General features: G+C 41.8%; 1 protein-coding gene across 1 annotated transcript; it reads right to left on the bottom strand.

Moving 5' to 3' along the window:
• Positions 1 to 1,379: 1,379 nt before the first annotated feature.
• Positions 1,380 to 48,115, bottom strand: RALBP1 (ralA binding protein 1). Its single transcript, XM_049770052.1, has 11 exons — positions 47,998 to 48,115; positions 44,933 to 45,052; positions 32,804 to 33,110; positions 30,388 to 30,846; positions 19,403 to 19,752; positions 17,510 to 17,671; positions 15,876 to 16,007; positions 9,284 to 9,391; positions 3,500 to 3,621; positions 3,156 to 3,279; positions 1,380 to 1,930 (listed from the first exon to the last, which is right to left on the bottom strand). Exons 3-11 carry the CDS (start codon positions 33,045 to 33,047, stop codon positions 1,667 to 1,669), a joined length of 1,965 nt encoding a protein of 654 aa, XP_049626009.1. The 5' UTR covers positions 33,048 to 33,110; positions 44,933 to 45,052; positions 47,998 to 48,115; the 3' UTR covers positions 1,380 to 1,666.
• Between the last annotated feature and the right edge of the window lie 12,833 nt (positions 48,116 to 60,948).

Genomic DNA, 60,948 nt, shown 5'->3' with positions numbered 1-60,948 from the left:
CACTGAGACAAATGTAATGGAATACTAATTTAAAAAATTTATGACACCTTGATAGAAATTAGTTTACATAAACAAGAAAGAAACCTTTAATATTGCCAGCAAATATAAAATGAATGTAATATGACCGACAGGACAGCAAGAAGGCTTTTATACATTTATATTTGACACCTGACCATATTTTCAGTCACCATAATATCTTCTCTCCAGATTTAAAAAAATAGTATGCTGATTTCTATAACAAAGCTTTTTTTTCGTACAAAAATCAAATAATGGCCAACAAGTCACAACAGTGCAATAGGTAGAGGATAAAAAACCGCATCAAACAGGTGCTGAAAAGAAATACTAACTCAGAGGAGAGGACAGTGTCCTCGTGGGTGTTGTTCCCATCACCTTGAGTGTGTGGTTTGTCTTCATGGCCATGAGAACTGACCTACCTCATGGTGCCATTTATTTACTCAGAGCATGAGCAAACAGGGTGCTGAGAATCAGTCTCCCCAAAGTCACAGGTCACCACAGAAGGAGCCAAAGCAAGAAAACAGGGCCAGGGATCACAGCTATGGTTAAAAGGGCAAGTTGTTGTTTTGCTATTGCTCAATCTTGTCAGTTGGGAGTCAGCAGCAGGTGTGCTGAGACAGTCTAGAGAATTTAAACTTTTGTTTAAAAGCATGTATATGGCTTATTCAGGCAGAGACATTTACATTCTAGCCCAAGCAAGCAATCTGAGTCATTCTGTTTTTGAATGGAAGGTCAGTCACACAGATTTCTGGTTTGAGAAAAAAACAACAACAACAACAACAAAATGATCCTTTGTGTGATGTTTTAGATCGAAGCGGTCACCTCTGACCAACCCAGTGAAAAGCATTTGCTGATCACCAGGAGTGAGGAATGGATGAATCCAGGAGTGGATGGTGCTGCCTCAGAGAGGTTGGCTGGGTCCCACGAGGCCATCCCAGGAACTCAGACTAATGGACTGTGGTTTAGGACTGTGAAGGAGAGTGACAGGGTGGTAAAGGGAACCTCAGTAAGGGCCATTCTGGCCAGTCAGGAAAGATGAGGCAGCTCCTCATTATATAATCTGCACCGAAAAGGTGTAAAAGGCACAAGCAAGAGTGACTAGGTAAGCAGAGATCCTGGAGGGAAAGACTACAGGGTGGGCCACGAGGCAGGCGCAGTGTTCACCTTGGTTGGTATCCCTTGAACGAGAGAGAGGAGGGGGGGGGAGAGAGAGAGAGAGAGAGACAGACAGAGAGAGAGAGAGAAAGAGAGAGACAGAGATAGAGACAGAGAGAAAAGAGAGGAGTGTGAGAGGAGAGAGATCCTGATTCTACCATAATAAAAAAGCAAAGACAGACAATTTTTGGTTTAAAAAGAAGCCACTCAAGGGTTAAAACAGTTATTTTAAGTTAACAAAGAAAATTAATCTTCCAAGAAGCTGACCCCATCTGGGAAATTGGTCTGTCCCCTATAAGTCCGCAGCGTGTGCATCTGCCGCCTTTGTCTTCCCATGTAACCTGAGCCTGAGTGGAGAAGTCGTGGGTGTGAAGGTCAGTGAGGAAAAGGGGCATCTTTACAGCATGTACAGCAGAGAGTCGTTGCTCCGACCCTCAGTATTACAGTAAGATGCACAGGTCTGTCAGAGCTGGAGGATTCCGGGGCCCGCAGCGTCTCATATGGGCGTCTCCTTCCGGTCTCTGCTTGGGGACGGCTTAGCCTGCTCCTTGCCTGCCTTTGGCTGCTCTTTAGCCACTTTGACTTCTGGAACAGTGTCTCTGGGGGGCTGAGCAGCTCCCCCACACCTCTCAGGCTCTTCCTCCTCTGGTGTGGACTCAGTCTTGGCTCGCTGCAGTTGAAGCAGGCGGAGCTGAACTCGCAGTTCAATGATGGCCTCTCGCTCCTCATGAATCGCTTGATTCAAATGATTGTTCTTTATCTTGAGGAATAATAGAAAGAACATTTGTGACTTAAGCAAGAAAGTGAAAATGATGCTTTAGGAGCACAGAACAGCAAGGGTATCCACACAAGAACCTATGAAACAGAAGGCAAGTAAGAACATGCGAACAAGACACACAAACATCCGACCCAGAATGAATAAAATTAAATATAAATGATGTCGCTGATTAAAAAATACACTAGGGGTAAAAATACCATGAACGTACCAATAGAAAAAAATGGGGTGTGTATTCCACACTCAGCAGTGCTCCAATATCACTCCCGGTGATAGTGGCCGCGTGCCAGGTAAATCTACCCTATCCTAATGTCTAAAATAGAGCAGGATTTTTGGTTTTGCTTTTGAGCCACATCCAGCAGTACACAGGATTATTCCTGGCTCTGCACTCAGGATTCACTCCTAGCAGTGTTTGGGGAACCTTATGAGATATTGCCCATCAGATGAACTTACCTGGATGAGGGAAACAAAACTGTTGTCAGAATTTCAAAATCCTTCCTAAAAGGAGAATGGCTCCTCTCTAAAACCATTAGCAAAACTCTGGTAATAAAGGGAAATTGATCAGGACCATTTAAACTTTGCAGTCACTCCCCAGTCCAGCCCCTCTCAGAGCTGGCGCTCCTGCCTCCTTATGGTCAGTCAGACTAAACTCTATCCTTTATTTCATCACACTAGAGTTCTTCCTTCTTCCTTCCTCGCTCTCTGGATGGCTGTCTCTCTCCTCCCTTTCTCTCCCCCTTTCCCTTCCTCCTTTCCTTGCTTCCTCCCTCCCTCTCTGGCTCTTTGTTCTTCGAAGTAAAACTGAGGTAACTGAACTTGGGACATCACACATGCAAAGATCACTCTACTCTGAGTCCATTTCCACTACTATTTTCCCAGGTCCTCTCTGGGAACAAAGGTCAGATCCTTCAGAGCTGCCTAAGTTGGTAGTAGAAAGTGACTCTGGTCTGAAACAAATGATCTGATAGCATCCATGAAAGAGCCCCGCCTGAGAGAAGTTCCGTTGGAGGAGACTGCCTACTCAAACCACCTCCAGCTCACTGGAGGTGAACTTTACCCTAAGTTCTGCTCCACCCAGTCCTCTCAGTTGGTTACTGAGGGGGAACATACTAAGAGGGGTCAAGGGAGTAATTACAAGTGAACTCTACTACTTTCAACGAGTTGGTTTTGATTTTTATTCCTTCACAACGACACACACCCCAAAACTCACTTCAAGCTCTTCATTCTGTCTCTGCAAATCTTCCAAGATGATCTGAAGCTCCTCTTCATCTTCGCTCTCACTCTCGCTCTCGGTAGAGTATTCCTCAGTCTCACTCCGGCCATGCTGCTGACGGCTACCAGGATGAGAGATGAAGAGGAACCTCACAACCATGGAAGCTATACCTGCTACCCCACCATTTTCATGCAGATGGTGCTCATGAGTCGACTGCACCTAACTCCACAGGAATACTTCAGATGCCTCATTCTTTTAAATCTAAGTCTGAAAACAAGACACATGTACCATAATATTTAAGTAAACAAATTAGAAACATTAAACCCTTAGCTTTTCTTTACCTCTGAATCTCTGCAATCTCAGCTCTGAGACGCTCGATCTCTTCTTTTTCTGCAGCAATCTGTCTGCGCAGAAACTGCTCCATGGCTAGAAGTTCCTCCTGCTCAGTCAGGATCTCATTCTCCTAAAATAATGATCATTGGTCAATACTTTCCTGAGTCTGAATCCAGGAAATGTTGTTTTTGGGTGCCTTTATGTTGGCATAAATTCTTTATCTTTAGTATTTTTGTTATACATAACAAAATGAATATTGTGCCAGAGGCATAGGAAGATCAGGGAGAGGCAGGGTACTTGCTTTGCTCACAGCCAACCAAATTCAATCCTAAGCACTGCACAGGCTTCCCCAAGCTCCGCCAGGAGTTACCCCTGAGCACAGAACCAGAGCTAAGCCAAAGACAAAGCCAGGTGCGGTCCTAAATTTAAACAAAACAAATATTCCAGTAAATCATTTGCAGCTTGCTCTGTGTACAACCAAAAATGATCTTGTTTCCTTCTTATCGAAAAAAGACTTCTTTGAACAAAGGTAAACTAAGTTATTTGAGAAGAATGACTACATTTTTTCACAAGATCCCACTTAGGAATTCTACTCTTCATTTTACAAAGACTCCTTTTGAGGCTAGCACATTGGACACAAAGCCAAAGTTCAAGTGATTAAATCTTGCTTTTGCTTTCCAGTTCTTCCTGAATGTCGTACCATCTTTTAGTAGAAACAGACTCTAATTATGGGCAAGATGGCCTTTGACATTCTTACTAGGAAAAGGTGGACCCAGTAGTGAGCAACTGTTATCAGCATCACCAGCAGACTGATCAGAGTGCAGAAAGAGATTCGCAGAAGAAAACCTCAGATACCAGGAACCGGGGGCAAGAGAGAGTGCACGTATGCATGAGCGTGTGTAAGCATGTCTTTCTCTCTCTCAGGATCAAGGCCAGGAAAACACATTTCCAGAACTGTCCCTTTTATTAGAGATAAAAAGATAAACCTTGCAAGGTGTGTGTGTGTGTGTGTGTGTGAGAGAGAGAGAGAGAGAGAGAGAGAGAGAGAGAGAGAGAGAGAGAGAAAGAGAGAGAGAGACAGACTATATAAATCAGGAGTAAGAGAAAGCCAAAGTCTTTAACATTTATACAGATAGCACAAGTACCTGTAATCAGAGTCCAAAATACACTATGACTAAGTCAAAGTCTGATAAGATTCTCTCTTAGAGATGCACCATGCCATATACCCTGGAGTTTCAACACACAGATTTTTTTTTCCTCCAATATTTCTGAGTACCTGCTAAAGCTATGCTCCAATAATTGTTATACTATTATTACACCTTAAAATAAAGACTAATTGGGATTTCATCTCTCTTAAGAAAAGATTTGGGGCTGACAGCACAGCAGGGAGGACATTTGCTTTGTATGCAGCTGACCCGGATTCAATCCCTGTCATCCCATATGGTCCCTGATATGGTCCCCAGAACCTGTCAGGAGTAATTTCTAAATGCAAAGCCAGGAGTAAGCCCTGAACACCACCAGGTGTGGCCTAAAAAATAAAAAAAAAGGGGGGGGGGCCAGAGAGATAGCACAGTGGTAGGTTGTTTGCCTTGCATGCAGCTGATCCAGGATGGACGGTGGCTCAAATCCCAGCATCCTATATGGTCTCCGATGCCTGCCAGAAGCTGGCTAGATGAAACAATGTAATAGAATTAACAGAAAAACTCTGGACTTAGAGGACTTTCAGCATCCCACAGACATGAGTTTCTGTTGTCAGAGTCTAGAATTTCATTCATTAAACTAAGAATTTCCAAAACAGAATAAGAGTGATTAACTAATTCAATAGAAAAGAAATGAGTTCATCTTCAACTCTACGTCTGCAATATGGTAGATACTCAAGAGCTATTTATTGAGCAAATAAATACTAAAATATGGGGGCCAGAGAGATAGCATGGAGTTAAAGCATTTGCCTTGCATGCAGAAGGTCAGTGGTATGAATCTCGGCATCCCATGTGGTCCCCCAAGCCTGCCAGGAGTGATTTCTGAGCAGAGCCAGGAGTAACCCCTGAGCGCTGCCGAGTGTGACCCCCCCCAAAAAAAAAACAAATAAATAATCCACCTCAACAAATGACCTGTAAAAAGCAAAATAAAACTATCTAAAAGATGTTATCAGCAGCAAGTACCAGTTAAGAACTGCATCATTGCATCATTGCACTTCAAAGATACCAAACTTTGTGATGTCAGAATACAAATAAGTCAGAACATTTCAAAATACTAAACAAAATCTAATATCATTAATGTGAAATAAATACCATAGGTATCTTTTGTAAATAAGGAGAGATGCCTATAATTTAGAGCTATAAATGGATGATATGAGATTAAGAGGACTGTATGGTGAGAAGCATTCGATCAGTAGAAAATTGTTCTCCCTTTTTTCATTCCATACCAACACTCTCCATACTTTCTCCTATGTAATAGGTACAGCCAAGCCTTAAAGATCTCTAACTCATCTTACAATTATAATTAAAAGAGAAAACATCTTGGTAGTTGAACTTCTCAAATTATAATTCTAACACAACCATGAAGAGTCATGAAGCATACTCCTGAATAAGCAGTGGATGAAACAAAAACACAGCATACCAAAATGTATAGGATACAGCGAAGCAGTTCCAGGCGGGAAACTTATAACAGTAAAATATGAGATTAATAATAAAATAAGGACTGTGACTCTCACTCACTCTTGGTGGGAATGTCAACCTTTTTGGAAAACAATATAGAGATTCCTCAAAAAAACTAGAAACTGAGTTCCCAGATGATTCCACACTACTGCTCCTGGGAATATAACCTAAGGGCCCAAAAACACAATGCAGAAATCTGCACTCTTATGTTCATTGCAGAATTTGGAAACAACCTAAGTGCCCAAGAGCAGATGAGGGGATAAAGAAACCATGGTACATCTACACAATGGAATACTGTGCAACTGTTAGGGGGAAAAAAAAAGGAAGTAATATTTGCCTATACATGAAAAGGATCATGCTGATTAAAATGAATCAGAGAGCAGGACAATAACATCAGTGAGAAATAATAAAAAACAATTCCCATAGTATGAGAATAATAATCAAAGACAATGGAAATGAGGGGAGGAGCTGGGAGAGAGAAGGATCACTATGACAATGGCCAGTCTGGATAATAACTTGGTGCTAAAAGGAAGTAAAGTGATTAATACATGATACCTTTTCAGTAATAACATTGCAAAGCCGGTTCCTAAAAGGAAAAAAGGGAGAGGAAGGGAGGGGAGAAAAAAATGAGGGAGGGAGATGGAAGGGGAGGGAAAGAAAAAGAAGAAGAAATGTCTGTCATAGAGGTAGGTTGGGGGAATATGGAAGGAAGGAAAAACAGGGAAATGAACACTGGTAAATGGATGGTATTCAAACATTGTATGACTAAAATTCAACCATCAACAACTTTTTAACTCTGGATATCATGGTGACTCAATACATCTTAAAAACAGGAACTGATATAAACCATCTTTATATCAAAAACCAAATAGATCAAGCTCAAAGAAGGAGGCAAACAACACAGAGCAGAGTAGAAATGAGCAGTGCAAAAGGTAAACAAAATGAGTCAGTTGCCTGAAAAGATAAAATAGACAAATTTTTAGCTAGACTGAAAAAGAGAGAAATTAAGTAAAATTATACATCAAAGAGGGCACTTTACAACTAATATAAAGGGCCGTAAGAGACTACTATGAGGGACCAGAGAGATAGCAAGGAGGTAAGGCGTTTGTCTTGCATACAGAAGGTGGTTCGAATCTCAGCATCCCATATGGTCCCCTGAGCCTGCCAGGAGCAATCTTTCTGAGCATAGAGCCAGAAGGAACCCCTAAGTGCTGCTGGGTATGACCCAAAAGCATAAAAAAAAAAAAAAGAGAGAGAGAGCGAGAGAAAGACTACTATGAGCAGAATACATATTTCTAGAAATAAATAGGTTCTGGGAACCTGTTAAAGCTAAATTCTAAGAAATACAATATTATGTCTAATTCACTGGAAAACCTATCATATGATAGAAAACTAGAAAAACTACAACCTACCAACATGACTAAGGAAGAAATAAAGAACCTGGACAGAATAATAATAAGGAAACAAAAATCTCTCAATGTAGTAAAGTAATATAAAAATGATTTCTATTAAACATCTAAAGATGAATTAAAGTTAATCCTGAACATTAAAGAAAAGGGAACACTCCAAGATATCTTATGAAACAAGCATTAAATATAAAAATTAGGTAATAATTCTACAAGAAAATTATATCTAATTTCAGGTGAACAGAAATGAAAAAATATTCAATAAATATACTAGCAAAACACTGGGTCCATCCAACAGCACCACTAGAGTGACCCCACCAAGCACTAAACCAGGAGTAGCCCTGAGCACCACTGAGTATGCCCACCCAAAGCACATACAAAAGAGATACATTAACATAGATTAATTTAATCATGGCTAAAAAATCACGTGATTGTCTCACTAAAACTTAAAACACTTGACAATATTCTATATCCTTAACAAAATGAACAAGTCTAGAAGAAACTTATCTCAATATAATGTAGGGTATACAGAAAAACATATACCATAAAAAGTAAGAAAAAGTATATCACAAAAATCAGAAAGCACCCATCAGACAAGGGGCTAATATCTCTAAGATATACACAAGGTACTGACAGAACTCAACAAGAAAAAAACATCTAACCCCATCAAAAAATGGGGAGAACAAATGAACAGACACTTCCTCAAAGAAATACAAATGGCCAAAGGCACATGAAAAAATGTTCCACATCACTTATCATCAGGGAGATGCAGAGCAAAACAACAATGAGATATCTCACACCACAGACTGGCACACATCACAAAGAACAAGAACAATCAGTGCTGGTGAGGATGTAGGGAAAATTCACTGCTAAATTCATTCACTGCTGGTGGGAATATCGTCTAGTCCAGACTTTATGGAAAACTATATGGAGATTCCTCAAAAATCTGGAAATTGAGTTCCCATATGATCCAGCTATACCACTCCTAGGGATATACCGTAGGAACACTCTTATTAACCCTCCTCCTCCCTCCCTTCCTCCATCCCTCTCCCTTTTTTCCTTTTAGGAACTCATGGCAACATGAGTAAACATAGAAGATACCAGGCTAAGTAAAATAAGTCAAAGACAAATATAACATATCTATGAAATCTTTAAAAAATATGTAACGCATAAAAGTAAGAAGATGGTTACTAGGGCTGGCAAACAAGGGCAAATGTTGGTCAAAAGTTACAAAGTTTAAGGCAAGAGGGATAGATAAGGTGCTTGCCTTCCTGCAGCCTACCCTGGTCCCTTTAGCATCAGCAGGAGCAGCCTCGGAGCACAGAGCCAGAAATAGCCTCTGAGCACTTTCGGGAGTGGCCCAAATCATCCCAACACATGCTCACAAAGTTGCAGCTTTACAGGATGATGGAGCTCTGTCTAGAACTCTATCTAATGTAGATAGATGGTAAGAGTTAGGAAGACTTACTGCATCCTGAAACATGCTGAATACAGGTTTCAGTTGAGAGTAAGCTGCATAATTAAACATATTTTTAGAAGAATTGTAGGGCCAGGGAAATAGCTCTATGTGCATGGAGGATTCCAGGGTTTGATTCCCCTACACTGTATGGTTCCAAGCATAGCCAGGAGTAACCCAAGAACAGAGCCAAGAACAGCACAGGAACTCATCAAGATAAAAGATTCTTCCTGCCCTGCCTCATCCCCCAAGAAAGGAGAATAAATAACTAACTTGTGCAAGGAGAATATTTATAACTTCTTCATTTTCATTCATTTCTTCTTTGGAAATATCCTCTTTTGAAAGACTGGCTATCTCTTGTGCAATCTTGGTTTCACACTCCTGCCATGTGGGAAAAAAATGAAAATGAAAAAAAGAACTGATCAGTGTACAAATAACATATTTAACAAATTCACATCATTACCAATAAAACTTTCCTCCTTGTTTCCTGGAGCTGAAAAAGTAAATAACATCCGGATAGATGGGCATCACCATGTGTGGCCCAAAACAAAAAAATAAACTGTCATTATTATAGTTTATGTCACATGTTCACAACACTGTTAATGATTATAATTTGATAGTTATCTCACTTCACCACCATCAAAATGCCCAGGCACTCCACAACTGAATATCCTTATATATCTTCCAGTTAGTCCACCATATTATTCCCATTCCCTGACTCTGCCCTTCCAACATTCTCAGTTCTAGAATCCAAGGACTAGGGCTTGTTACCATTTCCTTCTGTCTAGTCCTTGTTTTGCCCCAGACAGTTTCAGAGATCAGGCATATGGCTGCAAGCTTGAAAGGCAGGTTTGTTCTCTGGTAGGTCTTCACCATCTCCAATGTTAACGATGCCTTCTTAAAGAATGCAGACTGAAAGGCCTAGTTCAAGGTTTTTTTCTTCATGACTTTACTTTTTTTTTTCAGTCTCTTGATATGGGGGGCATCAGTCACTCCCAAAGGTGCTGGAAGGCGAGACCTGTGATACTACTAGAAAGTTTGGGATACCGTACATGCACAGCATTTGAACCATAACTACAGGCCTACTGAAGCTTTTCTTGAGGTATTGCTTTTTTAGAATATGTGCATTGTGGTTTATTTGGCTTCTTTGTTTTTTATCTGTTCCAATAACCCCTAATTAGTTCCTGAGGGCTGCCTCTCAGAGTACTTGCCTTCAACCATACTAAGGTTAATAGTGTTTGTCTTCTCAGGGTGGGAAACACAGTTCAGAGGGCTGACCATAGGCTCTACATGAAGGAGGCCTGACACTACATGGTCTCCTGAAGACAAAGCAAGGAATAGCCCCCAGAAGGAAAGCTATTACAGGTGTAGTACCACCCCCCAAGAAAGGCTGATCATCTCAATCACTACCTTGTTCATCTCTGCAACCTCCACATCCCCTTAACTTCTTTGAAATCACTTATGAGCCTCTGGTATGTCTTCTTTCTAGGAGCCACTCGGATGATCCTTGGTGACATTACTCAGCCCACATAAGGCAGATGCTGCAATCTTTCTGAACTATATCCATGTTTCCTCAGAGTCCCTCAGCTGCAGCAAAGGCCCAATGCTCCTCATGAACATAGTAGGTCTCATAAACTGCCTAACTCCTTGATCCAATGGTTGGGTCAATGTGGTATTTGGAAGAAGATAGTATTCCTCGATAGTGGAATAAAGATAACCAAAATAGGACGGAGGTTTGGAGTATGATTAGCAATTAGCAAATTCTCGAAAGGTATGTTACTTTTCATGCAGTGCTCCTTCCCCCCCCCCCCCCCAACTTTCTTTGCAACGGAATTTTTGTGCATATCTGAAAAAGGAACTATGTAGATCACCCATAGTCTGTTACTGACTCCTTTAGCAAGTTGGCATCAAGACTTTTTAGTAAAGTAAAAGGTCTTGTGTGGAGTTTTTCCTAATCAGACTTCAAAGGGTTTTAATTTGCAGCAATGCCCCAAGCAAGACTTGTTACTTGAAAGCTTTGAATTCTCACATAGCTCTAAACAGATAAAAGTACAGATTTTCAGAATCATGATTTGAAGAATACCTCTGATTACTACATTGAAGATTTGTCCTGACAAACAATTTTCTCAAAAATTAGTCTTATCGGGCCCGGAGAGATAGCACAGTGGCGTTTGCCTTGCAAGCAGCCAATCCAGGACCAAAGGTGGTTGGCTCGAATCCCGGTGTCCCATATGGTCCCCCATGCCTGCCAGGAGCTATTTCTGAGCAGACAGCCAGGAGTAACCCCTGAGCACCACCGGGTGTGACCCAAAAACAAAAAAAACAAAAGAACAAAAAAAAAACAAAAAAAAAATTAGTCTTATCTAGTTTCCAAAAGATTTTCAATATTGCCTTTAGATCAGCACTGGCAGGGGCCGTAGTGATAGCATAGCAGTAGGGCATTTGCCTTGCACATGGCTGACCCAGGACAGTCCTGGGTTCGATCCCTGGCATCCCATATGGTCCCCCAAGCCAGGAGCAATTTCTGAGCGCATAGCCAGGAGTAACCCCTGAGCATCATCAGGTGTGGCCCAAAAAACAAACAAAAATATTTAAATAAATAAATATATATATATCATCACTGGCAGATTCATCACTCACTCTTACATTAACAACAAATTTCAAACTACTTAAGCCATCCAAAGAAAGTATAAATGCCACAGCTGGGTGCAGCTTCTTTCAACACCACATACAAACTTTCTGTTTCCCTCAAGGTGGTCAAGGTGCTGAAAAAGACACTTTTGTTTTTCAATTAGGTTTCTCTGTATCTAACAAAAATTATTCTTGAATTTTTGTTAGTTTCATTGCTTTCAATGAAGAGGATTATTTAATAGTTCCTATCACTTTGCTCTTTTTCCCCACAATAGTGGAGTTTTGGGACACTTCTGGGGTGGGGGAACGGCTACTCCCAGCCCTACCTGGGGATCATTAAGAGGAGAAGATGTCAGAGGCCGGAGATAAAATGGAGGTAGGGCATTTGCCTTGCATGCAGAAGGTTGGTGGTTCGAATCCTGGCATCCCATATGGTCCCCCGTGCCTGCCAGGGGCGATTTTTGAGCGCAGAGCCATGTGTAACCCCTCAGCACTGCCGGGTGTGACACCCCCCCAAAAAAAAGAGAGGACAAGGTGTCAAGAATGAAACTGGGCCTCTTGCATACAAAATATGCATGTAGTCATTTGAGTTCTCTTCCCAACATATAAATATGCATAGATGTAATTTCTTCCCTCTGTATACTGATGGGGTACTTTTAAAACTATATTTAAACTCCGTGGTATATAAAAGTTGTTTATAATATATATGTTTCAGGCAATGTTCCAACAGTATGAGCAGTCTGAGGTAGTGAGTAAAAGCTGCCCATCCCCACTCTGAGAAGCCCCCGGAGTTTTCAGCTGGAAGACCAGTGTACCTGGAATTTCAGTGGCTTGGTATCTCTTCCAAGATCAGTTGTGAAGCTGTGAAGCTGGGTCATTTATACTCTGAAGGCTGCTAACAATTCCTATTTATCTCTCTATTTTATGGAAGCAACTTTGGTTAATGTCATGGTAAGTTTGAAATTATTTTTTCACACCTCTTCAGAGTTATTACATGATGGAACTAAAGTTTCACTGTCCCTTCCCTACAGTTGTCTGGACCCTCACTCTACCTCTCCCCCCTTCCCATTACCTCTTCCCTTTCCCTCTTTCCTCACCCCCTCTCCCTCCCCTACTGTGACTTACACTATTATAATGGAAGGGTGCATTGCATGTCACTTTATCCCCTTCCAGCACCCAGTTCTTGTTCAAAGTGATCAGTTCCAACTGACTGTCATAGTGGACCCTTCTCTACCCTAACTGCACTCATCACTCTTTGTGGCAAGCTTCCTACAATGAACTTGTCCTCCTGACCCTATCTTTATTGTCTCTGGATTTTTATTACTTTACTATCTTTTACTTATCTTATTCCAACAAATGAGATTGCAAATACATGCTTTAATATTCTTCGGATAGATATGCTGTGAGTTTCTGAATCATTCATCAGGTTTATATTCAACATCTTGAGAATCTTCCATACTGTTTGCAATAGATACTAGACCAGTGAATATTCTCATCAATATTGTATGATTTTTTCCTTTTTTCTCAAATTTGCCATCAGTTAGTATTTCTGGTCTTTCTGATATAAAACAACAGGTGTGAGATGACATCTTGTTGTAGTGATCAGTAATATGAACAGACAAAAAACTGAACTAGACCACTGATTCACAGTACTCAAATGATTCACTCAACTCCAAAGACAAATTAAATAAAAGCAAAGTAAACCATTGAAATTATATGAAATTAAAAGATTTTTCACAGCAAAAGAAACTATTATGTTTATTAAAAATGCTCATCATCACTTTGTTTTATTTTGTTTTTTTTGGGTCACACCCAGAGGCACTTAGGGTGTAACCCTGTACCTTGAGTTTGCAACCAGTGATGCTCAGAAGACCACGTGGTCAGGACTAAACTGAGCTCAGCCACAAGCAAGGCAGCACCCTAATCTCTATGTCTCTATCCCTCACTACTTATTATCAGGGTAATGCAAATCAAACTTACTATGAAATATCACCTCACTTCTGTTCTTGCTTTCTAATCTGTGGTACAACAGAGAACATGCAACTGGCAAACAATAACCATCACTTATTTCCCATTTTCACAGTCCTTAATCTGTTGGTTGCTTCCAAGCCAATGGTTCAATGCAGGGTCTTGTTAGTATCATAAAAGTGTATTTTGTGTATTTAGGGTCATGATGGAGGGATGGGGACAGAAGCACAAGGCTAAATTATACTAGAGAGAAAGTGAAAATTAGACAACATAGTGTTATTACTACGAGAATTAAACACTACATCATTATGCTATTTCTAGGAAACATGAACTTCGGGAATATACATGTGACTTATCACTAAAACTTCATTAGGTAACACATAACCATAATGTTCCATTATAAGCACTAACTGGAACCTGCTATTAAAACGAATGTGGGTATTTGGGGGGGAGGCACACCCAGTGGCGCTCAGGGGTTACTCCTGGCTCTACGCTCAGAAATCACTCTTGGCAGGCTTGGGGGACTATATGGGATGTCAGGAATTGAATTGGGTTGGTTCCGGGTTGGCGCGTGCAAGGCAAACACCTTTCCCACAGTGCTATCGCTCTGACCCTGCCAAGAATAATTTCTGAGTGCAGAGCCAGGCATAAGCCCTGAGTGCTACCAGGTGTCATGTGACCCAAGAAAAACAAAAACAAAAATAAATTCCCTATCAAAAAAAAAAAAAAGATAATATGGTAATAATACCCAAAGACAATAGAGACAAAGGTCAGAAGGACTGGTCCATAGTAGGAAGCTTGCCACAAAGAGTGGGGGAGTACAAAACATCTGCCAGAGGCAAGCAGGGAGGATGACAGGGGGAGGGAAACCAGGGACACTGGAGGTGGGGTATGTGCACCCATGAGGAGATAGGTACTGGAGACATCGTATGACTGAAACTCAATCACAAAACAACTTTGTAACTGTATCTCATGGTAATTCAATTAAAATATTTATTAAAAGAAACTTTACTTCTAGTATTGGGGATATAGATCAAAGGGCTGGAGAACATGCTTAGCTCGTAGCAGTCCCAGGTTCAATCTCTAGTATTGCAGCACCACTACTGAGAACAATCTCTGAGTATCATACCAAGACTAGCCCCAGAACTCTGCCAAGTACAGCTCCAAAACGAAAATCTTCAAGTGCTGTGTATATATTGCTCTTTTTGTTTGTTTGTTTTGGGGCCACACCTGGTGACACTCAGGAGTTACTCCTGGCTATGTGCTCAGTAATTGCTCCTGGTTTGGGGGACTATATGGGATGCTGGAGGATCGAACCGGTTAGTGCGTGCAAGGCAGACACCCTACCGCTTGCACCACAGCTCCAGCCCCTATATAATGCATTTTTTTTCTTTTTAGTTTTGGTTTTGGGGTCACATCCAGCAGCGCTGAGAGGTTATTCCTGGCTCTATGCTCAGAAATCGCTCCTGGCAGGCTTGGGGGACCATAAAAGATGCCGGGATTTAACCACCGTCCTTCTGCATGCAAAGCAAACGCCCTACCTCCATGCTATCTCTCTGCCTCTATATAATGCATTTTTAAAAGAAATAATGGCCTGGGAATTATCTCAAAAGTCTGGAGCTCATACCTCCTGTGAACAAGGTCCTGACTTCTAATGCCACCCCACCAAAAGCACCCTCTACTGTAGCTCTGAAGGCTCATAAGCACCTCCAAGGTCAAGTATCGATGCTGGAGTGATAGCACAGCAGTAGGGCATTTGCCTTGCATGCGACTGACCCAGAATGGACCTTGGTTCCATCCCTGGTGTCTCATATGGCCCCCAAGCAGGAGTTATTTCTGAATGCATAGCCAGGAGTAACCCCTGAGCATCACTTGGTGTGGCTCAAAACAACAACAACAAAAGTATAGCCAGCTACTGTGTCACTGAGTCTGACTGGTCCAGTATCTCTGGTAGCAGGCCCCCAGCCCTCTGAGCATTGTTCGGGAAGAAAGTCCACTTGCCACAAGTTAAAATAACATAGCAGTATTAAAAGATTCCAGCACATTTAAAATACTTTATTATAAATGTGATGTACAGGTGCTAGAGAGATAGTACAGAGACTAAGGAACTTTCCCTGCATACAACTGACACTCAGATCATCAGCACTGTATGGTCCCTTGAGCCCAGGAATAACCCCTGAGCAGAGGTAAAAAAACAAACAAACAAAAAAAAAAGCAAAAGTAAATTAGTTAACATGATATGAAAAAAATAATAAAATGTACTCACTTGTCTTTTAGCTTCTCTCAGTTTTCTTTTGAGGGCTGTCAAAATTCTCTGTACTTCCCATAACCTTTCTTCTTTTGACAGATCCTTAATCCCACCCTGCAGATCTCGATGTAAGCAATTCAATAGAAACTCCTAGAAAACAATATACCAAATACCATGTAATTTAGAACTATTTTTAATATTATTAAACAAATTAAGTCATGGCATAAATTGTTGTCTCAACAAAATGACTATCAAAATAATCATTCTTAAATGTTCTCTCTGGGCAAAAAATTTTCTTTCATTAATTTATGCACTCGGGGCCGGGCGGTGGCGCTAGAGGTAAGGTGCCTGCCTTGCCTGCGCTAGCCTAGGATGGACCGATGGACCGCGGTTCGATCCCCCGGCGTCCCATATGGTCCCCCAAGCCAGGAGCGACTTCTGAGCGCATAGCCAGGAGTAACCCCTGAGCATCACCGGGTGTGGCCCAAAAACCAAAAAAAGAAAAAAAAAATTTATGCACTCAACGAATGAAGTCCCACAATCAACCAAGGATTGGATAACATGCATACAAATAAAAGCACAAAAAGGTAGTTAATAAATAAATGTAGTTAATTTCTTATTCAGCATGCCAAACTCAAGCACATAATCAAAGATTTCATAATATGTATACAAATAAAAGAATTAAATGCAGTTAATTTAGTAATTGAGGGGGGCTGATTTTTTGTTGGGGGGGTCACACCCAGTGACTCTCAGGGGTTACTCCTGGCTCTGTGCTCAAAAACTGCTCCTGGCTTGGGGGTCATATGGATGCCAGTGATGGAATCCCGGTCTGTCCCAGGTTATCTGCATACAAGGCAAAAGCCCTACAGCTTGCGCCACTGCTCCGGCCCTAATTTAGTATTTCTTATTCAGTTTGTCAAACTCATACACATAAACACAGGAAGGGGCCACAGGAGGGGAAGGTGAGGAAGTGCTTGGGCTACCCCTGGTTTACAATCAGGGATCAATCCTGACAGGGCTCAGGGGACTATGCAGGGAGTCTGGAGATTAAACTGGTCAGTATAGAGCAAGCACCTTAACTACTATGCTATCTCCTAACCCAAAAACTATTTTCTTACAATAATACAGGACAGGAGAAAAGAATACAATTTGGGCTCAAATTCTGTTTTGATGGCTCAGTAAATATATGACTAAGCACAATTACTTAACATATCCAAATTTCAGTATTTTTAGGTGTAAATTAGAGCCAATAATAACACTTGGGCAAAGTAATAGTTTTGAAATGTTTACAATGTGCCTGCCATAGTGTATGTTTAATTCATTATAACTCATTATAGTAACCTTTATATCAATCCTAAAGACTCATTCTAAAATAGCTTGAAGGAAATTAAGCAATTTGCTTCAAATCAGTTATAATTGGGAGTAGAGCAATAACTTAAAACTAGTTTTTAAACCCTGCAACCAGTGTCCCACCACAATCAGCTGAGTTAACAGGCACAAAGTATTGTCCAATGGAAATTTCTGGCTTCAGTTTGCGATGAACATGCTAACACAAAGCTAAATACCCAAAATAAATCGATGGACTAGACTGTGTCATCATTATCAGTCTACAACAGGTGGAACAAAGGTGGAAGTAAGGGCTGAGCACAAACCTGTCTCCTGATCTCCTCCTTGATGCTCTCCTGGGTTTCAGGCAGTGTGGGCATGGTGGCCATGTTAGACCATCGAAGAGGTTTTGTCACTTGTTTTAGTATCACATTTCCAAAAAGCTCTTGTACATGAGTAAAAAACACATACAGGACCCGGTTGCTAATCTAAGAAGAAAAAAAAATTAAGTTCTTCACAAAGAAAACTATTAAAGTTGTCATTTTATTACACATCATTTAATCTCGGACATGTAAATTAAAATTTTCCTAAGCAGTAAAAAGTTGTGCTTCGGGGCCGGGAAGGTGGCGCTAGAGATAAGGTGTCTGCCTTGTAAGCTCTACCAAGGAACGGACCGCGGTTCGATCCCCCGGCGTCCCATATGGTCCCCCCAAGCCAGGGGCGATTTCTGAGCACATAGCCAGGAGTAACCCCTGAGCGTCAAACGGGTGTGGCCCAAAAACCAAAAAAAAAAAAAAAAGTTGTGCTTCGCTGATTAGTGCCCAATTTAAAGATGAGAATAAAAGAGTATGAATTGGGTCATTTACTCCAGCACCAGTAAAATCTAGGCAAGGGGAAGGAGGCCAAGAAAAGGAGGCAGAGGCTAATGATAATAAATTTGTTCTTTTTTTTTTTTCCAGTGATTAACTGATTCTTTGAAAACTCATGTTATTTTCAAGTTACTTCGAGGGCTTTAAAACACCAATGGATCTATCAAGGAATATGAAGGCAGTAAGAAATTTTGCATGTGCAATGCGAGGCTGGCAGTGTAATAGGCCCCATCCTGCAGTAAATTTCAGGCAGTGTTAAAACATGGTGCTCACGTGCTAGGAACCAGAACGCTAAGAAAGCTGAAAAGCTAATAAAATCATTTTATACCTAAGATTTACAATACACTTGAATCCACTGTGATACAATCATCCTAACTGGCAATTTTAAGTAACTATATAATAGTCATCAAATTCTGAAATCTTCACTAACGATTACATTAAAATCTGAGAAACATCTGACTTTCAAAATGTGAAAAAAAATATCTTTAATAGAGAAAAATCACTAACAAATGTGTTGTGATTAATAACTGTATTGGGTCGGAGTGACAGCACAGTGATAGGGTTTGTTTTGCACGTGTCCACCCGGGACAAACCCAGGATCGATTCCCGATTTCTGATTCCCGGCATCCCATATGGTTCCCCAAGCCTGCCAGGAGTAATTCTCGAGAGCCACCAGGTGTGCCCCCCCCCCCCAAAAAAACTATATTGGCCAAAAACAGGGCTTAAAATAAAATCCTGTTTTTAGCTTTTTGTTTTTGAACTAAGTAAAATACAATGAATTATAGACACATAGAGAATAAAGCCTAAGAATGTATGTTGTAAGACATACCAGTTAATATACTACCTTGAAATACTACCTCCACAAATTAATATTCTATAAAATGTTTATCAAGATCTACCTTTATGAAATGCAATTCTCAGCCTGACCAAATGAATGTTGAGCCATCTGTGCCCAAGTCTGATGATATATAAGTGAAATGATTAAGCGATGTTATTTGATAAAAAATAATTTAAATACTTGTAATTATATTGGTGAGCTCTATTAATTGCAGACACTTATGGTTCCTCCACTGAAAATAACAAACCATGTCACCAGGAAATGTTTCAAAAACTGATATCAAATACCACAATATTCAATATACATAGCCGTAGGGTAATGAGAAATTGTACTCAGAAAGCTGTTACATCAACCGGTCCGCATTACAGAAGAAAAAGACCACTATTCAGATAAGCTAGTGTCTGCTTTTTCAGGCTAATGACTACACGTGTGCAGCTCAGAAGCAGAAATGTTTCCCCGATTCTTCAGGGCTAATAAGAAAGGCAAGTAAATGTGCAGAGAAGGCTACGTACCTGAACCGTTGGGCTGAGCACTATAGAAATGTTCTGTATATTCATTTTTGTTTCCAGTTCTTTTTCAATAACATGGTCCATGTGCACAATCAGCCAGGAAATCAGAAGATAGTTACATTCTGGCAGTTCCTTCAGTAAGCGCTGTAGCTCCTGCACTTTCTCACTCTCTGTGCTTCTCCCACAAGCCTCTTCAAAGCAGGGGATAAGCTCTTTGGTAAGCAGATTCTCTGGAAGGTCTCGCAAATATTGCTTCAGCAAACTGGCTACAGTGTTGGGTTCATAGTCTTCCAAGTTTGGAGACTCCTCTCTGTCATAGGCTGCTTTCAGCTCATCCACCTTTGATTTAATTCCTTAAAACATTCAGATTCAGAAGAAAAAGAAAACATTAAGGAAAAAAAAAACCCTCACATAGCATTCTTCACCACTGCCTGCACCCCTGGGGGCAACCTAGAGAGAAAATTTGACAATGACATATCGCTATGAAGAAATTACATGCATGAGGTTTATTCAATGCCTTAGTACGGGACCACACACTTCAAGGGTGGACTGAATCAAAAGCTAAATGATAATGGAAAAAACAAGTATTCAGGACAAAAGTCAGAGGAACTAATCAATTCAGGAAAAAAATGGTTTTCATTTTGTTGTTTTGGGGCCACACATAGTTGTGTTGAGGGATTATTCCTGGCTCTGCACTCAGGGATCAAACCTGGTGGGCTTGGGGAACTATCTGGGATGCTGGAGCTTGAACTTGAGTCAGTTGCATACGAGACAAATATCCTACCACTCTGTTGTTTCTCTACACACACTCCCAAAATTTCTTAAAATTTAAAAATAGGAATGTAAAAATTCAGACAAAAACTTAAAATTATAACCTAAGTCTAAATCTTGCTCTACATGGGCACCCAATTGCTTTTTCACTCTTTTTCTTTGTATTTATTTGTTCTGTTTTGCTTTGTTTGGAGACTATACCTAGCAGTGCTTAAAAACTACTCCCAGTGTGGTATTTGAGGGGTTCTCTTGGCACTCAGGAGAACATGTGGCACCAGGGATGGATCTGGGTCTCAGCACACTTCAACTCATTTTTCTAATGAATTGCAACAATAACATGCAGTTTTTTAAAAATTGACAAGAGAACTAGAATTTCACAATTTGAAAATGGGATTATACTGCTTTTCTTATTGGACAGAAAAAAACATGTCCACCAACACACAAATTTTTTTTTTTTTTTTTTTTTTTTTTTTGGTTTTTGGGCCACACCCAGCGGTGCTCAGGGGTTACTCCTGGCAGTCTGCTCAGAAATAGCTCCTGGCAAGCACGGGGGGACCATATGGGACACCAGGATTCGAACCAACCACCTTTGGTCCTGGATCGGCTGCTTGCAAGGCAAAAGCCGCTATCCTATCTCTCCAGGCCCACAAATTTTATACTTTTTTAAACATTGCTTGTAGTCCTTTTAGACCATTTTGCTTTTAAGTGATATAATTCAGTCACAGGATTGCTCAGAGGAGGCACAAATTAAGGCTAACAAATTTTAACTGTAAATACTCAAGAAATATCCACTCTTAATATTAACTACTATGTAATCAACAGTGCTCAAATCTGAGTTTTGATATTCCTTAGCTCATGTGAAAACCTTCCAATGGAAAGATGATAAATCTATACCATACAACATTGACAAAATAAAATCAGCAATTCCAATTGAATTAACAATCTCTTATATTAATTTGGAGACACTAAAATTGGAAAATCATTCCCATTTTCATACTTTATGGCAATAAGTAAAATATGGTGAATGATAACTTGTTTTCCCTTTTCCTTTGTTTTGGGTGGTTTTTTGGAGGGGGACAATATCGAGATGCTCAGGCTCAGGGTCACTCCTAATGCTGCTTGAGAACATTACGAATGCCAGGGATTAAACCTGGGTTGGCTACATGCACAGCCAATCCTGCATTAAGTCCCAAACTACCTTGTAACCTACATTTTTGTTACTTACATTCTTAGCAAGCATCTCTCTCTTCCAACAGTACCTACCCAGAAAATTTTGCAAGTAAACAATCAGATTAATAGTAAGTGATTCTTTTTTTTTTTTTTTTTTTTGGGTCACACCCAGCGGTGCTCGGGTTACTCATGGCTCTGCACTCAGAAATCACTGCTGGCAGGCTTGGGGGACCATATGGGATGCTGGGGATCAAACCCGGTCCATACTAGGCAAACGTTCTGTCACTGTGCTTATGGTTCTAGCCTGTGATTAATTCTTTTGTTTGTTTTTGGGCCACATCCAGTGACGCTCAGGGGTTACTCCTGGCTATGTGCTCAGAAATCGCTCCTGGCTTGGGGGACCATATGGACGCCGAAATCCAAACCACCATCCGTCCTGGATCAGCTGCATGCAAGGCAAATGTCCTACTGCTGTGCTATCGTTCAAGTCCCTGTGATTCATTCATATTACTCAGAAATCAGCAAATATTTTTCTTGGTAATTTAAAAAAAAAAATTTTTTTTTTTTTGGTTTTGGGTCATACCCGGTGTTGCTCAGGGGTTATTCCTGGCTGTCTGCTCAGAAATAGCTCCTGGCAGGCACGGGGGACCATATGGGACACCAGGATTCGAACCAACCACCTTTGGTCCTGGATCGGCTGCTTGCAAGGCAAACGCCGCTGTGCTATCTCTCCGGGCCCCGATAATTTAAAAATTTTAAAACATTTTAAATTTTTAAAGAGAATTAAAAAAAATTTTTAAACTTTATTGATTGGTGCCAGGAGTTGAACCCGGTCGCTTCCAGGTCAGCCACATGCAAAGCAAATGCCCTACTGCTGTGCTATCTGTCTGGCCCTTTAAAAAAATTTAAAAAAGGGGCTGGAGAGATAGCATGGAGATAAGGCATTTGCCTTGCATGCAGAAGGATGGTGGTTCAAAGGCGGTTCAAAACCTGGCATCCCATATGGTCCCCCAACCCAAGCCTGCCAGGAGCAATTTCTGAGCATAGAGCTAGGAGTAACCCCTAAGTGCTGCCGGGTGGGACCCAAAAACCAAAAAAAGAAAAAAAAATTTTTTAAAAAGAACTACAGGTATATAAAGAGCATAAAGAGGAGGCCAGAGAGATACCACAGAAGTAGGGCATTTGCCTTGCAGGACTGACGGTGGTTCAAATCCTAGCATCCCATAGGGTTCCCCGTGCCTGCCAGGAGTGGATTTCTGAGCATAGAGCCAGGAGTAACCCAAACCCTGAGCACCTAAAAACAAACAAACAAACAAATAGAGAGCATAAGGGCTGGAGAGATAGCATGGAGGTAAGGCATTTGCCTTTCATGCAGGTCATTGGTTTGAATCCTGGCATCCCATATTGTCCCCCAAGCCTGCCAGGAGCAATTTCTGAGCACAGAGCCAGGAGGAACCCCTGAGCACTGCCGGATGTGACACCCCCCCCCAAAAAAAAGAGAGAGAAAGAGAGCATAAAGAGTCTAGAGAGGGGCTAAAGTGATAGCACAGAGGTAGGGTGTTTGCCTTGCATGCAGCCAACCCAGGATGAACCTGGGTTTTATCCACGGCATCCCATAAGGTCCCCAGAGCCTGCCAGGAGTAACACCTGAGCGCCTCTGGGTGAGGCCCATAAACAAAAACAAAAAAATAGAGAAATTCTCTAGTTTCTATATTTCTAGTAGAAATAGTCAGTTTACTTTCTGGCACATGAAATGACCACATTGGAGCACTACCAGGAATGATCTCTGAAGTGAGCCTTGAAAATTCTAGCTGAGGCGGTAAAAAAAAAAAATTTTTTTTTTTTTTAAATAATAAAACATGGGCCAAAGTGACAATACAGCATTAGGGTGCTGCCCTGCCTGTGACTGATCCAGGTTTGATCCCCAGCTCATCTGGGTATGGCCCCAAAACAAAACAAAAAAAAAAAAATGATAAAATAAGATAAAAATCAGCAAGAGCCCAAGGAGATAGTTCAGTTTTCAGAGGCACATGCTTTTGTATGTGGCATATTTTTCAAACCTTGGCACTTTGTGTCCCCACCTCCATCCGCCCCTAGGTGTGCCCTTGGAAGCCCTCAGTACCAGCAGGGTAGCCCTCAAAGTCCCAGGAACTACAGGGCCAATTAGCTACTTATGCTCAAGCCATAGCACTTAACTACCTGGTCACATTGGACAAGTACTGCCGGGTCAGTCCATGGGACCCCTATTTGAGAGGTTCAAAACTATAACAATAGTGGGCTAGAGCAATAGCACAGCAGCTACCTTGCCTTGCACACAGCAGATCCAGGTTGATACCTATCATCCCATATGGTTCCCTGAGCCCTAGTAGTGATTCAGTGCAGAGCTAGAGTAAAGACGCCTGAACCCTACCAGGTGTAGCCAAAAATTTAAAAAAAAAAAAAAATTAAATGGCCAAAGTGGTAACACAGTGGTAGGGCATTTGCCTTGCAATGGCTGAACCAGGATGGACTCTGGTTCGAAACCCTGGCATCCCATATGGTCTCCTGAGCCAGGAGCAATTTCTGAGCACAGAGCCAGGAATAACCCCTGAGTGCTGCTGGGTGTAGCCCAAAAAGAACAAACAAACAAAAAAACAAAATGTCATGTTAATCACAATTATTAAAATTTTAAATCACTTAAGCTTATTTTGAATGTAACTAAATGGTATGAATTAAAATTGAATGCCTAATATCTTTATTTTTTTCTTGCTTTTATTTTCTATAATATGGTAGCATACTGCTGCTATAATTTAAGGAAAGTTAAAATCAGAAGGCCCACTTGACTCCCCCAGCATATATGGCTGAGAAAAGACTGAGATCAAAGAGAGGTGTCTTCCTTGAAAAGGGAGGGTGGTATTTCTTAGGCTTAAATAATAGTTTCAAAAAATAGTTGCAAAAATTTATTTGGCCTATTAAGAATCTCCCTGTTGCTGTGCAAAGTATGTATATAGTAGAGCTTTACCTCTAGATGACAAAATTAGTATACACAAATATGGCCTTGATTAAATATCACTTTACCTGGGAAAATCAACATCAAGAGAAACATAAAAATAACTAATTCTCAAAGTAAAGTTAGTCTTTTAAAAGATGTTCTGCTCACTCAGATAAAAGGAGCCCTTTGTAGGAACACCTGACAAACTCGCTAATCTTTTGGTTTTGTTTTGATTTTTGGGTCACTCCTGGCAGCGCTCAGGGGTTACTCCTGGCTCTGCGCTCAGAAATTGCTCCTGGCAGGCTCGGGGGACCATATGGGATGCCGGGATTCGAACCACCGACCTTCTGCATGCAAGGCAAACGCCCTACCTCCATGCTATCTTTCCGGCCCCAACTTGCTAATCTTTTAACTTATATCAGAATTGACACCCAAGGTCCAGTCTATGAGTAAAAAACATTTGAGATGTTAAAGTTTGCCAAAGAAGTTTCTGCATTGACTCCCCTCTGTCTTTTAATTGGAACTTAACATTCAAAAGATTTGAAACCACACTAAAGGCCTGTGAATTGTCTGTTGTGAAAAAACTTATAGATCTATCAGTATGTATTCATAAGCTTGTTGCTAATAAGAAAATAATGTTTTTAACCTTGCAGGAAAGCAGATGTAGTCTGTCTCTCACAGGTAAAATTCACCCCTCTAACATTCAATAAAAAGACAACTAGATCCACCATAACAACTATGTCTCCTTCCTTAGTCAAACCCTGCACCCACTTTCCTGGGGAGCCAGAGAACTCCCTGAAGTGGCCGGACAAAGAGGGCATGGCATCTGGCGCCCAACATGGAGTCATTGACAAAAGTAAGCTATCTCTCTCTGTTCTTTTTTCTTCTTGTTCTTATTTTTAGGTGCAAGGGTAGGAACTCATCAGGGTGCCTGTGGCCCCTTGGTAAAGACTGACGAAGTTAAGAAGATGAGAAAGTACACAGGGAAAATGGGACAAAGCTGTACTAGGAAACAAAGCTTCTCTGATGTTTTAAAACATATGTTAAGAGCTGGTGGTCCAAAAAAACTGGAAATTGAGCTTCCATACGATCCAGTATACCACTCCTAGGGATATACCCTAGGAACAAAAAAATACAATACAAAAATCCCTTCTTCACACCTATATTCACTTTAGCGCTATTTACAATAGCCAAACTCTGGAAACAACCAAGGTGTCCTTCAACAAATGAATGACTAAAGAAACTGTGGTACATATATACAATGAAATATTATGCAGCCGTCAGGAGAGTGAAGTCATGAAATTTTCCTATACATGGATGTACATGAAATCTGTTATACTGCGTGAAATAAGCCAGAGGGAGAAAGATAGATGCAGAATAGTCTCACTCATCTATGGATTTTAAGAAAAATAAAAGACATATTTGCAATAATTATCAGAGACAAAAGAGAAGAGGGCTGGAAGGTCCAGCTCACGACATGAAGCTCACCACAAAGTGTGATGAGTATAGTAGAGAAATAACTAACACTGAAAACTATCATAACAATGTGAATGAATGAGGGAAGTAGAAAGCATGTCTAGAGTATAGGCGGGGGGGGGGGGGGAGGGAGATTTGGGACATTGGTGATGGGAATGTTGCATTGGTGAAGGTGGTGTTCTTTACATGACAGAAACCTAACTACAATCATATTTGTAATCAAGGTGTTTAAATAAAGATATTAAAAAAAGAGCCAGTGGAACAAGAACAAGTCAATGTCAAGTACAGGAATTTATTCAGTTTGTACAAAAGGTTAGACCCTGGTTCCCTTAGGAAAGCAGTCTATCTCTAAGAGACTGGAACAGGGTGGGCCAGGACATACAGGAGTTTTATGTACAAAATGACACATAAGATGTTCATCTGGCAGTGTTTTCTATATGGACACAAATTAGAAATCTTCTAGACAATAGATCTGAATTAGAATGTTTGGTTCAGGAGACTAAATAGAAAATCATGAGCCTTCTGATGTTAAAAATTCTGTAGAAAAATACAATAATTGGCTGGATTATGAGGAAGAGGCAGAATTAGAGGAAGAAGCCTTTGAAAATAAAGATCTGTTGGCTTTGGCTACAGTCTCTCTTCCTATGCAAAAAAATAGAAAATTTACAGAAAAAACCAGACCTAATACTGCATTTTTTTGGTACTGCCCAGGAAGCTCACAGTACAGGAAACTTAAGAGTTTTGGTTTTTTCTACCCTGCTCATGGATTGGCAGGATTAACATCATTAAAATGGCAATACTCCGCAAAGCATTATACAGATTTAATGCGATCCCTCTAAAAATACCCAGGACATTCTTCAAAGAAGTGGATCAAATACTTATGAAGTTCATCTGGAACTTCATTTCTACGGGAGAAAATTTTTTCTGACTTTGAAGGTTTCTAAAAATACAAAATTATATGGGAATGTTGCAAATTATTGTGGTTAGCCTCTTTAGATAATATTAATTTTGCAAGTGGTTAATATTATTGATATAATTAAATTTCCTAACAGTTTGTCACCAAGTATTAAATTTAATGTTTGTCATAAGATACCTTTATAAAGTGTGAAAATATTAATGGATTATGATAATATTAGAAATGCTCTCTGAATGGCATGGTACTTTATTGTAATTGTAATTTTGGGAATTCTAGAGAGCTCATTTAATAATAAATAGCATTTATTTAATAAATAACTCAATAAATAATAAATCAACAAATATCATAAATTTTATAAATTAATATCATAAAGGATAATTTGTTCTCTTAAGTATAGGCATTTCTAGCCATTTGTTTCAAAACTGAAAGAAGGCCAGAGCATGGAGCATGTCTGGTGCTCTGAGATGGGTGCTGGTCACAGCCAGAGTGGCAAGACCACCCAACTGAGAGGATTTTTTTTTTTAAAAAAAAAGAAGGTTTGATGAATATGAACTAAAGAAAAACTGCATGGTCAAACTGAATTCTTATTAATATGTCTCTAAATTAGAAATGACCTAATGTTTTTGTATAAATAATTCTATAGGAAAGGAGCTTCGATGCTCTAAACTTATGTTACAGTACTCTTAGAAGATTGGATCAATAGAAATGATAAGAAATCAAGATTTTCCAAATGAAATTTAAAATTTATATGCATAATGGTTATTGTGTGTTATGTAAATTTGAAGATTTGCTTTTTCTCTTTTCTTGCACCTTCAGTATTTTTGATATTTCATGACATTATTGGTTTGTATAAATTATTGGTTTTGTATAAATATAGGTAAGAAGTTTTCCTCTTTGTAGTGTGGATTATTTCTTGTGCAGGCAGGAAATCTTAAAATAAAGAGACACACTATTATGATCCACCACAACAACTGAGTGTGCTCCTTCCTTCGCTGAACCCTGCACCCACTTTCCTGGGAACCCAGAGAACTCCCTCAAGTATTCGGACAAAGAGGCCGTGGCAGAAGCATTTTTGCCAAAATACACTTAAATTGTAATGTGAGCTATAACATTATGTATAGATTTCTCCAATGATCAAAATACCTGCCCTTTTTCAAAAAAGGAGGAATAATTAAATGTACCTCTTAGAAATGGATGTGAAACAGAAATTAAAAGGAAAAGTTAAAACCTGATGTATTTATGGTATGTTTTTGTTTTCTTTTGTTTTTTAAGTTTTAGGGGTTTGATCTAAGTTTAGGGGTTGATCCTGAAAGTGCTTGGAGGACCAGTCTGTTGCTAGGGATTGATCATGGATATCCTACATGCAATGTATAGCTCCAGTCCTTTGACCTGTCTCCCCAACTCTTACAGTTTTTTGTTTGTTTGTGATCCACACCCAGCAATGCTCTGGACTTATTCCTGGATCTGCACTCAGGAATTACTCCTGGAAGTGCTCAGGAGACCATATGGGATGCCGCGGATAGAACCTGGACTGGCTGCATCCAAGGCAAGCTCCTTGCACTTTACTATCTCTCCAGCCCATATATATTGTTAATATATTCGATTCAGTCCATCATAAGAATATATGCAATCAACAATGAATTCTAGAAAATAAAATAAATTCTCAACTACTTTGAAATTAATCATGTGAAGGTAATGAATTGGATCACACATCCTGCCATTGCTGGAGACTTCACCTTACACCAAAGGTTTTACTTGCAAAGTAACAAGTAAAGTCTCTGTAAGTAATACATGTGTGTACTGGTGAAAGGTGTCGAATACTATATGACTGAAACTCAGTCATGAACAATTTTATAACTGTGGGGGGAAAAATACTATACTTGTAATCAGTGTTTAAATAAAGTAATTTTTAAAAATAAAAAAATTCATATACATTGTACCTAACTTTATATACCAATTAAATTCTCACCAGGTATGAAATTAAGTTTTCTTAAGATAGTAGAATGTAAATAAATGAAAAGTTTCACTAATATACAAGAGGTGCACAGTATGACTGAACCATTCACAATGGGGCCTAAATATATAAAAAATAACATTTCACATCTCTTAGCTGAACTCAAGAATTTTATTATGGGGGCTGGTGCAATAGCACAGAACAGATAGGGCATTTGCCTTGCATGCGGCCAAGCTGGGACCAACCAGGGTTCAATCCCCAGCATCCCATATGGCCTCCAGGAGGGATTTCTGAGCATAAGCCAGGAATAACACTTGAACACCACCAGGTGTGGCCCAAAACAGACACCCCTGAAAAGAAAGAATTATATTATATGTTTGTGTCACAAATACGTTTTGGTCAAGAAATGTCTTTAACGTGGATCTCTTTCACTCTTGATTTCCCTCACAACACAGAGCCTCTGGGAAAGAAAGTAAGAAAACAAAGAAGGAACTGAGTATCCCTAAGATAAAAAACACTCATTAGGGGCTGGGAAGGTAGCGCTAGAGGTAAGGTGTCTGCCTTGCAAGCGCTAGCGTAGGATGGACCACAGTTCGATCCCCCGGCATCCCAAATGGTCCCCCCAAGCCAGGGGTGATTTCTTTTTTTTTTTTTTTGGTTTTTGGGCCACACCCGGTGACGCTCAGGGGTTACTCCTGGCTATGTGCTCAGAAGTTGCTCCTGGCGTGGGGGACCATATGGGACGCCGGGGGATCGAACCGCGGTCCGTCCTAGGCTAGCGCAGGTAAGGCAGGCACCTTACCTTTAGCGCCACCGCCCGGCCGCCAGGGGTGATTTCTGAGCGCATAGCCAGGAGTAACCCCTGAGCATCAAACGGGTGTGGCCCAAAAAAACAAAAAAAAACACTCATTATATTTTGCATCATCCTATCGAGACAGCTACAAGTTATATACAATTCATGTGGAGCATATACAATTCCATAAGGAGGAAAAATGCCATTTCTTCCTAATGGGAAAAATATAAAAACATTAAACTTTTCATTCATCTATACACACACCACTTCTGGGAAAGTCTGCTGACCTGGAAAGATCACAAAAAAAAATAAATAAATAAATCAAGCTAAGGGCGCATGCTATGATTCTCACAAGAAATAGATGTCTACGGATCTAAAAGGATTAAGAAAGTGGATAAGATAAGAACCTATGCTACAATTCTTGCAGATTACTATTTTTTTCTTTCTTTGGAAAATGGGACTGAATCTAATTTACATTTTAGAGGGACCAAATCCTGTGATACTTGGCACATATCTAAAGGTTCAGTTGTTCGGTCTGGTCTTGGGGGATACCAAGACCAACCCAGTGCTGCTTAGGATCTACCAGGGATACTCCAGGTAGTACTGGGGGCCAATAGAGCTACTCTTGATCCTTTTAGTGATGAAACAGAGAACCTAGTGCTACCAGACATGCTCCACCTTTCATTCATGTCCCCCTAAAGTTCATTTTTTAAAAACAGAGCCAGAGCGGTGGTGCAAGGGGTAAGGCCTGCCTTGCCCGCACTAGCCTAGGATCGACCGCAGTTCGATCCCCCGGTGTCCCATATGGTCCCCCAAACCAGAGGTGATTTCTGAACGCATAGCCAGGAATAACCCCTGAGCGTCACTGGGTGTGGCCCAAAAATGAAACAAAACGAAACAAAAAAACCCCATCTAGTTATGTATGTGTTCTCAATACCTGAAACTCGGTAGATGCCTTCACACTTCATGCCATACTTCTCTACATAATCTACACATTCACGGAAAACTGCAGGCAGTCGAATGCCATCATACATCATGGTTCGTTCTGCTGCATCAGCCAAAGGAATTCCAAAAATGGGTTTGAGATTTGGAACATCAATTTGAGGCACCTCTGGCTCCTGAGTTGGCTTCTTCTTTTTTTTCTTCTCCTTCCACTGTTTAACGACATCAGCTGCTGTCAAGTCTTTTGACTTCTTCTCTTTATGTTTTTCTTCTTTGTGCTTTTCTTCTTTATGTTTTTCTTCTTTGGGTTTCTCTTTAATTTTAAAGTCCTTCTCCTTCTTTTTAGAAAAGCTGGGTTTCTTAAACACATGGATTCCCTTGGATCTCTTCATTTTAGAAGGGCTTTCCGCTTCATCACCAGAACTATCTTCTTGAAAGGCAGCATAGCCTTCAGCTGTCAAAGAAAACCAGAGTATACATTACAGGGTTTTTTGCTGTCATACTGCCCACATGGTTGCCAAAAATAAGACCAAAAAAAAAAAAATCATATCACCTAGCACTAGTTAGTTTTTCACTTTAGGGCCAAACTCTGCTCAGTGATCTCAGCAACATAATGGTTTTCTCCTTATCTTAAATGGGTAATACAGTGACATCTCCTGACCACAAAAGGGATATATGCAGAAACCTTGTTATTTCTGCAACAGTACCAAGTAAGAATAGTTTTATTATATATGTAAAAGTTAAATTCTGGCACGCCAAATGTCATAAACACATAAGTCAAGCTCTATAAAGGAGTAATAAAAAGAATCCTTCCATAATAGAAAGTACTTCTGTGTGTGTGGCCTAGGCAATCAAGCCCAGAGCCTAACACAAGCAAAAGCGTATACTTTGCCTGCCAGAAGCTAAAGCGTCAGCCTGGAAATAGAGTTTTTCTGGTCATCTGAGTAACATATTTATAATTTACTAAATTTAGTCAGCTTAGGGCTCTTTCCATATTTGGTACATGTAATTTGAGGCACTCTCAGTCATTACACCAACTGTAGTTTTTGATAGTTATTCTCCTATCATGCTTCACTCTCCCACCATTAAGTCTTTTCTGGAAACTGTAAGGAGTGCACTTCACTTGGATGGAAGAACCAGAAAACGCTTCTAATCTCTGGAAGGTGAGAACCTGTCAGCCTACTACTCAGCCTCACCATACTGGTTTTCACACACTAATTGCTTTGTCTCATTGGGGTTATCCTAGTTTGGTTCTGTTGTTCTGTAATAACTCTCCCTTTCTTTAGTCAATTATATTAAGAGCTATTTTACAAAGATTAAAGATAAAAAGATTAAACATATTCCACAAAGATTAAAAGAGATTTCATTCATTACCCTCTAATTAAAATACCACAAACTCCTACATCAACCAGAATGGTGAACTTCTTAAGAGGATAATACCATGATGAAAAGCAACTGAAGTTCTCAGACTCTGCTCGGGATGTGTAAACTGGTACAACAACTCTAGAATCCAATAAAGCTGAAATAAACATATCCTACAAGCAAGCAATTTCACTCCCAGATTTAAAATGTGTAACATTAAAAAAAAAAAAAAGCATAAACAGTAACAGTAAAATGGATAAATTCTAGTCTAGTAATGCAATAAAACAAAGCCCAACAATAATGACAAATTATTACCACATGAAATAGCAAGGATGAACCTAGCAAATATTAACACCAGGAAAAGAAAATAGACACAAAAGTAAAAGTGTTTCCATAAGTTCAAAATCAAGAAGTACGTATCAAGCTACACTGAAAGAAGCTTACCTTTGGGAAGGGATGAAGGAGGCCTGCTTTGCACAGTCGACCTTGTTTGAACCACAGCATTGCATATGGCCCCCCAAGCACCAGGAGAGATCCTTTAGCATAACCAAGGGCAGCCCAGACACCCCTACCCCCCAAAATCTATAAGGTAAAAATTCCAGTGTCTATTTTTCCTACTTTATTGTAAATGAACATTTTAAGAACCTTCCAAAAACTTTACCACTTGGGAAAATTCAGGGATGCTATCTATTTTGAAATTAAGACCCTAAAACAGGGGTCTCAAACTCGCGGCATGGCCCTTCATACAACATTCTGTGGCCCTGCCCTAGAGGAATCTTTTTTTGTTTTGTTTTGTTTTAGTTGTTTGGGTCACACCCCCCAATGTTCAAGGATTACTACTGACTACACTCAAGGATCACCTCGACTTTGCTTCCTGTGGCCCACGGTAAATTGAGTTTGAGACCCCTGCCCTAAAACATGATTATTTCATATACACAAAATAATGCCCTAGAAAAATAAAGAACAGAGACATAAACATATTTCCAGAAGATAGTAGACCTACATAATCAAGCAGAAGTTTGTAAAGCATAGAAAAAAATGGCACTTACTCCTTTTTTCCTTTTTCTTAAATTTTCCTTTTTTCTTCCCATGGTCTTTCTCATCATCAGACACTAAATCAGGAGGTTCGTGGAGGCTGTCATGGGGAGGTGAGGGCTCACCCGTGCGGTACAATCCAGGAAATTTGGTAGGACTGATCTCCTCTGAGCTGGGAGTTCGGGGGAGACCACTGCTATGTTCCACCCTGCGATGTTCACTAGGGCTGCCAGGCGGAGGTAGGAAGCACTCGGTCATTCTGCCTCCCTGACTAGACTACGTCAAGGATTTCTCTGTTACCTATCCATGACATCCATATACCTGCAAGAAGGAAAAGGTGTTGTCAGAATTTTTTCACCATCCAAACCACAGATGCACCACACACGAGAACAATTACTCCTCAACTAAAACCATTTTTCTTCACAATGTCCCTTTAAAAATACTCTTTTATTTTATCATCTCAATTTACATTCTATGTGTCACATATTTCAGTACTCAAGAACTGAAAAGTAAGGCCAGAGAGAAAGTTAAGCAGGTAGGATGTTTGCCTTGTATTTTGTCAACTCAGATTCAATCTCTACCATCCCATATGGTCCCCTAAGGTTGTCAGGAGTGAGTGATCCCTGAGTGCAGAGCCAAGAGTAAGACTTGAGGCACCGATTCTTAAGTCTTAGTAAAGCAAACCAAACAAAAATCTGAGTTTGTATAACAAGCTACACACAAAATGGACCTGTTATACTAGCAGTCCAGAGGACTAAGGATGGAGGTATGGGATGCATGCTGGGAACTATGACGAAGGGAGGTCAACACTGGTGGTGGGAATGACGCTAAATCACTGTCACTATGTACCTGAAATAAAACTATGAAAGACTTGTAATTCACATTGATTTCAATAAAAAAAATTTTTTTTTTTAAATCTGGGTTTGAGGGGGCAGAGCAATGACGCAGTGGTAGGGCATTTGCATTGCACATGGCTGACCTAGGACTGACCATGGTTCCATCTCCCAGCGTTCCATATGGTCCCCCAAGCCAGGAGTGATTTCTGAGCGCATAGTCAGTAGTAACCCCTGAGCATCTCCGGATGTGGCCCAAAAACCAAAAATAAATAAATAAATAAATCTGAGTTTGAGTTTTCAGAGGCGAATACTAAGCAACTTTTAAAATGAACATACCATTCTAACAGATATGCATTGGTTGTGACCCAAAATAATTTTGTTTTTAAGTAATGACTAAATGACTAAGAATACTATGTTATGATAACTATATAACTACATACAAATAATTGGGCTTCAAAATTAAGGCTTATATCTACCTCTGAGCATGCTACCTTGACTCCCTAAAAACCAGTCCCCCTTCCAAATATCAGCATGATCAAATCACTCTCATCTTTAATATAAAGCTTACAAATGAGTACAAGGATTATAAATCCTATACAATGATCAAAAAACATTCTTTGAAAGTAGGTAAATTGTATAGTATGCAAAGATTCATAAAGCAGGAGGGAAAAAAAATTTTCAACAATGTTCTCAGGAATCCTCTCTTACAACTCACCCAATCCAGTCAAAGATAAAAGACAGTCCTTAGGGGGGCTCACAGTATCCCCTGGACATGTCCTAACACCAAAGATAACATGCTGAGTTTGGAGGTGGGGGGCACACCCAGCAGCATTCAGGGGTTACTTCTGGCTCTGCGCTTAGAAATCACTCCTTGGGCCAGAGAGATAGCATGGAGGTAAGATGTTTGCCTTTCATACAGAAGGTCATTGGTTCAAATTCCGGCATCCCATTTCTAAGCGTGGAGCCAGGAGTAAACAGAGCGCTGGCGGGTGTGACCCAAAAACCAAAAAAAGAAATCACTCCTGGCAGGCTTGAGGGATCATATGGGACGCCGGGGGTTGAACCCGGATCTGTCTCAGGTCAGCCACGTGCAAGACAAATGGCCTGCCACTGTGCTATCGCTCCAGCCCCACATAATGGGTTTAAATTACCTAACCTGTGTTTGTCTTGCCCCAAAACTTGTGAGCTCTGGCATTTAGCACAAAGAGCATAAGATGTTCTGAAATGTTTATTTAATAAGCTAATTAGTCTCCTCTAGTTCTCAACATGTTGAATACACTGATGAGACAAAGATTAAAAGACATGAACCTGGCCCTTAGCCTTACATTTTAATGAAGGAAACAAAGGGAATCCCATTTTTACTTGAGTTCCTGTGGCTTCAGGACTTTTCCTTTGCATACATTAACATTAGTACAACCTGTGAGAAAATGAGTACTTTCTCATAAATACAAGAGGCGGAATAAAGCTCAGGAAAGTAATACAACTTCCCTAAATCACACAGTAAGGAAGTAGGAAAAGTGGAGTCTGTTTGACACAACAGACCCTAAACTGCCTTTTACTACATACATAGGATGTATATGCCAAGAGCAGCAGCATGGGTAAAAATAGAAAAATAAAATAAAGCATATTAAAGAACAAGAAGATAGGTATGACTGAAGAAATTTCTTCAAAGAAATAAGAAAAAAACACAGAAAGACAAGGTGGCCTCTAAATCAAAAAAATACTGTGCTGAGTTCAGACTTAATGTGTGAGGAATTACAACCCAAAGATAAATGTCAAAACTGAAGCCCAGACAAGTAAAGGCCAAATTATAAGAAACAAAGTCCAAAAAATTTTTGATCAGTGTTCCAGAAAGCAGTGTGTAGGATATCACAACTCATATGCATATATTTTTCCCAATTTCAGCCACTAACATTAGTCTAACATTAGATCCACTAACATTAGATCCATAAAGAATTTTGCTTATAGAGCACTTAGATTATCTTGCAAAAAAAAAATTCTAAGAAAATATTTGTTGACTCGACTCACCTATAGTTGAGAATGAATAGAAAACAGAAATGGGGGCCAGAGAGATAACAGTGGTTGAGCATTTGCTTTGCAAGCAGCCAACCCAGGACTGATGATGGTTCAAATCCCAGCATCCCATAGGGTCACCAGGAGCCTGCCAGGAGCAATTTCTGAGCTCAGAGCCAGAAGTTACCTCTCAGCAGTGCCAGGTGTGGCCCAAAAATCAAAAAAAAAAAAAAAAAAAAAAAAAAACACAAAAAAAGAAAGAAAAGAAAAGAAAGCAATCAGAAATGTAGTACAAGGACCTCAAAGTAGGAGGGTTTGAGAAAGAACAGGTTGGGGAGATAACTCAACAGGCTAGAGTGTATTTTTCATGAAAGCACCATACGGTTCCCTGAACCACAAAGATCAATCCCAGAGCATCATGCCAAGAATAATACCTAAGTATCTTGAGGTGTAGACACCAAATTATTACTACTAAAAACAACAGAACCATGCATCTGCATTAGGATACAGTGACTAAGTACTTAGGAGATACAGTAAGCCTAAGATTCATGGCCAGAGCGATAGCACAAATGGTAGGGTGTTTGCCCTGCCCAGGGCCAACAGGGGTTCTTTCCTCAGCATACTATATGGTTCCTCCGAGCCTGCCAGGAATGATTTCTGAATGTGGAGCCAGGAGTAACCCCTGAGTATGGCCAGGTGTAGCCCAAAAAACAAAAATAAACTAAAGTTCATATGAAGGCTCGTCAAAGAAAGTTTATATAACTGTTATTCATAATAGACAGAAACTAGTAATAACCCCATTATCTGTTACTAAGAAAACAGTTCATATTCATATATCACATCTAATCTTAGAATATAATAATACCTAGCAAAAAGAGGAACAACTGATAGGCACCACACAAATATGACTCAAAGACAGGAGACTGAGCAAAAGAAACTAGACACAGAAGAAAACACATTTAGTCATTGTGACGACCAAGTGATTCAGGAGTTGGATCTAAGAATATACAGTGAGAGGGTGGGGGACCAAAAAAAAAAAAAAAAAAAAGAATATACAGTGGGGATGAGAGAGATAGTCTAGAGGTCTAGAGGCTTGCCTAGAATGTGGTTGTGGCCATAAACCTATTTTAAATCCTCACCACTAGATATCTTCTCTCCCTAAAAGCACTACCAGAACTCTGAGCACAGAGCCAGATGCGAGGCCTGAGTATACATTTAGGTTGACTTCTGAACACAACTGGGCACAGCTCACCTCCCCAGCCCCCAAAAGAATGCATTAGAGAGCCCAGAGAAATAGCTCAAAGGGCTAGAATGAATACTCTGCACACAGGAGGCCTGAGTTCCATCTCCAATATGTACCCCTAAAAAGGAAGGAAAAAGGGGGCCAGAGAGATAGCATAGAGGTAAAGCGTTTGCCCTGCATGCAGAAGGTCGGCGGTTCAAATCCTGGCATCCCATATGGTCCCCACAAGCCTGCCAGGAGCGATTCTTGAGCGTTTTGCATTTCATGCAGAAGGTTGGTGGTTCGAATCCCGGCATCCCATATGGTCCCCAGTGCCTGCCAGGGGCGATTTCTGAGTGTAGAGCCAGGAGTAACTCCTGAGCGCTGCCTGGTGTGACCCAAAATAATTCAAAAACAAGCAACTGTAAGGAAAAAGAATAGCATTATGCTCCCCAACCTCCAACTATACTATAATGTTATTGTAATCAAAACAGCCAGAGTAATAGCACAACCGATAAGGTGTTTGCCTTGCAAGCAGACTACCCGGGTTCGAACCCCCGCATGCTATATGGTTCCCCAAGCTTGCCAGGAGTAGTCCCTAAGCACTGACTGGTATGGCCCAAAAACAAACAAACAAAAAATAACCTTTTACTTCTTTCATGAACCTCACCACAAAGAGTGATGAGTTTAGTTCAAGAAATAACTACATTGCGAACTATCCTAACAATGAGAATGTATGAGGGAAATAAAAAGCCTATCTAGAGTACAGGTGGGGGCGGGGTGGGGAGGAGGGGTATTTGGGACATTAGTGGTGGGAATGTTGCACTGGTGAAGGGGAGTGTCCTCTTATATGACTGAAACCCAACCACAATCATGTTTGTAACCAATGTGTTTAAATAAAAATATTATTTAAAAAGAAAACCTTTTACTTTTCTAAAGAAATAGGCTATATACTGTATTTAAAATTAGTCCTTTCTATGCATGTACCAGCTTTAAATAACACAAAAGAAGCACTCATTCATGCAAAAGGACAAAACTTAAATATTGTGAATAAGCTTCCTGAAATGTATCTTAAAGAACAAATCTAATGGCCTAAATTTCTAAGATATTCAATTTGTTAATATCTACAGAGGAAAAAGTCTGTTCCAGAAACCAAGAACTTGTTTAGCCAGCTTACAAGTTAAACAAGTTCAATATTTTATTAAAGTTCTCTATTAAAAAAAAAAAAAGGTTAAAAAAAAAAAGGTTGGGGCGGAGCAGTGGCGCAAGTGGTAGGATATCTGCCTTGAAGATGCTAGGACAGATCATGATCGATCCCCTGGTGTCCCATATGGTCCCCCAACCCAGGAGCAATTTCTGAGCATATAGCCAGAAGCAACCCCTAAGCATCACCGGGTGTGGCCCAAAAACCAAAAAAAAACTAAAATAAAGGACTAGGCGACTGGAGCGATAAAACAGTGAGCTGTCTTACATGTGGCTGACATGAGTTCAATATCTGGCATGGTCTCCAGTCTGCCAGGCGTGTATTAAAAGATCCATACCAAAGCTCATCATAAAATTTCAGAATACTGACGCATTAATGGGGTTAAGAAAGGACAGGGGGCCAGAGAGATAGCATGGAGGTAAGGCGTTTGCCATGCATGCCGAAGGACAGTGGTTCGAATCCTGGCATCCCATAGATCCCCTGTACCTTCCAGGAGTGATTTCAGAGCGTAGGGCCAGGAGAAATCCCTGAGCACTGCCAGGTGTGATTTCCCCCCCCCCAAAAAAAAAAAAAAAACAGGGAAGGGCAGAACTAAATATCCAAGCCAAGGAGTCAAAGACAATAAAATCATGACCCCAAACTTTAACAACCAAGTTAAAAACTGGCCTGTTATGATGGCAGGCTGGGATGGGGAGATGGCATGAAATAAAATCTGGGAACATTGGCAGAGAGAGATTGATACTGGTGGTGGAATTAGTGCTGAAATTTTGCATGTTTAAAACTTGACTATGAGTACCCTTGCAAATCACAGTGCTTTAAATAAAAACCTCTAAAAAAAAAAAAAAAAAATAGGGCCCGGAGAGGTAACACAGCGGCTTTTGCCTTGCAAGCAGCCGATCCAGGACCAAAGGTGATTGGTTCAAATCCTGGTGTCCCATATGGTCCCCCGTGCCTGCCAGGAGCTATTTCTGAACAGACAGCCAGGAGTAACCCCTGAGCACCACCGGGTGTGGCCCAAAAACCAAAATAAAATAAATAAATAAATAAATAAATAAATAAATAAATAAATAAATAAATAAATAAATAAATAAATAAATAAAAATTTCAGAATACTGGGCCAAATAACTAGAAGAAGTTTGGTGCTTGCCTTGCAGGTAGCAGATCCTGATTCCATCCCTAACACCAAATATGGTTCCCTGAGCTAAAAACCAACAGTAAGCCCTGAGTATTGTTGAGTGTGGCCCATAACACTCCTATAATAAATAAATAAGATACAACTATAAACTCAAAGAGAAAGTTGAGAAGGCAAAATCATGGTCAATTACTTGGCTCAGAATTTAGCAGTATTGGGGCCGGAGAGATAGCACAATGGTAGGAGAGATAGCACAATGCTTGCCTTGCAAGCAGCCCAACCGATCGATCCAGGACAGATGGTAGTTCGAATCCGGGCATCCCATGTGGTCCCCCGTGCCTGCCAGGAGTGACTCCTGAGCACAGAGCCAGAAGTAAACTCTGAGTACTGCTGGGTATGACCCCCCAAAGAAAGAATTAAAAATAGAATTTAGGGGCCGGCGAGGTGGCACTAGAGGTAAGGTGTCTGCCTTGCAAGCACTAGCCAAGGAAGGACGACAGTTCTATCCTCCAGCGTCCCATATGGTCCCCCAAGCCAGGGGCAATTTCTGAGCGCTTAGCCAGGAGTAACCCCTGAGCATCAAATGGGTGTGACCCGAAAAAACAAAAATAAATAAATAAATAAAAAGAATTTAATAGTATTTATCTAAAGATCATAATGAAAACAATGAACACTGATACAGTCAAACCTGGTGACAGACATGCTTATCTTAGAGGACTTAAGCAAGAAAAGGAGACCTAACCCATAGTAAGGTTTGAGGTTTATGACTGGTACCCCATAAATGCAAATCAGTACTGTTCACTTTTACAGCTTGAAAATATCTTCTCCTGTACATTCTCACATCAATTTCACTGCTATAAAATCTACTAAATTTATTTTAAATGTTAATTTTAAATCTACTAATACTTGTATAGACTATAGTTGGATATTTTTGTGCTGGGTTTGGGGACCATACCTAGCAGCCCTTTGGGAGATAATGTGGTGCTGGGAATCAAGCCCAACTCTCCTGCATGCAAAACACAGGCCCCAACCCATTGATCTCTCTCTCTTGCAATGTAATGAATATTTTACTCTATATTTATGTGAGGTATTCTTTCTTTTCTGAAATCTCTTATATTATCATCAAATTAATCTTTATTTTATTTTTTACCCACAGGTGCCTATTCAAACAAGATTTTAAGAGTTCCACATATACAAAATACATAAAATCATACACATAGACACACACCTCTCAACAGAAATTAACTAAAGAACAGTTATTGAACATTTTCAATCCAGCTTCCAATATTCTCAATGTTTAAAATTCTTCTCAGGGGCCAAAGATAGTGATCCCTGAGCAGAAAGCCAGGAGTAAGCCCTGAGCACAACCTGGTGTTGCCCCCACTAAAAATTTAATTATATTTAAATATCTATATAATCTTTCACTGTGATGAGTCTGAAGGATTCATTCACACATTTTTAAGAAGCCTGCTGAGCTGGAGAGATAGTATAATGAAGAGGACGCTTGCCTTGCACCCAGCTGACTGGGGTTTGATCCCCAGCACCTCATATGGTCTACCAAGCCTGATCACCACCAGCAGTCCAGGTCACCACTACCCCAGCACTTCTAGTGTTTTGGCGTACAAAAACAAAATTTAAGTATCTCAATAAAATTTGAGGTTTTTTTTTTTTAATTATATTCCCTCATCAAAGAATCTGAAAAAAGTAATTATACTGCTTCTCCTTTCTTTTGACACTTTATTTGAAAAGACCTTTAAAATAAATCTTAACACAATGCAATTTACAAGAAAATGGAAATAATCCTGGAACTAGATCACTAATATTTAATAAATTTATCTTAAAAAAAGTAAAAGTTATACAAACACAAAATCTATTTTTATGTGAAAGGAAAAAAGAAAATATCCAACTCTATTCTGTCAACAAGAAATTTGCTTGAACTATATTATAGGTCAAAAATTAATGGATTGATGTGACTAAAACATGTTAACAAATTCCAAAAGTTGAAAATCTCTTAATAAAAGCATCTAAAAACTGTTAGAATCAGCCTTTTCAAGCAAAAGCAATACAGGAAGTGTTTATTCAGGAAAATTTAAAAAGCTGAATCTTGGTAAGAATCTTGATAAACTTCGTGGTGTTTAATTTACTCTAGTCTTATCCAAGGCTCCCCAAATCAATGATAATCTTGAAACAGACCACATCCCACTATGAGTACAACAGAACATTTTTGTAAAAATCAAAGTGAAATTATTTGTTCTGATCTCTCTGAAGTTTTGCTGAAAAAACTTTATTTTCTCTCTCACCTAATGTTGCTAACTCACCTGAGTTAAGTTGCTTGAACTTGAGGAATGCTTGCTAAAAAGATATTCAGGCAGTTTTTATCACTGCCAGCTGAAGCAAACAAATATATTTAAAGTAAACAATCCACTGGGGGGGAAAACCTCCATCTTGAGAAGACTCAGCAGTAGGCTGAATAAAGCCTAGACATCTAGGATATTCTTAGTACTCTAGGAAGCAAAATGCATCCGCCTTTACAGACATGCTGAGAAGGATGCAAGGTTTGAAACATTCACTTCTAGATATTCGTATAAGTAGGAGAGTCACAAAATCTGTTTTAAAATAAATGTCAGGTGTGGCTCCAAAACAAAAATATAGAAGAAAAAGGGCTGGAAACAAGTACTGTTGGGGATATGGTGAAAAAGAAACCTTCCTTCAGTGTTAGTGGGAATGCCATCTGCTCAGCCTCTACAGAAAATAGTATTGAGATGTGCAAAACTTTTAAAAATAAAAGTAGAACTACCATATGATCCAGTAATTCCACACCTTGGCATTTATACACACACACACACACACACACACACACACACACATACATACACATACAACACAAATCTGAAAAAATAAATATGCGCACCTATGCTCCCTGTAGCACGATTTACCATTGCCAAGATATAGAAAAACTCAAAAACAGATGAGTAAATGGAGATTACAAAGGAATTCTACTCAACTTAAATGAAAAGAAAGGCTGAAGAGATGTACAGCTGATGGGGCACTTGGCTTGCACACAGCTGACCTAAGTTTGATCCCCAGCATCCTATATGGTCCCCCAAGCCTGCCAGAACTGATTGATTGCTGAGAACAGAGCCAGGAGTAACCCCTGAGAGCCACCAGGTGTGACCCTAATCCCCCCCAAACACCCCCAAAGAAAGAAAAGAAAACTAACATTCTCAGAGATAAATTCTTTTCCTAATAAAGTAGTCAACAATAAATGACACCAAGTAAGTCTGTGGCTCCCCCTGGAAAAAAAAAAGAAAAGAAAAGGCATATTAGGGCTGAAGAGATAGTATAGAAGTATAGAAGGTAGGGCCCGGAGAGATAGCACAGCGGTGTTTGCCTTGCAAGCAGCCGATCCAGGACCAAAGGTGGTTGGTTCGAATCCCGGTGTCCCATATGGTCCCCCGTGCCTGCCAGGAGCTATTTCTGAGCAGACAGCCAGGAGTAACCCCAGAGCACCGCCGGGTGTGGCCCAAAAACCAAAAAAAAAAAAAAAAAAAAGAAGTATAGAAGGTAGGGTGCTTATGTTGTATGCAGCTGACCTAGACTTGATCCCCAAACCACATATGGTCCCCAAGCACAGTCAGAAGTGATCTCTGAGCACAGAGCCAGGATTAAGTCGTTGACTGAGTACTGCTGGGTGTGGCCAAAAACCAAGGAATTAAAAAAAGAGATGATGAAACTGGGTACAAAGATAGGGGGTAAAGTACTTGCTGTGCAGGCAGCCAATCCAAGTTCAATCCCCAGAACTCATCAGGAGCCCCAGGATTCCCAATCAGAGCCATGAGTATGCAATGAGCACCACTGAGTGGCCTAAAACCAAATCCTCAAAATATTAGACACAGAAGTAACCATATGAACTAGCAATTCTATTCCTAGGTATGTATTTGGGAGCAGTGAAAACATCCACACAAAAACTTACACTCTATGCTGTCATGCCATATTATTCATAATAGTAAAACAGTGGAAGCACTTATATGTCGATCAATTAATGGATTACATGACCATTACACAGCAATGAAGAGTACTGACAAATGCTGTAATACATATAAAACTTGAAAAAAAAATTTATTTTTTTGGGGGGTTTTTGGGTCACATCCAGCAGCGCTCAGGGCCTACTCCTGACTCTACGCTCAGAAATCTCCCCTGGCAGGCTCGGGGGACCATATGAGATGCCGGGATTCGAACCACCATCCTTCTGCGTGCAAGGCAAACACCTTACTTCCATGCTATCTATCCGGCCCCAAAACTTGAAAATATTATGCAAGGGCCGGAGAGATAGCATGGAGGTAGGGCATTTGCCTGACCCCCACAATAACATTTATTCTGTTTTTGGGGGGATTTTTTGGTTCACACCCGGCAGCTCTCAGGGGTAACTCCTGGCTCATCGCTCAGAAATCGTTCCTGGCAGGCTCAGGGGACCATATGGGATGCCGGGATTCGAACCAACGACTTTCTGCATGCAAGGCAAATGCCTTACCTCCATGCTCTCTGGCCCCAATAACATTTATTCTTTTTTTTTTTTTTTTTTTTTTGGTTTTTTTGGGCCACACCCGGTAACGCTCAGGGGTTACTCCTGGCTATGTGCTCAGAAGTTGCTCCTGGCTTGGGGGACCATATGGGACACCGGGGGATCGAACCACGGTCCGTCCAAGGCTAGCGCAGGCAAGGCAGGCACCTTACCTTTAGCGCCACCGCCCGGCCCAACATTTATTCTTAAAATAATCTATCTTTCTCCACCATCTAATCTCCTATTAATACAACTCAATGAAATCTAATGCTACAGAACTGTTCTTAGTTGTCAAACTCAATGAGCTCCTAATTATCCTTGTTTTACTCAATCTCTCAAAGTATCTGAGCTATAGAGCATTCCTATTTAATTTCTGGAAAGTCTCTAGTTAGATGTGAAATATATATAGCTTCCTGAAGAAAAGATCCAAATTAGATCCCTATAATATTTTTTCAGGACTTCCTTACATCTCTAAACACATAGGAATTTCCTTTTCCAGTTCTTCACTTACCTATCTGTAAGTCTCTTCAACTACTTACTACTTACTACAAGTCCATGGGAAAAACTAATTTCCATTCTAAAAAGTAATACATACTTTTTTTTTTTTTATCATTCCAATAGTCCCTCAGCCCAATATTTCTCCCAGCCCCCACTTTCTGTTTTAATCCTGCCGGAGATTTTAAAGTTTCTGCACATAGACTTAGAGATAGCTCAATGGGTTAAATGCATGCTTTGCTTGCTGGGGGCGTGTGTTTCATACGCCAAACACAACCATAAAGCCACCACCCCAACACAGAACCAGAAGTGGGCAGTAAGAAGTTAAGGATCTGACCCAAACACTGAAGAAAGAAAACCTATATTTAAGTATATAGTATCTGTATATGAAGAACAAAGTATTATGTCTGACATAGCAAGTAGTTAAAAATGGGTTGAACTTTCCTCTCTTCTTTATTTCAATGACTCCTATTTGCATAAGACATGAAATTGAAATGGCCTCAGCTGTATATAAGACTCTCTATAATTTGGTGCCCAACTACTTCCCAAATTTCATGTGTCTTTACTCCTGAACCCTAAACTTGGCCCACTGAAACTCAAGCTTTCACTCACACTAAATGGCCATTATTTTAAGGTTATTCAATTGCTATTTTGTCCTCTCCTACATAGTTTTTCCTTACCTAATTTATCAACCTCCTCAATCTTCCGATGACCTTATGAAACTTCCCCCTGGGACCAGAAAGATGACTCAGAACTTGAGCAAGTAGACCCCAGGTTCAGTCTCCAGTTCTGTAAGGTCCCTAAGCACCACCCATTTGAGGGGAAAAAAAGAAATTGGCCCACCTCTTTGAAAAAACACCATCACCCTTTCTCCAAAAGTATCTTTTTTTTATTTTTATTTTTAATTTTTTTGGTTGGGAGGACCTTGGTCAGCTATGAGCAAGCAAAGTGCCTTATTGGCTGTTCCACATCTCCAGACATCCAACAGTATCTTTAAATACCGTACTGGGACCAAATGGCTGGCTCACTAGTGGAGTGCATGCCTTTCAGGTAAGAAACCTTGGGTTCCCTCCTTCATCCCCTTCAAAACTAGCCAGTCCAAATAAGAGACAGAACCCTATCACCCTAAAGGGAGAACACTACCTTTCTAGTGTATTGCTTTGTTTGGGGGCTATACCCAGCAGTGCCCAGGGGACCATATTGTGCTAGGAATCAGGGATCAATGAATACTAAATTGGTATGTAATTTCTCTGAGCCTTATCCATCCAAGGCTGCTGCACCCACACAGTAATTGTCATACTACATAATAAATATTTCTCATTTCCTCTACATAAATTAATGTATTAATTTGGGGCCAGAGTGGTGGCGCTAGAAGTAAGGTGTCTGCCTTGCGAGCACTAGCTAGCCTAGGACAGACCTCAGTTAGATCCCCTGGCGTCCCCCTATGGTTCTCCCCCCCAAACCAGGAGCGATTTCTGAGCACATAGCCAGGAGTAACCTCTGAGCACCGCCAGGTGTGGCCCAAAAACCAAAAACCAAAAAAAAAAAAAAAAAATTAATGTATTAATGTAATAATTTAACTATTCAAAAAGCTTTCAAAAAAAAGAAAGAACATGTTTTTGGATTATGTTCTGGATCCAGTCTCATTCCCAGACCAAAAAATAATTGTTCACATAAAACTGTACAAATGAATGTGCATTTTTATATTTCTATTTTCCAAATTAGTAGAGAAAAGGGCCCTAAAAAAATCTAACACAAGAAGAAACATATTAAAACGTTAAGCAAGTCTGGTAATGCCCCATTGCTTAAAGATACTTGAAAAATTACTTCTCGGGAGCTAGATGTACAGTGGAGAAGGAATTTACCTTGTACACAGTTGATCCTGAAATCCTGAGCACCACCTAGGAGTGACCCCTAAAGCAAAGAGCCAGCAGAAGGTCCTAAGCACCTCTGGCTATGACTCAACACCAAACAAACAAACAAAAAAGACTTCTCATTCTTGAGAGACTGTTCAACAGGCTGAGTACATATGGGAAGCCCAGGTTGGTTCCCCAGTACCTCACACCCTTCCTCACAATCTGGAGTAGCTACTGACCACTGCCTGGTATGGCCCCAAGATAAGAAAAAATTTTTTTCTCAGCAATTGAGTCTATGTAGGGGCACTCTGAAAAAGTGGAAATAACACAGGCCCTAACAGCTGACGGGGTGACTCATTTTCAAAAAGACACTCAGAAAAGCATGATCAAATCATCCAGATCATTTGAAGGACAGAAGAGGCATTACTATCCTCTCCCCCAGGCCCATTTTATTCGTTTCGAAATACTGAGGGGCTGAAGCTTACCTTCCACATGACCAACCCAGGTTCCAGCCCCTCTATCCTCTGCATCCCATATGGTCCCCTGAGCACCGGCAGAAGTGATTCCTGAGCACAATGTCAGGAGTAAATCCTGAACACCACTGCCAGGTTTGCTGATCTCATCCCAAAATCCTGAACACCACTGCCAGGTTTGCTGATCTCATCCCACCCCTCAAAACAAAAAAAAAAAAAAAAAAGAAAAAAGAAATGAAAGAAATGCAGCCACCAAAGTGAGCCCGGCCTGTCCGTTCCTTATCCCTTATGCTTCAATAGTTCATTCCTAACTTGCAAGGATGATGGAATGATCCCCCAAAGTGCCACAGCCCTCGAACGTGCCCACTGCACGGAAAACACGCAAGGGATGAGCTTTTTTGGGTCCACAAACTTTCAGGGCATGCATATGCAAAACTCCTCCAAGCAACCTTTTGAGTTGGCCTCCAGAACTCCAAGTAGGCCTAGGCTGAAATAGTCAGCTCGCAATCCTGAGACTGCAGGACGAACCCCCAAACAGGAAAGTGCAGACCCGCGTGTGTGTGGGGGGGGGGGGGGGAGAGACTAATGGACTATTTGGTTAAAAAACCTGTTTCCGGGCTGGAGAGATAGCATAGAGGTAAGGCGTTTGCCTTGCATGCAGAAGGTCGGTGGTTCGAATCCCGGCATCCCATATGGTCCCCTGAGCCTGCCAGGAGAAATTTCTGAGCATAGAGCTAGGAGTAACCCCTGAGCGCTGCCGGGTGTGACCCCAAAACCAATTAAAAAAAAAAAAAGGAAAAAACACTTTCCAACAGGAAAAGGATTTAAAAAATAAAATAAAGGCTGACCTCCATGAGGGTATGTATGCTGGCATTCGCACACTTGAAAAATCAACTATGAATATGATATGCATGCAAGTCACAACTCCAGGGGTCCCCCAAGCCCCCCCTTCCATCGAAGATCCTCGGCACCCCCACCAGAGCTGGTGGGAAAGCGGGGAGCCCTCTCCTACAGCCGGGTGTCCAGAGATCGAACCCCATGGTTTGGAGTAGGATTCTCCAGGGTGGCCCCCTAGAGTTGCCTTGAGGCCTGGGGCTAAACGAAAGCTGGGAGGGGCCTGTCCCCGACTCCCCCGCTGCAGACCCCGAAAAGCAGCAGACGCGGATGCAAATGCAGATGCAAGAGGCGCAGAGGCCCGGCAGGCAAGAAGTCCGCAGACGCCGGCCGGGGCCGGGGCCGACGCGCAGGGGGGCAGCCACGCCCCCCACCCCCAGCCCCGACCCCGCGCGCAGCCAGCCCAGCCCCAGCCCCGCACGCAGCCTGACAGGCGCGCGCGGACGCCCGAGAGCGCAGCCCCGGGACCCCGACAGGGCGCCGCCGCGACCCTCGCTCGCACGCCCGCCGCCCACCACTGACCTGTGCCTGCCGCCGCCCGCCTGCCCGCCCGCCGCAGCCACTGCCTCCTCACGCTCACGCTCACGCCGCCGCCGCAGCTACGTGAAGCGCCTCCTGCGCGCGGCGCCCCGGCCCGGCCCTGAGCGCCCCATTCCCACCCCGCCCGCAGCCGCCTCCGCCTGTTTACTAGGATGGAGACGGAACTGGACGAGCCGGCTCAGCGCGCACGCGCACTCGCTCATCCCGCCGCGGCCCGCTGCTCTCGGGCACTCCTCTCGCAGCTGACGGCTCCCGGCCGGCCCGGGCCCTCGCCCTCTGACCCGGCGCGGTGCGTGCTGGGAGATGTAGTTCTAAGGCGACCGGGTTTTAAGGACTCCAGGCGGGGCCTGGGCCAGGACGCACACTACAACACCCAAGATGCCTCGCGCGTCCCCAACCCGAAGGTGGGGGCTCGCGAGGGAGCGCGCGAGAAAACGCACCGCGCCAAGGCGCTGCGGGCGCCTGCGCAGTTAGTTCCGGGTCTAAGGGGAAACCGGGTGGGTTGTACGCCTTACCCGGAACGAGGCTGCGGGGCGATGCTCCTGGGGTGGCTCTTCCTGGCAGACGTCTGGCCGGACCGTCCCTTCCGCTAGGAAAGTTCGAGCCTTTTGTGCCCCCGGCTTCTGCCTGTCGTCTCGACCTGTTCAATGAGCCTAGGGCCGACCCAGCCCGGTCTGGGCGGGGCATCTTCCCCGCCTGGGGCTGGGTGGAGACGTAATGGGGCAAGGGACAAAAAAGCGGTGTCCTGGCCTCTGAGGACACCACGGTGGGCACCCCCAAAATGCCCCAAGAATGGGCTCTAGCGACCTGCAAGCCTTTTGCCGACTTACCCTGCTTCCCGTAGGCCCCTGCCATGCCTGCCTGAACTTGCCCGGCCCACACTCGCGTCTGCACGGACCGACATCTGGAGCACTGCTGGGAGTACATCTGGAGCACAGAGACCCACTGGGTCGCCTCCAGACACCCTGCGCCCTGGGCCGCAGAGTTCTGCTACAGCCCTATACGTCGTGGATCTTGCCAAAGTTTTCTTGATTTATGAAATTGGGCGGCTGGTGAGGGGAGAGAAGTGACTGTGGGGGCGCTCTCCCCAGTCACTTCCCATCCTATACATGCAGCTCCCCTCTTTAGAAACCGGGTGACGTGGTGCCTCACAAGTCAATTCTGGCTGTTGTCCTAGCTGACAATAGTCTCCCATGCTCTGCATTTTCTGACCAGTTAGTCCTCCACCCCCCTGCCTGACAGTCTAGGCGCAGGGGTCCTCAAACTTTTTTTTTTTTTTTTTTTTTTTTTGGTTTTTGGGCCACACCCGGTAACGCTCAGGGGTTACTCCTGGCTATGCGCTCAGAAGTCGCTCCTGGCTTGGGGGACCATATGGGACGCCGGGGGATCGAACCGCGGTCCGTCTCCTAGGCTAGCGCAGGTAAGGCAGGCACCTTACCTCCAGCGCCACCGCCCGGCCCCGGTCCTCAAACTTTTTAAACGGGGCCAGTTCACTATCCCTCAGGCCATTGGAGGGTCTGACTATAGTAAAAACAAAACTTATGAACGAATTCTTATGCACACTGCATATATCTTATTTTGCAATGAAGAAACAAAACATACAAATACAATATGTGGCCCGCGGGCCATAGTTTGAGGAACACTGATCTAGGGACTCCAGCTAGTGGGACTCGAGGTGACTTAAAGTGGTGTTAGCTATTGTCTTCTGAAGGCTTGGAAGCTTATTGCCCCTCAGGCAACAACATTTTCTGAACTAGGTGATGGATTTATCACCTCAATCCTTAGAATTAGAGGCACAGAGACAGAGAGGATGTTTATTTTTGTTTTTCACTTGTCACTCCTTGTTGGTAGCAATTTTGTCCACATATACAAAGGTGTTCCTACACTATGAGTCCAAATGCAGCGTAGAGGGAAATGAGGAATGGAAAAAGAAAACATCAAGAATTTACTTGTGGGGCCGGGAAGGTGGCGCTAGAGGTAAGGTGTCTGCCTTACAAGCGCTAGCCAAGGAACGGACCGTGGTTCGATCCCCCGGCATCCCATATGGTCCCCCCAAGCCAGGGGCGATTTCTGAGCACATAGCCAGGAGTAACCCCTGAGTGTCAAACGGGTGTGGCCCAAAAACCAAAAAAAAAAAAAAAAAAAAAAAGAATTTACTTGTTCAATCCTGGCACCCTTTATGGTTGCCCCCTCCCCAAGCTCCGCCAGGGGTGACTGGCACAAAGTCAGAAGTAGATCCTGAGCAACACTAGGTATAGCCCCAAAAATCAAAAATTACTAACAGTATGAAGATGGGCTTTAATTTCAGAAGCCCTGGTGTACATGGCTCTGAAGTGCTTAGAGTTGAGATCCTAGTTGTTCCTATATGTATATTTCTTATTTCTATTATTTAGGACTAATAAAAAGGATTTAGGTATGAGGAAGTAGCTCTGCAGTAGAATGCTCCTCTTGTATGTATGAGGCCCTAGGTTTATTCTCAGCACTGCACCATTAAATTATTAATAAACACAAATTATTAAATAAGAAAGTGAATATTGGTTGTCTCCTCACCCTGCATTCCTCCCTCTTAAACTATGTAAAAAAACATTCCCTCTGAAATTCAGAGAATGTCCTGTTCTATTCAAAACAAATGAACTGCGTAGACTGGAGTGGAATTTTAGTGAATGGCTCATTTGAGAGTCTGATATAGTTGAAATATATAGAAGGTCTAGAAATGTGGCTGTGATTTTGTTACCACAAGAAAGCCTTTAGGAAGAGGGCTTCAGTAGTGGGGCCACAGTAGCACCTGTAAGTGAAGTCAACATTGCCAGGTATTTGGTGACATCTTCAGAAGTGCACTGCCATACTGTTAAGGTTTGGAGTCGAAGGTCAAGACCACACAGTTGAAACAAAGCAAAGCAAAGCTTTATTTCCGTCTACCAGCACACCCCAAGCTGACCGGCCAGGGCCACCTCCTGAAGGAGGCACCTCTACCCCACCCCCACCCCACTGGGCTCCAAGCAAGTTTATCTATATAAACTTGCATAAAAGACTACTTTATTCTGTTATCCTTGAAACTGTTTGGCTAATGTCATGGGGACTTTTTACAGTTCTTGCTATCTTAGCCCTAACAAGATATCTGCTATGGCCAGGTGTCCCAGGGTGGTGGTTATGGTTTCTAACTGCCTTGAGAGCATTGAGAGAAGTGAGAAAGCTGTGAGAGTTTGCAAATGGAAACAGCCTAGAAGCACGAAATGGAACTGTTTTTTAACACTGGGTGACAAAATGGAGTCTCCTACTTTAGGTTCCATAATACCTCACCTGTGTAGTATATAGAATGTCCTATTAATTCTTGAAAAGTGAACTAAAGGGAGATCTTTGCACGTGGGAGACCTGGGTTCAGTCCCCTGCTCTGCTGGGAATGATCCTCAAGCACCATCAGGTAATGCCTCAAAACAAGTTAGACTAGAATTATGAACCATAAATTTCCCATAGTTTTAGTCAGTTTGTATTGGGTGAGAAAAGATAGGAGAGATGACTTAAAATTCTAAGAGATCCAATTTTTTGTTTGTTTTGTGCCACAGCTGGTGTTACTCAGGTCTTTTTCCTGACTCTGGTTTCAGAGTTCACTCCTGGGAGGCTTGGGGGACTACATGAGGTCCTGGAGATCAAACCAGAGTCAGTAGCATGCAAGGCAAACACCTCACCTGCTATGTTCAAGAGCCAGTTTAGCTCATTTTCTTTTAGTGTGTTTTGAGCCTAGGAGTAGGAAAGGGAGGTGCTTGAGTGAGTGACCCCTAAGCATAAACCTGGGAGCAGTATCCTAGCACTGTCAGGTGTGGCCAAAGAACAAACAAAACAAAACAAAAGAAAAACAAGGCCAGAGAGATAGCACAGTGGTAGGACATTTGCCTTGCATGCAGCTGCCCCCAACGGATCTGAGTTTGATTCCCAGCGTCCCATATGGTCTCTTGAGGCTGCCAGGAGCATTTTCTGAATGCAAAACCAACCAGGAGTAACCCCTGAGTGCCACCATTGTGGCCTAAAAACAAAACAAAAAAAGAAATAAAACGGCCTGGAGAGAGATAGCATGGAGGTAGGGCACTTGCCTTGCATGCAGAAGGACTGTGGTTTGAATCCCAGCATCCCATATGGTCTCCTAGCCTGCCAGAGAGATTTCTGAGCATAGAGCCAGGAGTGAACCCCTGAGTGCTGTTGGTTGTGACCCAAAAAAAGAAAAAAGAAAAAAAAGAAAAGAAAAACAGCAGATATACAAATAGTCATGACCGTTAAAGTGACAAATCCTAAATCTATAAATCTAAACATATTACCAAGAAAATTAATAAACATCAAAGATAAATAAAACACCATCTAGAATTGCTACAGTACTTTATATAAAATACAAATATTTTATGTTTTACATCACCACAGGAGGTTCTCGGGTTATTCACGACTAAGTGTTCATGGGACCATGTGCTGGGCATCAGATACAAGGCTCCTGCAAGCTAAGTAAGCACTCCAGTTCTTTGTATTATCTCCCAAACTCTAAAAGATCAATTTAAAACAACTAGTAAATCATTTGAAAAAAAAGAAAATACCACCCATTCTGGAGAGGAAACAAGGCAGTCAGTATAATATGACTCTGATGAGGCCAGATACTGAGATTAGAAGCAAAATCATCAAAGAAGTGATTTAATTATGCTTTCAAGTTAATTTTGTTTATTTGGGGCCACACCCAGATGTACTCTAAGTTCACTCCTGGCTAGGCTCAAGGGACCAATACACAGTGCACTGGTTGGTCAGCTACAAGACAAGTAACTTAACCTGCTGTCTTATTTCTAATCCCTTGATCAAAATTAAAAAATCAAAACTCAGAGGCTGTAGCCATAGTTCAGTAGTTCAGTGGGTAGGGTGCTTGTCATTCATGTAGTCAACCTAGGTTCAATCCCTGGTATTCCATATGGCCTCCTGGGCATAGCTAGAATGATTCCTGAGTGCAGAGACAGGAGTAACCCCTGAGCATAACTAGGTGTGGCTCCCTCCTCAACCCCCCACAAAATAAAACCAGAACCAGGAATGTTTTTAAGATATGAAATGCATATCTCACATGTGTTACTCTGGATTCAATACACAACACTACTAAATAAATATATGAATAAATATATTAAGTATAGAAATACACAATGAAATTAAAGAAAAATTTTAAATACTTAAAAAGACTAGAGAAATTGTACAAAGGTTTAAGAGCTTGCCTTGTATGCAACCAACTCTGATTCAAATACAAGCACTCTATATGGTCCTATGAACATCACTGGTGTGACACCAAAACCAAGAAAAAAGAACACATAAGAATACTTAAGAATTATTGAGAGAATGAGCAAGGCAGACATTCTTTTTAGTTTGTTTTTGGGCCACACCAGCAGTGCTCAGAAATCACTTTTGGGAGGCTCGGGGGACCATATGGGATGCTAGGGATCAAACCAGGTTTGTACTGGGTCAGCGCATGCAAGGCTATGCCCTACCACTATGCTATCATAGCAGACATTCTTAATTAATTAATTAATTTAATTAATTAATAAAAATATTATTTTTTATTAAATATTATACAAATTGTTACATCATAAGGACAATGAACCCAGCTCAGTGATGTTTACTAGTAAAAAAAATAGTGCTTGTTGATAATAAGAGCCTTGGAAATCTCTGGGATTGTTATGGTGGGAAGAGAGGAAGAAGTGCCAGATAAGCAAGTTTATTTAATTGGTAATTTTAAATATTAACCACCAGAAAAGTCAAAATAATGGAATGGCTAGAAGTGGGAGATAGAAAAGCTTTGCCAGGGGCCCGGAGAGATAGCACAGCGGCGTTTGCCTTACAAGCAGCCAATCCAGGACCAAAGGTGGTTGGTTCAAATCCCGGTGTCCCATATGGTCCCCCGTGCCTGCCAGGAGCTATTTCTGAGCAGACAGCCAGGGGTAACCCCTGAGCACTGCCGGGTGTGGCCCAAAAACCAAAAAAAAAAAAAAAAAGAAAAGAAAAGCTTTGCATGTTTTTTTCTTTTTGCCCTTTGACCAATACCTGTACTATGACTTCTTGCCCACAAGCATTGAGTCATGGCTAGAGAACAGGTTTCAGACCTAAAGAGGCCTAGTGACAGATTACAGAGCAACAACCCTAGCAAGGGAACATAAGATCACACAGAGGATCTTAACATACAAAATGAGAATCCGGGGCTGGAGAGATAGCCTGGAGGTAAGGCATCTGCCTTGCATGCAGTAGGATGGTGGTTCGAATCCCAGCACCCCATATGGTCCCCCCGAGCCTGCCAGGAACAATTTCTGAGTGTAGAGCCAGGAGAAGCCCCTGAGTGCTGCTGGGTGTGACGCAAAAAAAAAAAAAAAAAAAGAGAGAGAGAGAGAAGAGAAAAGAAAGAAATGAGAATCCCAGAAGAGGAGAGAACCTCTCGGGGGCCAGAGAGATAGCATGGAGGTAGGGAGTTTGCCTTGCATGCAGGACAGTGGTTCAAATCTCAGCATCCCATATGGTTCCCCAAGCCTGCCAGGTGCGATTTTTGAGTATAGAGCCAGGAGTAACCCTTGAGTGCTGCCGGGTGTGACCCCCCCAAAAACAAAACAAAACAAAACAAAAAAATACTAGTGCTCAGGGCGGTGAGGTGGCGCTAGAGGTAAGGTGTCTGCCTTGCAAGCACTAGCGAAGGAAGGACTATGGTTCGATCCCCCCGCATCTCATATGGTCCCCCCAAACCAGGGGTAATTTCTGAGTGCTTAGCCAGGAGTAACCCCTGAGCATCAAACGGGTGTGGCCCGAAAAACCAAAAAAAAAAAACAAAAAAACAAAAAAAACTAGTGCTCAAACACTTCCCAAATTATGTTTTAAAAAAATCTCCAAGTAGGGGTCAGAGAGATAGCATGGAGATAGGGCATTTGCCTTGCATGCAGAAGGACTGTGGTTCATATCCCGGTGTCCCATATAGTACCCTGAGCCTGCCAGGAGCAATTTCTGAGCATAGAGCCAGGAATAACCCCTGAGCACCGCCAGGTGTAACCCATAAAAAAATTAAAAATCTCCAGGTAAAGGGAGCCAGAGTGATAGCATGGCAGATAGGGCGTTTGTCTTGCACACAGCTGACCAGGGTTCTATTCCCGGCATCCCTTATGATCTCCCCAAGCCTGCCAGGAGTGATTTCTGAGCGCAGAACCAGGAGTAACCCCTGAGCACCACCTGGTGTGGCGATAGATAGATAGATAGATAGATAGATAGATAGATAGATAGATAGATAGATAGATAGATAGATAGATAGATAGATAGATAAAAAATAAATAATCTACAGGTAAAGAAGTTTAATGAACCTAAAGAGATTATACAGAAAGAACTGGATTTCAATGAATCTGTCAAACTGCTGAAAGCACCCCCAAAATCAACAAGAATTTGAAAGTGGTAAAAGAAAAATTGTATGTATGGGGGAAAACATGATTAAAAGCTGTCATACCTGTGGCCTGAATGGTGGTGCAAGGGGAAAGGCATCTGCCTTGCCCACGCTAACCTAGGACAGACCCCGGTTCAATCCCCTGGCATCTTATATGGTCCACCAAGTCAGGAGCGATTTATGAGTGCATAGCCAGGAGTAACCCCTGAGCGTCACCGGGTGTGGCCCAAAAACAAAAACAAAAAAGCTGTCATACCATCATAACAGCAGCCCAGCAGCCCTAGATGGAATAAGGGAGTAGGAGTAGAATATTTCAATGTACTGAAAATAAAGAAATAATCAGCAACCAAGAATAGTGTTATGGAACTACCCTTTAAAAATGAAGAAAAATCTGAGAAAATCTGTTGCTAGCATATCTACCTTACAAAAAAATTCTATCTTTTGTTTGTTTGAAGTCATACCCAATGGTGCCCAGGGATCACTCTTGGATCTATATTCAGGGAGCACTCTTGGTGTTATTCAGGGGACCAGATGTGATGCTGGGAATTAAATCTGGGTTGGCTGAATGCTAAATAATCCCCATACCTGCTATACTGTCTTTCTAGCTCAAAAAAAGGTTATTCTGGGAGCCAGAGCGATAGCACAGTGGTAGGGTGTTTGCCAACCCTGGAAGGACCCCGGTTGGTTCAATTCCAGGCATCTCATATGGTCTCCTCAGCCTACCAGGAGCGATTTCTGAGCAAAAAGCCAGGAGCAAACCGAGTGCTGCTTGCCACTGGGTGTTGACCCAATTCCCCTACCCTAAAGGTAATTCTAATATTCAGGGAGGAATAAATATATGACATTTTAAAAATATATGGATAAAAAATTTTGTTAAAATCAAAATTTTCATTGATCTTTTTGTTGTTTTTGCCATTGTGACAATAGCGAGGTGTTACATGCCTATTTGTGGTTCTTTTTATGTTTTGTTTTGTTTTGGTTTTGGTTTTGTTTTTGGACCACACCTGGTGATGCTCAGAGGTTACCCCTGGCTACGCACTCAGAAATCGTTCCTGGCTTGGGAGACCATATGGGACGCCGGGGGATCGAACCTCGGTCCGTCCTAGGCTAGCGTGGGCAAGGCAGACGCTTTACTGCTTGCACCACTGTTCCGGCCCCTAGTTGTAGTTCTTGCATGCGGTTGCACATCAGGATGAGATACTTGCACACTTGACTATAGTGCTTAGCAAGCATCACATTGTGGTGCTTGCACCCTTCAGTTGTGCTCACACAGAGTCTAGCTCCACTCTGGGGATCACTGCAGTGCCCATTCATGTGCTCCCAGACATCAAAATTCCAGGCGCTGGTGCTTTAGTTGCAAATGATTCTTGTGGACTACTCTTTGCTATAGCATTCACACATAGTTGATGGTTTTACCATCAAAAATTGATCCTGGCACTAGGGATCACAAACAGAGCTACTAAATACAGGAGAGATAGTACACAAGGTAGGACTTTTGCCTTGCATGCAGCTTGCCTGGATTGGATTCCCAGCATCCCAATTGTTCACCTACTTGGAATGATCCCTGAGTACAGAGCCAGGAGTAAGTCCTGAGGACTGCTGGGTGTGAACAAAAAGCAAACAAACTGTACATAACACAAAATATATGTAATGCACAGAAAAAAACAAGACTTCAACAGAAAAAAGTAAATTCAAAATATATAAAGGACTTGGGTAGACAATTCGCCAAAGAAGAAGCTCAATAAGGACATGAAATGATTAAAATCACAAGTTACTGGGCCCGGAGAGATAGCACAGTGGCGTTTGCCTTGCAAGTAGCCGATGCAGGACCAAAGGTGGTTGGTTCCAATCCCAGTGTCCATATGGTCCTCCGTGCCTGCCAGGAGCTATTTATGAGCAGACAGCCAGGAGTAACCCCTGAGCACTGCTGGTGTGGCCCAAAAACAAAAACAAAAATCACAAGTTACTAAGGAAAGGTAATTAACCACAACAATCTACCAATTCATACCCATCAAGATGACTTAAAATTAGAAAATAGGGGCTGGAGCAATAGCACAGCAGTAGAGTATTTGCCTTGCAAGCGGCCAACCCGGGATGGATTCATGTTTGATTCCTGGCATCCCATATGGTCCCCCAAGTCTGCCAGGAGCTATTTCTGAGCTTAGAACCAGGAGTAACCCCTGAGCACTGCCAGGTGTGGCCCCAAACCCAAAAATAAATAGATAAATAAGATATTTTTTAAAAAATAAAAAATAACAAGTGTTAGGGGCCATAGAGATAGCATGGAGGTAGGGTGTTTGCCTTGCATACAGAAGGACAGGGGTTCGAATCCCAGCATTCCATATGGTCCCCGAGCCTACCAGGAGCAATTTCTGAGTGTAGAGCAAGAAGTAACCACTGAGCGCTGCCGTGTGTGACTCAACTACCCGCCCCCCAAAAAAAAGAAAATAACAAGTGTTAACAATCATTTAAAGGAACTTAAGTTGAAACCCTGCTTGGGGGGACTTACAATGGCATATCCTCTATAAGAGATGGTATTGTGGCTCTTCAAAATATAAAACATAAAAAAATATATAAAACATAGAACTGCTCCTTCCTGGGAGCCGGGAGTCTAGCAGGAAGAGGTTTGGCAGGCCCACGCCATGCCGGAGGCCTGCTTGGCCAGGCCTAGGGGGGGTGCGGGATTTGGGTAACCCCAGCACCCCTCTGCCGCCTTGCTCCAGATCTCCAGGGCTTCCCCGGGCCACACCCCTGGGCAAGCCGGTGAGTTGGGTCCCTTGGTGGAGTTTGAAGGTACCCTAGGCCTTCCCCCACTATCCATGCGGCTCCTTAGGGAGGGTATGGGTGGGGCTCTGAACTTCTGTTCTCCCAGCTTCTTGAAGGATCTCTCCTTCCTGGGAGCCGGGAGTCTAGCAGGAAGAGGTTTGGCAGGCCCATGCCATGCCGAGGCCTGCTTGGCCAGGCCTAGGGGGGGGTGCGGGATTTGGGTAACCCCAGCACCCCTCTGCCGCCTTGCTCCAGATCTCCAGGGCTTCCCCGGGCCACACCCCTGGGCAAGCCGGTGAGTTGGGTCCCTTGGTGGAGTTTGAAGGTACCCTAGGCCTTCCCCCACTATCCATGCGGCTCCTTAGGGAGGGTCTGGGTGGGGCTCTGAACTTCTGTTCTCCCAGCTTCTTGAAGGATCTCTCCTTCCTGGGAGCCGGGAGTCTAGCAGGAGGAGGTTTGGCTGGCACTGGTAATCTCTGTCCAGTCTACATTTTCAAAATCGCGCGGGGGCTATTGCCCCCGCGCGCACAAGAAACATTAATAGTACTCTCACAAGAAACATTAATAGTACTCTCACAAGAAACATTAATAGTACTCACTATCATTGAATTATGTTTTTATGTATGCAGAATGTCCATTTTGTACTCTGCCCTTTTGCATACCCCTTCATAAGTTCATATTTCTCTTTAACTTCTTTAACTCCTATCATCATTACTCCTTTTTTACCCTTTCTAACTTAAGTACTGTTGAGTCCTAATTCACAGACCAAAGTGGTGCCCTAGAGTTAACACCCACCCAACTATTTTAAAAGGCATAAAAAGGACACATATCTTTTCAACATTTTATGGGTGTTTTCTTTGACGGCTATAACTTTTGCTAAATACTTTCTTATACAGTGATGATCCCCCCCCCCATGTTTTTTATCTTCTCTTTATGAACTGCTCAATATGGAATTTGGTGTGAAAGAATCCCTCAGTTTAATACTTATGTTTGAACCAAGTCATGGGTCTTGTTGGAAATGTTCTTATGCCCCCATATATCTGATAGCACCACGTGGCTTTATATCTTGTTTGCGTAGGCACAATAACATAGGAAAATACTATACATACCAATAAGTTCTTTTTTTTTTTACTCTTTTTTTTTTTTTTTTTTTGGTTTTTGGGCCACACCCAGTGATGCTCAGGGGTTACTCCTGGCTATGCGCTCAGAAGTCGCTCCTGGCTTGGGGGACCATATGGGACACCGGGGGATCGAACCACGGTCCGTCCAAGGCTAGCGCAGGCAAGGCAGGCACCTTACCTCTAGCGCCACCGCCCGGCCCCCAATAAGTTCTTATCTAATAGAAATGGGAACTCACAAATCTTGTAGTGCAATGAGACCTTACACCCTGAACATTGACATAAAGACCTGGCACAGGCCTCAGAAGAATGGGCATTCTCCATTTACCCCTTGATCTACAGAAGACATTTACAAAACATCCAAGGTTGTATATAACATCACCCGGAGGCATTCCTGTACCAGGGACGACCCTACAGCTGCTCAGACATCGATCTACTCAAAAGAGACATCCCTTAACACTGAGAAGACAACAAGAACAATGACCTGTTTACTGGACAGGGCTTGCTGTATTGCCCCTTAATTGTGAGGTTTGTCTATAACATCACCTGGAAGCAATCCTCTACCACGGAAGACCCTACCACTGCTCAGACATCGTCCTGCTCTAAAGAGACTTCCCTTAACACTGAGAAGACTTAACAACAACAACCTGCTTACAGGACAGGGCTTCCTGCATTCCCCTTTCATGGTGAGGTGAAATGAAAAGGCACTCCACATCATGACTTCAATGTAGGACATGCAGATTCCAGAATCTTTAATACAGAAACATGAGACCAACAACAGAGACTGTGTGATAAGTGTGTTGGCGCTACGGACAATGTCTTGGAGCGAACGATAACTTTCCTGAGGCCTAGAGCTGGTCTTATGCCAGGAAACTTCAGGGGTAGGATCTCTTTGTATTTAGGCCAAGGCTATTCCTTTCCATGCCTCTCATATTTTGGTGGGCCTATGCAAACAACAATTGCCACTCTAACACCGTTTTTACTGTGCTCCTTTGACTCTAATCCTTAAAACACACCCACTTAAAATTTGAGGTTAACTTAAGCTAATATGCATGTACATGGAAATGTAAAAAATACTATGCCTCTAATGTTTAAGGAGTTACGTAAGTTTGATGGCTTTAGATTGCCTTGTGTGCTGTTAAGAAATATTATAATGTGCTACAATCTGGGGACTTGAGGGAAAAAGTAATTGCACATGGATTCTGTTTTATTTATCTTAACTTTCTTTGGTGAAAATTCAAAGTTAAGATATCAGCAAGGGGACTTCTTCTGATAATTATGTTATGGGTGATTGTCCTTCCACTGTAACTTTACCTTATCCTCTTTCTTTGCATCTTTTGTTGTCATAATTCATAATAAAAAATTATAAAAAAAATAAAACATAGAATTACTACTCAAAACAATAATTCCAGGGCCAGAGAAATAACACAGCGGTAGGGTGTTTGCCTTGCATGCAACCAATCCAGGACAGACAGTGGTTCAAATCCCAGCATCCCATATGGTCCCCTGAGTCTGCCAGGAGTGATTTTTGAGCACAGAGCCAGGAGTAACCCCTGACTTCTGCCTGGTGTGATCCATAAACAGAAAGAAGAAAGAAAGAAAAGAAAGAAGAAAGAAAGAAAGAAA

This window comes from Suncus etruscus, chromosome 3 (assembly GCF_024139225.1).
Source record: "Suncus etruscus isolate mSunEtr1 chromosome 3, mSunEtr1.pri.cur, whole genome shotgun sequence".
Classification (NCBI taxonomy): Eukaryota; Metazoa; Chordata; class Mammalia; order Eulipotyphla; family Soricidae; genus Suncus; species Suncus etruscus.
Note: the sequence above shows the minus strand (reverse complement) of the source record. Positions and strands in the feature narration are given on the sequence as shown.

Coding starts and splice junctions, on each gene's coding strand:
- RALBP1 (XM_049770052.1), bottom strand. CDS start 33,047: ATGACCGAGTGCTTCCTACCTCCGCCTGGCAGCCCTAGTGAACATCGC. Junction 3,280..3,499: donor GAGATTGCAGAGATTCAGAG/GTAAAGAAAAGC, acceptor TCATCCTGGTAG/CCGTCAGCAGCATGGCCGGA. Junction 1,931..3,155: donor GACAGAATGAAGAGCTTGAA/GTGAGTTTTGGG, acceptor TTATTCCTCAAG/ATAAAGAACAATCATTTGAA.